Source organism: Hordeum vulgare, chromosome 7H (genome assembly GCF_904849725.1).
Source record: "Hordeum vulgare subsp. vulgare chromosome 7H, MorexV3_pseudomolecules_assembly, whole genome shotgun sequence".
NCBI classification, from domain to species: Eukaryota; Viridiplantae; Streptophyta; class Magnoliopsida; order Poales; family Poaceae; genus Hordeum; species Hordeum vulgare.
The window spans coordinates 428,115,078-428,187,166 of record NC_058524.1 but is presented as its reverse complement, the minus strand read 5'-3'; positions in this window follow the sequence as shown (position 1 = coordinate 428,187,166).

The following is a 72,089-nucleotide window of genomic DNA, read 5'->3' as shown; positions in this document are numbered from 1 at the left end:
GCCATGTTGGGGTGCCTTATTGGCTTGGCGTCACCTCATGTGCTCCGGTCTCCCACCGAAGCTTCTGGATCTTATTTTTGTCCAAAAACATAATCAAAAAGTTTCCTTGCGCTTGGACTCTCTTTGGTATTGGTTTCGTGAAAAAACAAAAACACGCAAAAAAGAACAACTGGCACTGGGCACTGGGTTAATAGGTTAGTTCTCAAAAATGATATAAAACAACAAGTAAATGCATATGAAGGATCCAAGATTGATAATATAATAGCATGGAACAATCAAAAATTATAGATATGTTGGAGATGTATCACCTTGGGCCCTATCCATCTGCTCTTTCAGCACATTAATGTACTCTCTGGGTTGCGCAAGCTTGTGGTTCAGATCCTCCAACTTCTTTGAGTTGGAAGCCGATGAGGAGGAACATGCGTGAACAAGTATTATGTTAAGACTCCGATGTATGAAATCGACCCTCTTGTTGGATGTACTAATCCAACAAGAGTCTCGAGGGCTACTATGTATTTGTTCAATCATTCCTAAGTACATAATCGACCCCCATTCGGTTTGCTAAAAAGCCCACTTAGGGCTCAGGGGGTAGTGTACATATGTTCTTAAAGCACAAGCTAATTAAAACAAAATCATTGTATGTCTTCGGACCACCTGCATGCTAATACTTGTCCTTCAAAGGCTACTTGGTATAATAAACCTTAAGTTAGGCATGGCATTACTATAATACTAAGAGTGGAATTGACATACCTCCAAACCTTTTGAAAGGTGTATGAAGGCCCTCAAGGTTCCGACCTCTGCGGCTCGAAAAGTTGTGCCAACAATGACGTGGTGTTCGGAGGGAATCAAGGAGCTCTCCAGAGTAGCCTCTACCTCCTTATGTCGCCATAAGGACGGCGGATGAATGTGCTTGGCCTTATCCCTCGCTGGAAAGGACACAGGTGCCTATGTGTGGCTCGGCGGCGATGGAGCTCTAGGGGCCGAGGAGATGAGGCAATCAATCGTCGGTCCTTTAGGAACCAAGGGGACTCCAAACAATGGGCATATCGATGCCTCCCTCCGTGTTCTCTACAGGGGGGCACCAACGGCAAGATGAGATCCACCTGTTCATGGTGAGTAGGTTAGGGGAGGACGCCACCACCTGAGGGGTTTTCCGCCATCTTGGGAGGAGTAGCCTGTCGTTCGACATGTCTTCTCAGCAAGTCGTCGTGGTGGGCTGTAGAATTAAATGAAATGTTAAAAAACAACAAAAGGATATCTTCTTGAGGACACATCATGCATCAAAATAAATACTTTCCAGTCCGGGGTTTCTCCCTGCGAGGCACGGGAGACGTGTCCTCGGAGGAAGAGGTGTCGCCTTGATAAGGCCAAGGGTCGACTAGGCGGGGCGGCACATGCCTTCCAAAGCATTTTGAATTGTTGAGGAGGAGATTCCTCCTCAATGTCTTTGGACACAGCTCGCTTCCCCTTTTGGGGAAGATCCTTGTCACCCTCCTCATCACCCTTCTCCTTTCATTTCTTCTCCTAGTTGAAGGAGCGGCATGTGTGCTCGAACCTGGCATCCAAAGATGCTCTACGGCTATGTAAGCCCTTCTTCCTCGCCCCCTTCGCCTTGATAGGAACGACGTATGGTTTCGGTGCAAGCAGCTCTTCGACCTCGAGGGTCCTTTCATCTTTAGGTATGGGCGCTGGGGAGCCCACCTTGTTAGTCTTGTTTTTCCATTTCTGAAAAAGTAAGAGGCTTTATTTAAATATTGCAAGTAATGAGGAAACAAAGTCCTAGAGTTAAATGGCCATACCTCGGATGGACTATTACTGTTGCTATAGTCGATGTCCCCTTTATCCTAGGAAGGGAATTTATTCTTGGACGTATTGAATAGTGTCGTACACATACCATCAAGGTTCGTGCATAAGAAATGCGTCAGTGCTACCTCGTCCTCGGGCTTGTAGCGCCACATTGTGTTGGCCTAGAGTTGAGAGGAAGAATGCGGCGGTGAAGCATAACATCGACCACATCTATTAGGTTGGTCGTAATGGGAGTGTCATAGGTAGTATCATGCATGCCAGCTAGGCAATTTTGATGAGGTGGCATAGAATTAAATGAATAAAGAGAGGACTGATTATCATATCATGATATCGTATCATATTAAATGTTGTGCTAATATGTGTCATGCACAAGGCTTTAAATTGCTGGCTACTGGATTTAGCGCTTGGCTTTTCCATTGAGCTATTTGGGGCTATAGCTGGGCTATTTGAGGCTATAGCGGGCTATAGCGGCAAGATTGTGAAGGAAAGAAAAATAGCTGGACACTCTAGAAACAGCAATAACAGCAGCTATAGCTGATAATAGTCGGCAATTTAAAATCCTGGTCATGCATGACAATAAATGGCTTATCCTATGATACTAACATATGATACTATGTATTACGTGTGTAGTATCATACACTAGTATCATATGCATGATACTAATATATGATACTCCCCATTACAACCAGCCTTAGCAAGACACCTTGGTCAATTACTCCTTTCATTCGCTTCTGGAGCATCTTCTAATCATCTCCCGGTTTCGCCAGTCCAATCTCTTATTAGTCCAGGATACAAGTCTCTCCAGAGGATTGGTTGTGAAGACAAGGACAATTTTTTGACCTTGGGTGAGTGGCTTGGTTATGTAAAACCACTCTTGCTGCCGCATTTTTATTATCTCCACAACGGTACCCTCTATCCGGGTGCTACTTGTAAACTGCTTTGGGATTTCCCCCGAAGAGGAGAGCAGATGCAGCACAATAGAGATAAGTATTTCCCTCAATAAGAACCAAGGTTATCAAACCAACAAGAGGATCACGCAAACTCTCATCGTCACTACTTACACACACAAAATCAAACGCTTGCACCAACCGCATGCAAGAGGGTTGTCAAGCACCTTGAACTTGTTACTTGCAAGGATTAAATGCCGATAGGTAGATAATATAAATATATAAGTAAATAACATAAATATTTTTGTAGTTTGTGTAATATAATTTGGGTAGACCTGGGGCCTTAGTTTTTGCTAGAGGCTTCTCACTTGAAAATAGCATATGGTGGGTAGACAAATTACTCTTGGGCAATTGACAGAATATTGCATAGTTATGACGTGTTTGTCAAGGCAATGATCATGTATTTAGGCATCACGTCCATAAACAAGTATACCGACTCCTGTCTGCATCTACTACTGTTACTCCACTCATCAACCGCTAACCAGCATGTGTATTAAGTATGAAACAGACCAATGCTTGGAGCAAGATGACATGATGTGTACAAAGTAAACTAAAGAAATAGGAATAAACCCTATCATTTTATGCTTAATGGGAGCAATACAATACGTGACATGTCCCTTTCTACCACTGGGATTTGGCAACACAAGATTCAACCCATCAAAATGCACGACTCCTACTGAAGATAAATTAGTTTAGTTGGCCAAACCAAACCGATGGAACGGAAGAAATACGAAGATATAACAATTATGCATATAAGAATTTAGAGAATACTTAATATATATTCATGAATAATCTGATCATAAACCCACAATTCATCAGGTCACAACAAATACACCGCAAAAAATTACATCAAATAAGTCACCACGGGAATTGTGGAGAACTTTATATTGAAAAAAAGAGAAAAGACATCTAGGTACTAGTTATGGACCCGTATGTATCTGTTGGACTACTCACACAACACCATGGAGGCAGCAAGGTTGATGTAGATGGCCTCTGTGATTGATTCCTCCTCCGGAGGGCACCGAAAACGGTCTCGAGATGGCCGCCCATCGGAACAAAGACTTGCGGTGGAGGAAAAAGTGATTTCGGTGACTCTTCATTGTTTTCCCGATATATGTGAATTTATAGGGGTGGAATTAGGTTAGACAGAGCCATGAGGGAGCGCCTACCCCGTGGGCGCTCCCTATTTAGGGCATGCCTACCCTAAACCCTCCTAAGCTTCCACGTCTTATTTTGGTCCAAGGAAAATCATCAAAAAGTTTCGTAGCGTTTGGACTCCGTTTTGTACTGATTTCCTGAAAAGCCAAAAACACGCAGAAAACAGCAACTGGCACTTGGCACTAGATTAATAGGTTAGTTCCCAAAAATGACATAAAATTGCCTATAAAGCATCCAAGATTGATAATATAATAGCATGGGACAATCAAAAAGTATAGATACCTTGGATACGTGTCACTAGGTTACCCTCGGGAGTTTTCTGATCATGGCTCTATGTCAGTGAGCGAGCTAGGAGCCTCTACTCTTCGGCTTGACGCTAAAAATCGTTAGCCACAAGCTGAAATGTGGTCAGATGTGAAGGAATTCCTCGCACACACTAATGAAGGTGGCTATGTGAAGGATGGAATTTGGGACTAGGTGGTGGAAATCTAGCCCATAAAAGAAGAAGAAAACCTCACAAAAAGGTGAATGGGAAATCCCAGACCTCGGATGAGGTGGGGATGGCAGATTCGGAATTGCCAGTCCCACCCGTACCAAGAGCCCGACACTAGGTGTTTGAGGAGCCCAGAGCACTTGTATGTTGCCCACTGTAATAGTGGAGTACTCCTATCGCCCCTTCGTGTCGGCGCCCGATGCTGGAGGTGCAACCATTGCTGGTGATGGGTGGGGAAGGACTCTTGAAAGAAGAAGGAAACATCTGTGGATGTGGGCACTAGAGTTCTTGGGAGCTTGAATATGATAGAGCGAGAAATGAGAACATAAAGGGGATAAGTTACCACTTCCATGCTTTTATAAAGTGTTGAAATACCAACAGTCCCCATGCTGCACCATAAAACTCGCTGGTTCCCAAAGCCTATGGGTCGTTATGCCCACGTCAGTAAATTAATTGGTTGAATATATCCCCTGATAACTAGGGCAGAGTCTCCACATTGATGGGACATGCCAATGAGAGGTTTCCTCGGGCCACGATGCGCCTTATGATAACTGATGGTGACGGTTTTATAAAGGTGTTAGGGTTTAAAGCCCTCTCACCAACTATATCCATGTGGCGGAAGTCTTCAAGAATAAGATAACTCTAAACCTCAAATGAAAATGGAGGCCTTTATAAAAAAGTAATACTTTTGTTTTCTTGCGAATGATCAGAGTGTGAAGCACATGGTGGAGATCTTCTATAAAAGAAGGCTAAAAAGATTTGCAACCCATTTGAAGCTCTGGATTCAAAAGTTAGTAAGGAGGATCTTGCCTACTGAGGTGAAGACACTAGCCAAAGAAGACTGTCCTTGGAGGAGACTATAGTCTGCGGATCGGAAGACCAGTTGAGGGGCTACTTATGATGTCCTCGGCGTATTAATCTATACGGTCACCAGTCCGTTGATTGGGCTTAAGGCCCACCAATCATCAAGAATGGAGGGCTACCGAAGCCACTAACCTCGGAGTAATCAGGATGGAAGCCTCCAAACACTTGGTGTGTACTTCAAGGCCTCTGATGTAAACAACATGTTGACAACCGACCTTGTGTATGACATAGGTCCCCTCGGTGTGTATATAAGCCGGGGGTTTAGTCCTTAGACACACGATTATAGCCTTAGGGTTTAGAACACAGTCATGCGATCTCGAGGTATATCATCTTGTACTGTGTTCCCATCACATTAATATAATCAAATCATGATGTATGGTTTTACCTCTTTGAGAGGGTACGAACCTGGGTAAACATCGTCTCCCGTTGTCCCCTGTTACCATTGATCTGAGACCTACACCTCATGACCCCTACCCGAGATCTGTTGGTTTTAGTTGTGATAGTCCCCGCTCCGACATGTCAAGGATGAGCCGACATCGCCACAGCACAACCGCGGCATCCAGATCGGACGTTGCATCAAGAACGAGCCGACGTCGCCCCTACACAACCGTCACGTCACACTTGTACACCCGCAACGTCCAGCTCGGATGTCGGGTCAAGGAGAATCCGACATCGCCCTTGCACAACTGTGATGTGGCTTGAAACTACGTTGGTATTTCCCCAAAGAGGAAGGCATGATGCAGCACAGCTATGGTAAGTATTTCCCTCAGTTATGAAACCAAGGTTATCGAACCAGTAGGAGAACCACGCAACACCATGTAAAGGGTATGTGCACACAAAGAACAAATACTTGCAACCCCACGCATAAGAGAGGTTGTCAATCTCTCCTCGGTAAAAGATAGATTGTTTTTCATGATATTGGATAAATAGGTCGCACAAGAATAGAAAATGAAAGATATAAATTAAAAATGCAACAAGGTATATATTTTTGGGTTTTGGGAATAATAGATCTGAAAACAAAACGATAAAAGATAGATCAAAGAGCAATATGATAAAAGATAGACCCGGGGGCCGTAAATTTCACTAGTGGCTTCTCTCAAGAAAATAGCACACGGTGGGTAAACAAATTACTGTTGGGAAGTTGATAGAAGATCAAATAATCATGATGATATCCCAAGCAATGATCAATATGTAAGCATCACGTCCAAGATTAGTAGATCGACTCCTACCTGCACCTACTACTAATACCCCACACATCGACCGCTATCCAGCATGCATCTAGTGTATTAAGTTCATGGAGAAATGGAGTAATGCAATAAGCATGATGACATGATGTAGAAAAGATCTATTCATCTAGGAATGGACCCCATTTTGTTATCCTTAATAGCAATGATACATGCGAGCCTCGTTGCCCCGGCTGTCACTGGGAGAGGACACCACAAGATCGAACCCATCGCAAAGCACCTCTTCCCATGGCAAGAAAAATCGATCCAGTCGGCCTAACTAAACAAAGATTCGAAGAAGAAATACGAGGCTATAAATAATCATGCATACAAGAGATCAAACAAGACTCAAATAATATTCATGGATAGAAACTAATCATGAACTCAAACTTCATCGGATCCCAACAAACACACCGCAAAAAGTCATTACATCAAATAGATCTCCAAGAGACCATTGTATTGAGAATAAAAAGAGAGATAGGAAGCCATCTAGCTACTGCCTACGGACCCGTAGGTCTATGGTGGACTACTCACGCATCATCGGAGAGGCACCAATGAGGATGATGAACCCCTCTATGATGGTGTTAGATTGGATCTCGCGGTTCTAGAACTTGCGGCGGCTGGAATTGTGTTTCGTCGACTCCTCTAGGGTTTCTTGAATTTCTGAGGATTTATAGAGCTGAGAGGCGGTGGAGGAGGGCCACGTGGGCACCACAACCTACCAGGGCGCGCCTTGGGCCTCTGGCACGCCCTGGTGTCTCGTGGGGCCCACAAGCCTCCCCCGAGGTGCTTCCTTGGCTCCCAAGTTGTCTTCTGGGCCAAAATAAATCTCCAAAACGTTGTGTGAAATTTGGATTTCGTTAGGTGTTGATATTCTGCGAAGTAAAAAAAACAAGCAGAAAACAGGAACTAGTACTAGGCACTATTTCAATAGGTTAGTCTTAAAAATTGATATAAAGTTGATATAAAATGATTGTAAAACATCCAAGAATGATAATATGACAGCATGGAACAACAAAAAGTTATAGATACGTTGGAGACGTATTAAGCTGGTATGCCCACATTGACGGGCCTGCATTGCCGCATTGTCGTCACCACGCCGGCAAGGACTACATGCCACCCGCGATCACAAGGGCGTAGGACCGCATCCTCCATTCCCTCTCAGGTGGCGGTGTCGGTTGTTCCTTGGTATCTAGGCTCATTGTCTGCAATGAGGCAGCAGGCGCAATACGACCGCCGCAACTCCTGTCACTGTTTCGCGTTCGCCAAAACAAATGTGGCACCGGATTGGGTGCTCAACGATCCTGATATCGCCCCCGCGTGGGCTCTCGACCGCTTCGTCACCACCACAGAGACGACTGCTAGACGCCCATGTCGTGTTGATGGCGAGGAGTGGTTACTTAGGGACGGCTCCACCTATGCCGGTCGCGACAAGGCCGTCAGTAGGGTTCCGAAGGCTACAATGGTTGTGGCCGCGGTTGCTCTCTACACCGCGCAGCAGGGAGTAGAGTGGGTCCTTCGCGAGCAGGAGGGAACCGTCGGAAAAGCTGTTATGGCCCTTCGACGTTGTTCCACCGCTAGAGGGACCACAACAACGACAACTATTGCACGAACGACGATGGATGGGCAGGGTGGCTACGTGTATGAGGTGGTCATCTAGTATAGGGTTTAGGGCTTTTTTCTCCAATTTTTTAGTTAAATGGTCAAATATAAAAAAAATATGTAAATTATGGCCGAACTTGAATGATATCCGTCGTGTTTTCATGAGTTTCATCCATTTAGTTCAAACAGTGGTTGAAATGTATGCGGATTGCATGAGATGACCAGGTCGCGCATCCGTGCCCACGGACTAGTTCCACCTGTCCACAGATGGATACCGGAGGAAAATTATGGGCATTGGAGATGTTGTTAGCTAAGAATAGTACATGAGTAGATATCATCATTTAATAACACATGTATCTATAATCTATAATCTATAATGATACCTAAATAGTTTGTTCCCATTATTTCATTTCTCTTAACATGCAGCGTATCCACCTAAGCACACCTGCCACATCAGCATTTTGATAGGGATATGGGACCAACCAATCCAGCAACCCTGCCACATAAGTCTTCAGTTACTAATTAAGGGGCCCACTACAATCTGTCCTCGAGAGCACCCTTTCTCCCTCATTCAGTGCTCTCGCAAGCCACACAAAACTTTCCCCTTCCCATTCCACTTCCATTTCCTCCTTAAATTCCCAACAAATCCTTTGCCTTTCTCTCTCAAAAAAAAAATCCTCTGCCTCCCCCGGTCTGCCGTCTTGGTCCCCCAAACAAATCTACCTCCTTGAGACCTGCTAACCAATCCCGTCCTGGCAGCGCTAGCACATGTTCCTATGCCAGCCCAATAGTCGGGTGGCTGCTCGAGTCCTTTCACCTGCCGGTTGACTGATTCGAGAGGTGGAGATGGGTGGCTATAGGGAAATATAGGATGTGGTGGCTATAGGGATGAGAGAGGCAAGGGGTTCATGGCGGATTAGGCTGTCCGTAATGGTAATATAGATAGTATCATATCTTTCAACTAGACAATTTCGATGAGGTGACATAGAATTAAATGAAAAAATAGAGGGTCAAATATCATATCATGATACCGTATCATATTAAATGATGTGCTATTATGTGTCGTCCATGACAATAAATAAACTACCTTATGATACTAACATATGATACTATACATTACGGATGTGGTATCATACACTAATATCATATGCATGATACAAATATATGATACTACCCATTACAACCAGCCTTATGGAGAAATCATCAGTGTTCTGCCCTGAACATGGGTCACAGGTGACCGTGGTGCTGGTCCTCCGAGGACCCGACTTGTGTGCTACACAACATCTTTTTTGATAGGTTGATTAGATAGACTCTTGGTGTTTTTCATAGTTGTTTTGATGACACTCCTAATTTTGGATGGTACAGAAGATAGGCTACAATAGATGCTTCGGTTTGGGTTGGCTTGATTCAACCCGTTTCAAAATGATATATGTTTTGAGGCAAAATTGATAAAAATGACCTCTGGAGCGAAAGAACTCACGAAGTGAACCCTAACGCAAAAAAATCACCCGGCTGACCCTTTCGTGTGGCGCCCAACACCTAGGCGCCACACTACACTGTGTGATGCCTAAGACGTCGGCGCCACCCGCTCAGCCACCTGGCATAGCTGGCCCCACCCCCAGGCAGTGCGACGCCTAAGCCTCAGGCGTCGCACCCTCTAAAGTGTGGCACCGAAGGCTTAGGCGCCACACTGTGACTTATCCAGCCACGGGCCAGCCCCCTCCCCCACCCCCTCCTCATTCCCCTCCCTTCACTTCACTTCACAGCTTTGTGTTCAAGTCGCTCCTTGCTCAAATCCCTCTCCAAATCAGCAGATCTGAAGGTTTGGACCGGGCATTTGTTGTCCAATCCCTCCCCTAAGGTAATCCCCCTGATCCCCTCCTTCTCATCCAAACAAAAATCTCTTTTGGTCATTTTGTTGCAAATTTGAGGAAACCCTAGTTTTTCATGAAATGTGGGATGTATATGATATTGTTGTATTTTTGTTTGTTAGGATAAGGGGTATGATGGGGTTAGGATTAGGGTTGTTTGGATGCTTGCATTATGGTTGTTTTAGGGTTAGGCTAGGGTTATGATTAGGGTTGTTTGGATGTTTGCATTATGGCTGTGTTAGGGTTAGGATAGGGTTAGGGTTAGGGTTATGGATGTTTGGAAGTTAGGAATAGAGTTTATTTTTATTAAGTAGATATTGTAGTATTTGGGTGATTGCTTATAGAAAATATTGTATGTTGTGTTGTTTAGGGATGGGAAGAACATGTGTTTATGTTCATCATGTGGACAAGGATGCCTTTTTAAAAGGCAATATTGATCCGGACCCGGATGAGCTTGACATGGTGTTCGATTTTTGTCCTAGCTATGCTGAATTGTTGGAACAAGTCCGAAAGGTTTTGAATTGGATGGGCCCTAGTGATGTAGTTGAATTTGATGGTAGGCATAATGTGGGATTCGGAATGCACGTTCATTGGAAGACCATGCGTGTCAACTCCAAGCAACGTTGGCTTGCACACAAGGATACGGTGACCGAATCACTAGACAAGCCTCTAGAGTTATTTGCCATCAAAACAAATGGTCCTAACTTGCAGTTGGATTTGAACCGGGTTGCCTCTCCGATTGTTGAAGCTAGTCCTCCACGCATCAACGAAGAGGCCAACATTGAACCTCTTTCAACACAACAATCTTGTATCCAACATGAACCATTGCTAGAGGATAATGATGAGCACGATGATGATGAGAATGATGGTACTGTTCTTCATGACAACAACCTTGGTGATTTGGACAAATATAATTTGCAAGAGACAATGGACCATTCTATGCCGTACTCACGTGGCTATGCATCCGAGTCGGACGATGGGGGTCCTGATAAAGAAGTTCATGAGGAAGGGTTCACGACAAAGGAGGTTGAAGCTTTCACGAAGGTATTAGGGCGGGATCACGTGACACCATTGTTCGAGGATCTTAGCCTTGCGGATGAAGCCGTGGTTTACGGAGAGGAAGGCATATTGTTTGGAGTTAGGCCACCTTCTCACCGGGACAAACATGGGAAGAATATTATTTTGCCGGGGTCAAAGTTTCAAACATTCCTTGAACTGAAGATGTGGTTGGATGAATATTCTGTTACGCATTATAGGCCACACAAAATTGTTCATTCAAACATGAAGCTGCGTTACACGGTTGCATGTGAGGATTCAGGGTGTCCTTGGATTGTCCGTGAAAGACCATGGAAAGGAGGGCCAGGATGGAACATTGTCAGTTGTATGCCTCACACGTGTCGAGGCAAGAGGGTTGATGGCAAGATTTCGTCGCAAAGCCATAGACAACTCACCTCCGAGTTCATTGCTTATAGGCTTTCCAACTCCATCTCCTCTCTTCCTACAGTGAGCATAAAAAGCGTACAAGACCTTGAAAGCCCTCTTTCACTACGAGGTGAAATACGGGAAGGCATGGAAAGCGAAGCAAGCCTCATTCAAGATGTTGTATGGTGATTAGGAGCAAGCATACAACCGACTACCTAGGTTGTTGGGAGCTATTGCCGCCACTAACCCGGGCATGGTTCATGTGGTCGAGCCGTATGGGGAGAAAACAAGGATTCACGATGGAAAGAGGGTTCACGTATTTGGCCGTGCATTTTGGGCATTTGAGCAATGTGTGAGGGCTTTTCAACACTGTCGGCCTGTCATCTCCATCGATGGCACGTTTTTGACCGAACAATTCCACGGCACTTTGTTGGTTGCAATAGCAAGTGATGACAATAACCGGTTGATGCCTTTGGCTTTTGCTTTGGTTGAGGTAGAAAACAATGTTAACTGGGAATGGTTCTTGCATATTTTGAGAACCAAAGTATTACCGTTTGAAAGGGAAATCGGTGTCATATCGGATCGCCATCAAGGCATACTTAATACGGTTGACATTGTCATTCCCGGCCATGCTCCTTTGCATCATCGATGGTGCATGAGGCATTTATGTGCAAACTTATGCCGGGCATGTGGTAGCAAGGAGTTGGCACCCACAAGTGCAAATGGCTCCGGTTCACATCTTGGGGCCTCGTCCCCTCTTAGAAGCTAGCTTCTTTCTTCTCACAAGAGGCTCCGGTTCATCCAACTCATCATCATCGTCATCCTCATCGTCCATACTTCACATCCTTGATAGACGAGAGCCCCCGACGAGCGGGTTCTTTCTTTTGTGCGCATAATCATCCGGTGAGTACCACTTAAATTCCTTCCTACGCTTCAACATGTAAGCGGAGCGTTGGAAAGCCTTCAACGTCATTTCGTCCTCAACCTATGATGCAAAAACGATATCGTCATACATATGAAGGTTGAAAGTGCACAATGTATGATGGCTATGTCATACCTCCGGAGTGCCAACATCATCCTCTAAAAGAGCTGTCGAGGTAATGTCACCATCGTCCATATGAGCTCCCGAAGAATTTGAATCATCTAGAGTATTTCTTTGGGATGAACCGGATCTCGAAGGTGAAACATATTCAGGGTCACGGCAACCTAAAATGTTGGATAGGCGCCGCAACTTCTTGCCCTGTTTATGTTAGATTGAAAGATAAATTACATATATAAGGTACTGTATGTTGCATTCGTCGGCAAAACCTGAATAATGACACAACACCTTTATGAAAAGTCGAAGTGCAGATTTGCCCTTTTTTCCTCCAGGTGTCTTGTCTAGAATAGCTTCGGTTTCATCAGCTTGTTTCTTGACCTCTTTATGCTATGATCACAAGAAAATACATGTAAGGCATGTACATATGTGTACTAGCGTTCATACTTACCATAGGGGAGCACACTTACCACAAAGTTCAGGACAGGGGCGAAAGAAGTTTGGTACCCTTCACGAATTAGCCTATTGTATTCGCCATGGGCAAGTGCATCATACTCAGCGTGTTCTTCCAATATGTCCTCCTCGTAAGACGACGGACAAATCTCGACGCAAGTACTTTCCTGAAACAATCTTACGTAGTTGTTGAACGCAAGCGGACAATGCTCGCGGGGCTGGGTTCCTTGCGTACTCGTAGCTGCGTTCACACTTTGCTCTTACATGATGACATAGTTCTTATGATGCTTGTGCCAATCCTTGATCTTTTGTTGCCTCCTCCTATCCAACCTGCTTTTTACAAAACTCATTAATAGCTCGCTCAACACTAAACTCAAACATAGTTCTTTATTGTGCATGCTTTGTTACCTGTGAAGCTGTGTGTTGGTGTCCACCCACTCCGGCGAGTGTGGCTGCAACAACCCAAATTCATGCATCACACGATGCGGGAGATGAAACTCAACCGCCCAATCGCATATAAGTGGACAACGCATTAGCCAAAGATGTTTTTCCTGCACGCATATTGGATTGAGCTGGAATGTGTGTGCATCACCAAAGCTTGGCCCGACACCATATGGTTGTCATTCCACCTACAGCACAACATAAAAGGCACAATTCATTTTCCTCGCAACAAAAGCTGGGAGTCAGCTCTGAGATGTTTACCTGCTCGGTGGTAAGCGAATCCATCTCGTTGGTGTATTTCTTGTACAATAGATTCACATCGCTTGCCACCTCCGATACCACGTCCCACTTGTAAGCCCAAGTAGGAAGCCATACAGGGTTGCCGTGGTCATCCCAGGTCTTCCACGTTGCAGCTTTAGGGCGTCCAGCAGGAAGGCGTTACCAGCTCCATATCGAAAGTAGGAGCTGACAACCACCAACTCCACCGTCCTTTGTGGACCTGCAACAAGCATCGTCCAACTACAAGTAAAAACAAACATGGATCAGTTTAGCAGAAAAGTATAAAACTAAACTTACTATTAACAATCTATTACCTGCCGGTACAAGTAGGCCAGTGCGGCTGAGCCCCAACTGAACTTGTTGTCGAAAACAATCAATGCCTTCAGCCACATCGATGGAGCATTCTTGCCAGTGCCGTCAGCGAACATAGTCCTAGAGATCACATACCACATGTACACGTGAGCATAAGTCTGGATCACCTCGTCATTTGCGTCCTTAGGACAATGAGCAAAGTTGGCGGCAATCCAAGTGAAAGAAGCGCCAGCAGGGACTCTATCTTTCTTCCCTACATCTTCTACCTCCGGCTCTGGAGGTGACGTACCAATAAGGGCATCCATTTGGTGCCTCCATCCCTCAGAATCAGTGCTCATACAGAGAGGCTTCCCCTCGAACGGAAGTGCGGTGATCATGGAAACATCTTCAAGAGTCACCGTCATCTCTCCGGTCCGGAGGTGAAAACTATGGGTCTCCGGCCTCCACCGATCAATAAGTGAAGTGATTGCAGCAGCGTTCAGGTTGGGCGTTGACCGACTCACAAGCTGAATGAATGGAAGGAGTCCGGTCATCTCGATATATGGTGTGTACCGCTCATCGTATTGCATTACAGTCGATGCACCGTGAGACTGAATCTTCAAGGGCGTAAGCTCCTACAAACAGATAGGAGTGATATCATTACAGTTTCATCTTATTAAATAAATACATGATTTTTTAACATATGATCTACTTACCATTTCCTTCTCCGACATCAAATAGGTCCGGTGTTCAACGTCATAGGCATCATTCAAAAGCCACACCATCCTACATATCACAAAAAAATTATGAATCTACTCATCTTCAAAAAAATACTTATATGAATCTACTCATCTACTAATCCACTCATCAACTCATCCACTCATCTACTAATCCACTCATCTACATATTACTAAAAAAATACTCATACGAATCTACTCATCTTCAAAAAAAATACTCATATTACTCATATCCTCATAAAATCCACGCCATCTACTCATAGGAATAGTCACAGAACACAAGTACTCATCTAGGATTAATAAAATAGGACTAACTCCTCATCTACATTTCAAATCCAATTAAAATAGGACTCTCAACCTAACTAACCCAAATCTAAAAAAATAAGCAATACTATTTGGATAGATAGATGGGAAACGGAAGAGATTACCTCGTAGACAAGTTTGGGGATCAATCCACGGAAGAAATCACCAGATCTTAAGCATTTAGAAGAGGGGATTCGGATGAGGAGAAGAGCCAGCCGCCGGATTGAAAAACGAATGAGAGGGGAATGAGGAGGGGGTGGGGGAGGGGGGCTGGGATGTGGCTGGATAAGTCGCAGTCTGGCACCTAACCCTTCAGCGCCACACTCTACAGGATGCGACGCCTGAGGCTTAGGCGACGCACTGCCTGGTGGGTGGGGCCAGCTGTGCCAGGTGGCCACGCGTGTGGCGCCAACGTCTTAGACTTCACACAGTGTAGTGTGGCGCCAAGGTGTCGGGCGCCACATGAAAGGGTCAGCCGAGTGAATTTTTTTGCGTTCGGATTCAATAAGTGAGTTCTTCCGTTCGAGAGGTCATTTTTGTCAATGTTGCCATGTTTTGAGGATATGAGAAGTAAGAAGCATGATGGTGTGCCGTGTGCAGTATGCATCGCTACAGGACTTTGCTGCGAAGCGTGCTTCTTCCAGGTACGGTTCTTGGTGTTATACTACATACTCCCTCCGTCCGGAAATACTTGTCCTACAAATAGATGTATCTAAACTTATTTTAATTATAGATACATTCATTTTATACATTTTGAAGACAAGTATTTTCAAACGAAGGGAGTAGAAAAGTAGTGCGATGCAGCAGTAGCAGTAGCCAGCGGAGGAGCATGGACTTTCCCATCTTGGTGATCATAACGAGTATGTTTGCTTGAAAGGTATGTAGGCTAGAAACAAAATTCTAGAACAACTGCACATTTTCATAGCTCTTTGTATAGTCGTGTCATTGCCATATTTCACGTGGTTGGGATACAGCAACTCCAGTGAGGCGACCCATTTCGTCCGTCGCCTTTCGTTTGAATCGGCGCGGACACAAAAGGCGGCCCAACGCGTCGACCCAAACGGACACGCGTCCGGTTTTCGTCCGCAGGTGACCCATTCCTGGCCCATTTTTAGCCGGATTTGAGTCGGCACGGACACGCGACGGACGCGTGCACGCTCGTTTTCTCCTCCCCTCGGGCCCGCTGGTCGGTGGCACATTGGCCTCCCCCCATCCAACATCAACCCTCACCCGCCTCCTTCGTCGCCGACGTCGCCGTCCATTTTTGCCGGCGACTCTGCCAGCTGCCCGCGCCTCCACATCCGCACACTCTCAGCAACGCCGCCCATTCCCACGTCGCCCGCCGCCGTCGTCTTGCCGCCGGGGAGCGGACTACTTCCCACCCCACGCCCCCGACCAAGAAGCCGCCTCGTCGCCTGGCCAGATCCTCACCGCCGCGGCCCACTCGCCGGAGGCCGGCAGGGAAGCTAACTGGTCCGTGCGCGCCGCGACTCCCTTCGCCGGCTGTCTTCTTCGTCGACGCCCGCAAGTTGTTCGACAGTTTGCCAAGGTACAGAAAAATGACACTATCGACGAGTTCTTTTTTCACAATTTCCTTTGTGACTCCAACGATTCGTCGTCCGATGACGAGGAGATATTGGCTGCCGTGTTGGTCCATCACCACCTCATCAGCCAGCGGCCGTTGTGCCGTGGCTCCATTCCGGGCCACCTTCCGGCGTTGAATCGTAACTGAGAGAGCGGGCATTTCCTTCTTTGGAAGGACTATTTTGATACAGCAAACCCGTTGTTCAAACATCAATAATTCCGTCGCCATTTCCGTATGAGTAGGCATCTTTACAACCGTATTAGAGAGGGAGTGGTCGGCTATGATGACAATTTCGAGTGCAAAGCAGATGCCGTTGGCAAGATAGGTTTTTCCTTTTATCAGAAATGCACTGCCGCCATCCGAATGCTAGCATACGGAGTGTCCGGTGATCTCATTGACGAGTACGTCCGTATGAGCGAGTCTACTTGCCTAGAGTCCTTGTATAAGTTCTGCAAGGCTGTTATTGCTGTGTTTGGCCCTGACTACTTGAGAGAGCCTACTGCTGAAGATACAGCCCGTTTGTTGGTGATGAATGCCAGCAGGGGCTTCCCAGGGATGCTTGGTAGCATAGACTGCATGCACTGGGAGTGGAAGAAATGTCCTTCTGCTTGGCAAGGGCAGTATAAGGGTCATGTCAAGGCTTGCACTGCCATAATAGAGGTCGTTGCATTTGAAGATCTTTGGATCTGTCACTCTTTCTTTGGCATGGCCGGATCACACAATGATATCAACGTGCTTCAGCGCTCGCCGATGTTTGCTAGGCTTGCCGAATACAACAGCCCACCGGTGAAATTTACTGTCGACGACCACAACTACGACAAAGTTTACTACCTGGGTGACGGTATCTATCCTCAGTGGACCACTATTGTCAAGACAATACCCGACCCTATCGGAGAGAAGAGGAAAATATTTTTTCCAAGAGCAAGAGGGTGCTAGAAAGGATGTCGAGCGTGCATTTGGTGTTTTGCAATCTCGCTGGGGCATCGTTCGGTATTCTGCTAATACCTGAAGTATGCAGAAACTGTGGGAGGTGATGACTGCTTGTGTGATCATGCATAATATGATCGTAGAAGACGAGCGCCCATAACGTCTGTACGATCAAGGGTTTTAATTTCAGGGTGAGAATATTGTGCCTGAGCATGGAGGAGCAGCAACGTTTGAGCACTTCACTTAATTTCATCAAGACATGCGTGATTGGAAAACTTACGTGCAACTCAAAATGATTTGGTTGAGCATATGTGGACTCATGTTGGCACCCAATAGATTTATCTTCTTTTATTCGTTAGCAAAACCATGCGCGAACTATGTGAGACATTTTTATTTTTATCCGGCTTGTAATAACTACGCTATTTTCGATTCAAATTATGTTATTTAATTTAAACTATAAAAATCATGTAAAAAAGGGAGGCCAGCCGGCCACACCGGCACATATGGGTCGGCGTGTTGGACGCGCTGCCGACCCATATTTAAGACAGAACGGACGCCGGACGGGCGGTCGACCCAAACGGACGAAAAACGAACGAAATCGATGTCCCTTTGGGTCGGTCCATTGAAGTTGCTCTTAGTTGCTAGAGTTTTCCTTTAATGTTGTTTCCTTACTATAGTGTGCTTGGTTAGTGTGTGCATTTGTTGTTGTTTGTTCCCTCGGTTGTTCAGCCGTTGTAAGGTTTTAAGGTCGTTTGTACTTTCTTTCTATCTTGATTCAACACCTTGGTTCCCTGTCTTATGTTAACAAGAGGCAAGTTATTCCCATTGATTTGTAGCTTCTACGGCCCTCCAGTAGCACCATGTGTAAGTGCCATATCTATCTCTCTCAATCTATTTTTGTTAAAGATCTTGATATATACATAGAGCATCATCAATTATCTTGCTTTCTTTCCTGAAAAGGGTACTGAAATCGTAGTTGTTGGAAATAAGTCGTGACGGAGCACGGTGCGACCGGCGTCGATGTGCCAGGTCGGGTCCGTGGCGGTGCGGCCGACGTCGATGCGTTGGGTCGGGTCCGCAGGCTGGGTCACGACAACACAGCGTACATATGTGTGCATGTATGTGTGCGCGTGTGTGTGCTTGTAGTTGTACTACGTAGTCAGGCTGTTAGGCTGTTAGGTTTGACCGATGGAGCTGGCCGCGTCATTCGCGTAGCGTGCGTCATGCGCATGGCCGGGCGGATCGCTCGTTAACAGCTGAGCCGGCGAGGCGTTCGTGTGTACGTGCATATACAGAGACGTGGGCGCTGCGCTACTATGACACTACAAAGCCACAACCTGGAGTGTGTTCTTCAGCCAGTTTGAGCACTGAGAAATAGAAACGGCTATACGTGCGGCCGGGGCGTTCGTCGCCGAAACTCGGTGTGTCCAGCTCATTCTTCTACCTCCGTCCAGCTCAGAGTGAGAGAGTTGTCCCAACATTTGGTATCAGAGCTTCGTTGCGATCCACTACGTCAATCATGTCCATCATCCCGTACGGCGTCGGAGTTAGCACGGTGTCGCTCCCCGTGCCGATGCTCACCGGTGACAACTACACCGTGTGGGCGATCAAGGTGGAGGCGAGCCTCGACGCGCAAGGGCTCTGGGAAGCGGTTGTTCCGGCGGAGGACTCGGCGGCGGCGGTCATCGCGAAGAAGGACAAGCCGGTGAGGGCATACCTCGTCGGAGCGCTCTCCGAAGACATCCTACTGCAGGTGTCGTTGAAGAAGACGGCGGCGGAGCTGTGGGCGAGCCTGAAGACGCGGTTCGTTGGTGCGGATCGGGTGAGGGCGGCGCGGCTCTCCACTCTCCGCGGTGAGTTCGATCGCCTGCGCATGGAGGACGGCGACGAGCTGGACGCGTACGCCGGAAGGATCTGCGGCATGGCAGCAAGGTACGCGGCCCTCGGAGCGACGCTCGATGACGCGGCCATGGTGAAGAAACTACTCGACACCGCGCCGGACCGGCTGTACGAAGTGGTGGCCGGAATTGAGCAGTTCTGCGACGTCGACAAGATGCCGTTTGAGGAGGCGCTCGGCTGGCTGAAGGTGTTCGAGGAGCGGACGAGGCGGCGCACTCAGGACAATGGCGGACGTGGCGGTGACCAGCTCCTACTCACGGCGGCTCAATGGGCGGCAAGGCGACGTCAGCACGGCGGCGGCTTCGACCACAATGATGACGGCGCGGGCAGCACGGCGTCGAGCGGGGCAGCAAAGCGACGAGGAGGCCATGGGCGCTGCTACAACTGTGGTCAGCGTGGACATTTCCGGCGAGAGTGCCCGAGGCCACGTTAGGTGGAGGCGGCGGAGCACGCGCTTGTCGCGGCGGTCGATGACGACGTCGGGCCGGCGCTCCTCTAGGTCACGGCTTACGGGGTGATTGTTGGGAATAAGTCGTGACGGAGCACGGTGCGACCGACGTCGATGCGTCAGGTCAGGTCCGTGGCGGTGCGACCGACGTCGATGCGTTGGGTCGGGTCCGCAGGCTGGGTCACGACAACACGGCGTACGTATGTGTGCATGTATGTGTGGCGTGTGTGTTCTTGTAGTTGTAGTACGTAGTCAGGCTGTTAGGCTTTTAGGTTTGACCGATGGAGCTGGCCGCGTCGTTCGCGTAGCGCGCGTCGTGCGCATGGCCGGGCAGATCGCTCGTTAACAGCTGAGCCGGCGAGGCGTTCGTGTGTACGTGCGTATACAGAGACGTGGGCGCTGCACTACTATGACACTACAAAGCCACAGTCTGAAGTGTGTTCTTCAGCCAGTTTGAGCACTGAGAAATAGAAACGGCTGTACGTGCGGTCGGGACGTTCGTCGCCGAAACTCAGTGTGTCCAGCTCGTTCTTCTACCTCCGTCCAGCTCAGAGTGAGAGAGCTGTCCCAACAGTAGTCTTCTTTCATGCTTTTGTGAACAGATTATACACATTGTGTGCTAGCTGGTAAACATTTTTTTTTGGAATAACTAGCAAACAAATAACTGAAGCAATTTCGAAGTGATGTCTTACGTGCTGCAGTCAAACTCTGAAGTTTTTTCTAATTTACATTCTCTTTCTGAAGGTTACTTCCAATACATGCAAAGGTATATGCATATTTATGTTTATGAGCTAAGTCATATACTCCCTGTGTCATAGTTTATAAGGCATACACGTGTATCTAGATCGTCAATTTAACTTATACAAAATATATTATTTAACATAAAAATTATATCATTAGAAAATAGAACATCTAAAGTTTTTAATGATATATTTTTTGTAATATATGCCTCTCATTAAGTTGGTCAAATTGACGACTTAGATATACGTGCCGGACTTATAAACTGAAACAGAGGGAGTACATGTTTTACTGCAGATCATGATGGCTCGCTTTCTTTTTTTTTCTCTGAATTCCACAATTATTTTATCTATACTTCCCTTTCCATAAGTGTTTCATGTAGATGTTAGGAAAAGGGCATATAGTATAGATGCATAAATAGATTATTCTACAGTTTCATCTTTAGCATGGTCGATCACAGTCACTGAAACTATATAGTGCTCAATAAATTATGAACTTCTGTGGGGACTGAAATTATGAACATTATTGGTTATTTCTTTTTTATTATTATTTCTGTGGTGGCGTTGCGTTGTTTTATTGGTTGTAAGGGTTTCATTAATTTAAAACCGGGCGACAGCCCCTTTTCTAAAAGAATGAGCATTATGGTTAAACTTTGTTGAAAATTCTGCCCTACATTTGCTCATTTTATTTGGACATCCACCCTGAAAGAGTTTCACAAAAATATCAGTGTAAGAGCATCTTAGACCCTGTAAAAATGCAAACTGTAAAATTAGAAACTGTAAAAGAATTATAAGACTGTGATAAAGAGCTCCTTCCTTCGGTCCGGCGACCGCCGCCCTTCCTAGTGCGTCATTACTAGTTAAAACTAGTAATGGCGCACTTTCCCCTCGTGCGCCACTTCTAAGTCTGGAAAAGGTGTGGCGCCAGGACAAAAACTAGTAATGGCTATAGCAGTGGAGCACCACGTACATGGTGCGTCATTAATGTCCATATTAGCTATAGCCTTTTTTCTAGTAGTGGTCGCCCCTCGACCGCGGACCGTCCCCGTCGGCCGCGCCCCATCACCACGCCGGCCGCGCCCAGCCTCGGCGGCCATGCCTTGTTGCCCGCCGGTCATGCCCTGTCGCCTCCGTTGCCAGCGCCTTGCTCTGTTGCGAGCCGAGCCGTGCCCCTTTGCGTGCCGCGCTAGGAGGATTCCGGCGGCCAAGATGAGGTCATGGGAGGCCATGGCGTGGTCGAGCTCGTCCAATTCAAACCGGCGGAAATCGATTGCAGTCTCCAGCGGCCTTTTCCAGCGTGATGTGATGAATTCCGATGAGTTTCGGACGGTTTCCGGCAAACTCTGCGGTGACGTGTTTGCTCCGACGAGGTTTGACCGGTATACGGCCCCCCTAAAAACGACCTTCCAACCTTCAAAAATAAAGGTTTCAGGTGTGGCTTTTCCGTACCCTTTAAAAAATTGATGGATTGTACCACTTTTACGATTTCTGTTCTGCATACTTTTCGCGTCCAAAACTGTAAAACGCAAAAATTTATGAGTTTGATCATTTATACGGGGTGTGCTAGAGATGCTCTAACGACTATCTAGGTACATCTGAGATGCTATAAAAGTCAACTAAGACCTAGAAAAATATTATTGTTTGATCTAAGTTCCCGTGATAATCGGTTTGTGCAAACCCTTGATTTTGTCAGCCGTGTTACTGGACCATTGGGGAATGGAATGCTATCATCCGCTCGCAACTCATATTCTTCCATTCCCTTCTTAGGATCACATTTTCCAACATCTTACTGTTGCATATTTCTCAAGATGTCAGGCAAAATTGCTTTGTGAAAGTCCAAAAGATTTTTTCGAATGTATGCCATGCATTAAACTTTTTGTCGTTCATTTCATATTCTAATCCTAATTAATTTTAATGCAAAATAAAGTTATCTTATCTAAATAACAAAAGAATATTGATGCTCACATGTTGCTTTTGTCTTGATTATGTGCTTTCCTAACATGCAACAACTTCAACTTGGTAATTCTCCACTCAAGCATGGATGAAGATGTACATGGAAATGGTTACACATACTATGAGGTTTAAAATTTCACACAAGTCCGGTCTGCCAAATTTTCTCTTTTTCTCACTTTGTTGCAAATTCTACTTTAAAGAATGGATGAAAATGTGAGAATTAGACAGCATTTTTGTTATTGGAAAGCTTGGCACCAGCTCAATGGTAGTGTATATTGCAAACTTTAACGAGTTGGTTCTGTGGGTAATTGACAATAATATCTTTGTTCCTATTGTTCGTCAATTGTCTAAACTTGAATGATATAAGTAGGAGGATTGATCTTCCTTAACAACGTGTACCATCAACTTTAGGCAAAAGTTCCTGCAGCAACGCAGGGAGTCATCTAGTGTATACATATGGTTTAGGGAAAATATCATTTTCTTGTTGACTAAGCATATATATGAGCCAAATCATGCGACTAGTTTTGTATTTTGTATTGATTTACTGTTATTAATGCTTTCTTTTGATATCAGAAGGTACTATAATTACATAGATTTATTGTATAAAAAATGTACAACAATTAATGCTCCGATTTGAAAACATAAGGATGTGATATTTACTAAATTATTTATTCCAATTAATAATGCATTTATTTTACACCATTAACTATGAATATAAAAGTTATTTTCTTATCTTTTCATAGCTAATGCATCCCTGGTATTGATTCCCGCGGTTTTATTTGGAACAAATTTGATTGCCCCAATATAGATTGATTTGCAACGAATATATTGGTATAAAAGATATTATTAATTACCATTAAACAATTGACACAAATAGGCCGCAATATGTTTCTGTATAATAGTAGGAGAAGTGAACACTACCACAAAGAAAAAGTATACAGGAAGCACATCAATCATTGAAAAGGTACTAGGTTATTACGCCACGATAAATCTAAGAAAGCACTAGTGCCTTCCAAATGGCTATCTTCCAGAATAAATCAGGCATCTTTTTTGGCAATATTCATGGTCATGGTTACTCTTCTCTCCTCACGCGACGCGAACAACGAGGTTATGTTATTTTACATGTCTCTCATTCACATTGATCATTTGCTTAACATGCATTTTGAAATGTTGAGGTCCCCTATAAAACTAATGTATATTTACCAATGCAAATACTCTCTTCACTAGCAGAACACCCGTGCGTTGCCACGGGCCTTTTATTTTATTTTCCGGTTACACATATATGCTTCTATTGTTGTAGTTTAAAATAATTGAACTGTTGTATAAAACTCTTGTCGATGGATTCTTATGAACATCGGCATCATCTATCTCAATCTCTCACATAATATGCAAAAATAAACACATATAAAAATAAACCTTTTATATTATCATATGCGAGATATATACATCAGAAAAACTATTTGTATGTCCCATAAAAAACAATTATTTGTATGCATCTATTCTGATTGTCTAAAGCTCCATTAATTTTTAGTCTTGTTGATCATAGTTAAGTCGGTAACTTTGTCAATCAATATTTTCAAAGCATCATTCAAAGCCATCGGTTTTATATCTGATCTACAAAAGTAACATATATTAATAATCTCATGCATCATAAACTCCAATTAGTCCTTGTAATATATTACTTCAAGTGACAATTTTTTAGCAGGGAAAAGATTTGTAACCCAGACATGATCAAACACTACAAGAATAGTTAGTCCTCGAAAGAATGCATTCATGCCCATGACATTACGTATGAGTCCAACACGTGGTTTCATACGAAGTGCTCTCTTGTAATATGATACTCTTTTGATCCACTTTTCAGCTTGAAACAATTTTACAACATCATTCAAAAGGGAGGCCCCATAGAAGGTCTAGACACCTATTTGGCCACTTATAAATGGAGAAACTTTACTGATGTAATTCTTTAACGTGAAGAACCTACACACAGTTAAACCTATAATCAATGAAATGGATATATAAACAACTGCTTTGATTTTTCACTCAATATGATTTTTAGGAAGTTTGTGAATTGTGGACTTGCAGGGATTAAGTATGATCGCCACATTCAGAAAGTTTGTATTCTTATTTGTTACTTGTGGCAACACATGATTTGATTATGGTGATTTGTTAATTGTTACTCTGCAGAGGTGGTAACGTGCCCAATCAGGGCAGTAACATATTGAGTGGTCGGTATATTTAGAAAATCTTGGAGAGGTTGAGGTGGGCACGCTAGGAAAAAACAACCAAGTTTGAAATAAAATGATTAGTGAGGTGGGATTTCATGGAAAAAATCGATGGGAGGAGGGATCGGGAGGGGGGACGTAAACGAAACGAAACGAGACAATGTAGTGGATGTCCTCTAGTAGTACAGATACTCACCATGTTCCCATCGATCATCAAGTGTTCTCAATATTTTAGTCTAATATCAGTTCAGCATTGTTAAGAATTTTTTTGGCATGCTAAATAAACTTCAAAAAAATATACCTAATTGGTTGCGGTAATAAAAAATTATACTTGAAGGTTTAAGCCTGCAGACTTTCCTACTCGAACACATCCATTACAATGGACTAACATATTGTAGACACAAAGAAACAATTATTTTTAGGCATCATGATAGGAGACCTACTTTCTAAGAAAGTTTAATGCGTATAGATCAAGCTTTATACAACTAGATAGAAAGAGTCTAAGTGGTATGGGAGTGCTTGGTAGCCTACACCAAAATCATGTGGGGAGTGGTAAAAGGATGTGGATGTCGCCTAGAGGGGGGGTGAATAGGCGTTTCAAAATACGATTTAGGATTGAACAAATGCGGAATAAAACTAACGTTTAATTTATCAAGCACAAAACCTAAAACAACTAGGCTCACCTATGTGCACAAACAACTTATGCTAAGCAAGATAAACAACTAAGTGATAGCAAGATATATAACAAGAAACAATATGACTATCACAAAGTGTTAGAGCAAAATTTCTCCATAGGTGGTTTTGGTAATTGATGACAATCCCTATGGACTAATGGTTGCCTTAAGTTATATTCGAAGGTTTTATCCATAGGCACTTCTTGAAGTCCATCTGTTGGTTTCAAGAAGTTTATATAATGACCAAGGTGGTATTCAATGTATTATTCAAATAATGGTCATAAATACACAAGGTTATCAAGACTAAGACAAAGAGTAAATCAAGTTGATCAACACACAAAGCGTACAAGATGCACCGAGAGGGATCAAGTGATCCTTTGGTATGGTAAGCATTGTCCATTACACTTTTCTATACTAACACATGGTCTTCGTGAGAGTTCTATGTGGTGTTAGGTGTGTTTCCATGGGCTTGCGTCAAGAGGAAGATCTCATACAACCCATGGAGCATGACGTCAAGTGGTGATCGTCATCAATATTGCGGTATGCAAGTTCAAGTGGATCATCACGAAGATATCATGCTTGAAGCTTGCCATCCATTGTGGTGGCAATGGACTTGTGAATATGTGCTGAAGAGTTGCTCACCCATAGTGAGTATGGGAGGCAATCAACTAGTCTTCATCAAACCAACGCAATCAAGAAAGGTGGTCCATCTTGAGTGTTAGGGCATATTTCTCCCTAAGTGGTTTTAATGATTGATGACAATGCATGTGCGGACTAATCATGTGAATTGAGCATTTCATATAATTCATGTCTAGGCACAAGACGATTCGATGCCCCTCGGAGTCTCTCAAAGACGGTTTCTTTCTATGTTTCTCTTTGGTGGATTTGAGTCTTAGGAAAGCCGTACTATTAAGAGGGGGTCCGCGTCGGAAAGGTTTGGGTGGAATCATCATGTACACATTCATAGCGCACCACCTTTCCCTTGCTACAATGGAGCTCCAACCCCATCTTTCATGCATATGCAAAAGGCACAGTGGTAGTACCGCTCTCGGGGCGGTAGTAATTTTTTTACTACCGCTCCATGAGCGGTACTACCGCCCTCGGGTTGGTAGTAGTTGTTACTACCGCTTCATCAGACCTTTTTTGCATCCCTCCCCCCACACAAGTAGGCACGGTAGTATTTTCTTGCTACCATGGTTGGTGAGCTGCAGGGCGGTAGTGCCGCTCTTAGGAGCGGTAGTACTGCTTGGATATTGCAGTTGGTGGGTGGGTAACGATTGGATTGTAACCCCCCCCCCCCCCCACGATATATAGGTGTCTTCTTCCACTAGAAGCTCATCTCTCACCTCCCCAAGCTTCATTGTTGCTCCAAAAGCTTATTCTTGCCCGATCTCTCTCCCTAGGCAATCAAACTTGTTGATTTCCTAGGGATTGCTTGATAGGGCCTTGATCTACACTTCCACCAAGAGATATTTGATTCCCCCCACTAATCCCTTGCGGATCTTGTTACTCCTGGGTGTTTGAGGACCCTAGACGGTTGAGGTCACCTCAGAACCACATTCCATTGTGGTGAAGCTTCGTGGTCTTGTTGGAAGCCTCCAAGCTTTGTGTGGAGATAGCCCCAACCTTTTTTGTAAAGGTCCGGTCACCGCCTTCAAGGGCACCAATAGTGGAATCACGACATCTCGCATTGTGTAAGGGCGTGAGGAGAATATGGTGGTCCTAGTGGCTTCTTGGGGAGAATTGTACCTCCACACCGCTCCATCGGAGACGTACTTCCTGTCAAAGGGAAGGAACTTCGGTAACACATCCTCGTCTCCACCGGTTCCACTTGCGGTTATCTCTTACCTTTACTTTGTACTTGTTATTGTTGTGGTGTATTCTTTGCTTGCACTAGTTATCCTTGTGGTTAGCATCATATTGGTTGCTCACCTAGTTGTTCACATAGAGAACCTTTTGTTGCTAACGCTAATTTGATAAGACAAGCTAAAAATTGGTAGTTGCCTATTCACCCCCCCCCCCTTCTAGTCAACCATATTGATCCTTTCAATTGGTATCGGAGCCACTTATCTTTATTAAGGGTTTCACCACCCGAAGAGTATGGTTGACGATGGTGAGGTTTGGCCCGAAGGGTCCGAGGCCATGGAGTTGGTTTCGGTGGGATGACTTGAATGAGGCCATGGCTTCACTCAAGATATCCATGACAACCAAAGTCAAATCCATGCTTAAATAATTACTTGAGGGGGTAAAGAATTCTCCCAACCCATTGCTTGTGGTTAAACCCACCTCATAGGAGTCGGAGGCCAATTCCTACAAGGAAGCGACTAAAGGTACTCGAACTTCCTCCCCTCATGACAAGAATGGTACGTGGACTTTTGCCTCGGTTCCCCCTCCCTCGGTCTATGGAGGACTCGTCCCTACACCACATATTAATAACCTTGGTCCTCCTACTAAACTTGTTAAAGGTGATTTCGCTAATTGGGTTTTTTCCATCAAGTCTCATTTGAATCACAGCTCAACAAATCTTTGGAGAATCATTAAACAAGGCTATTACCCTCATGATCCAAGGAACCTTACTCCAAGAGAAGAGGCGGACAACCAATACAATCATTATGTGTTGTTCATCCTTCAATCTGTGGTTCCTCCAGAAGATCTCCCACACCCGTGCCCCTTCACTCGTGTAAAGGATTGTTGGGAGCACATCTTGGTGTTGTACAAGGCTAGCTCAAGCATTCAGCGGTCTAACTTTGAAGCGTTCCTTGATCAGGCCGATGAGTTTGTGATGCTAGAAGATGAGGACCCACGTGATCTCTATTGAAGGGTGACTGCCCTCGCTGTTGCTCTCCAAGACCATGGGAGCAAAGATACGGATGACACTTGGATCAAGCACAAGTTTCTCAAGGCCATCATGCCTTTCGACAAAGCCACGTCTTCCGTCATTCGGCAAAGACCGGATTTCCACTCCTTGACCTCAGACGAAGTGTTGGATGAGTTCATTGCTATGGATACTATGAACAAGACCGCCGACAATGCTCTTGCTCGTGTTCGGTCAAACACAGCATCACCCAACCTTGCCTTAAGAACCAAGGCCATTGTTGACGAAGAAGAAGAGGAAGAAGAGGGTTGCCCCGAAGACACAAAATACTCTTATCATGAGCACATGGCTCTTGCTTCAAGGCAGTTTTGGGGAAACAAAAGAAACTCAAGGCCCAACGTCTCCAAGGACAACTCAAGTGGGTCCAAGAACAAGCAACGAGTACGGACATGCTACAACTATGGCAATGTGAGTCTCTTTGTGGCAGATTGTCCTTATGAGAAGAGGGAAGACAACGGGGGCAAGCTCATTCGCAAGGGCAGATCCAAGTCATTCCCTAGCAAGAACACCTTCACCAAGAAGACTCATCCAAGGGGCTTGGTGGGCCATGAAGAGTACACCTCCGATGATGACGAAGACGATACAGGCCGTGAGGGGACGGCAACGGCTACCGTGGACATTTCCACTCCCTACCCCAAGGTATCTCTCTTCGGCGCCACCAATGAGAACCCTATCGCCAAGTGCCTCATGGCCAAAGGTATCAATAAGGTAACCCCCAACATCAAGACCACTCTCCTTCTTTGTTAGACAATGTTGATAATAGTGAGGTAGTGGAACTTGATGAAAATGAGTTTGATAAATTCCTGTGTAAGATCAATGGTGAAACCAAAAGACACTTTGTTGCTCTTTTGGAACAACTTGGTGAAGCCAATGATCTCATTGAGACTCATGATGATAGTATCTCCAAGTTGCAAGAACATAGTCGTGATTACGCCGATGAGATAGCATAACTATCCATTGCACGAGAAGAAGAGTGTGGTCTTCGTTTGGCTCTTGTGGAGTCATAAAACGTTGATCATGCTAAATTACAAAAATATCTTGATCATGCTAGTGTCCTTACGCATGTGCTTAAATCTGAGAAGGTTGCACTTGGGGTTGGCCATGATAGACTCAAGGAAGAATTTTACATACTTGACAAGGCCCACAAGGTCTTGAAAAGTGCTCATTCCTCTCTTCAGGAATCTCATGATCAACTCCAAGTAAAACTAACCAAGGAGATTTCTACTTGTCCTCCTTTTGTTTTAATTGATAATGCTTGTGCTACTAACCCTTGTTGTGAGCATATGCATCTTGTGGATGAGAATGCCAAGTTGAAAGAAAAACTTGAAAAGGGCCTTGTGACGTGCATCCAAGGCGAGAAGAATCTAAATGATGTTTTGCACTCAAGTCTCAGAAGAAAAAGAAAAACAAGACCAAGCTATCTTCCTCTCTCAAGGACATCATTGTCAAAGAGGGTGAGAGTACTCATAAGAACATGAAGAAGAAGGAAGGGGGTGACAATGCCAAGAAGGGCAAAACCACCTCCACCAACACTGCCGGTGATTTTAACCCCTCTTATGTTTTATGTGGTGCTATGCCAAATTTGTTGGTTCCTATTATGAGTACATTGAGTGGGCTATTTGGGTTCCTAAGACCCTTGTTTCTAACATCAAAGGACCCATTCAAAAATGGGTACCTAAATCCAAGCATTGACCTCTTGTAGGAGTTTTCTTCCGGTGGAGTGTCATGGTTGCTCGATAGTGGAGCAAAAATCATATGACTGGGAGCAAGGACTTGGTGGTGGATGTGAATCGAATACCATCTATGCCCACCCATGTCCAATTTGCTGATGCTTCAACATCTAAGGTAATGGGATTTGGTAAGGTGGCCATCTCTCAAGATTTATCTATAGAGAAGGTCATGCTTGTTGAGTCCCTTGCATACAATTTGCTTTCTGTTTGTTAGCTTGCAATTATGGGCTTTGCCACATTCTTTAATCTTGATACCGTGGCCCTTTTGTGGAGCAAGACTCTTAAAGTAGCCTTTGTTGGACATGTCGAGAACAGTCTCTATGTAATGAACTTTTTAGAGCGACCTACTAAGATCGCGACTTGTCTAATGGCTAAGGTTGATGTGGGTTGGCTATGGCATCGCCGACTAGCTCATGTCAATATGAGATCTTTGCAAAGTCTCCTCAAAGGGGACCATGTTCGTGAACTAACAAATGTGAGTTTTTCCATAGACCGTGCTTGCAGTGCTTGTATTGAAGGAAAGCTTCATGAAACAGTTCATTGTCCCACAACTATCATCTACTCTAAAAGGCCTTTGGAGCGCCTTCACATGGATCTCTTTGGCCCTCCTTCTTTTGATAGTCTTGGGGGTAGAAAGTATTGCTTTGTGATTGTGGATGACTACTCAAGATACACTTGGGTATATTTCTTCAAGAGGAAGAGTGAGACTCAACATACTGTCATCGACTTTGCTAATAAAGCTCAATGTCAACATGAAGCAAAGATATTGATGATTAGAAGTGACAATGGCACAGAGTTCAAGAACTACACATTAAATGAGTTCCTTAGTGATGAGGGGATCAAACATCAACATTCAGCACCCTATACCCCCCTAACAGAACGGTGTTGCAGCAAGGAAGAACCGAACGTTGATGGACGCGGCAAGAACCATGATGGCGGAATTCAAATCTCCGTACAACTTTTGGGCCAAATCCATTAGCATTGCATGTCATGCATCCAATCGGCTCTACCTCCGCAAAGGCTTGAAAAAGACTATGTATGAGATTCTTGTCGGGAACAAGCCCAATCTCAAGTACGTTCGGGTGTTCGGTTGTAAGTGTTTCATACTCAAGAAAAGTGTTTGTTTGTCTAAATTTGAAGCTAGAGCTCAAGAGGGCATATTTGTTGGTTATGCTACAAACTCTCATGCTTATCGTGTTCTCAACAAGTCAACCAGACTCATTGAGGAGACATGTAACATGGAGTTTGATGAAAATAATGGCTCCCAAGTGGACCAAAGTGGTCTTTGTGATGTAGGTGATGAAATTCCTCCTCGAGCCATAAGAAAAATGGGGATTGGTCAAATACTCCCCATTGACGAACCCCTTGTGGCCGAAGGAGAAGAACAATGCTCTACTCAAGTGGAGTCATCACCCTCGCTAGACCCACACGCTTCTGAAGAACAAAGTGAAGGCCCTCAACCCAACAAACCTGACCAAGGACAAGATCAATCTCATGAAGATGGTGTCGCACCAAAAGATGTCGAAGATCATGCTCCAGATACCGAGCCAGCTCAAGATCAAGTGCAACCACAAGATCAAGGGCAATCTAGTGAGAAATCTCAATACGGTGCTCAAAGTGTTCAAGCAGAAACCCCTAAATTATCAAGTAGGGAAGTCATGAAGCGCCATGCTGCCAGGATAGCCAACAGGCTCCGATTTCGACAGCATATCTTCAAGAATGTGCTTGGCAGCTTGAATAGAGGGGTAATCACTCGTCAACAATCATCAAACTTTTGTATGCATCACGCGTTTGTTTCGTGCGTTGAATCCCAAAAGGTACATGATGTGCTCAATGGTGAGGATTGGCTTGAAGATATGCATGATGAACTTGACAAATTCGAGCGCAATCAAGTTTGGGAATTAGTGCCAAGGCCAACGGAGGAACATAATGTCATTGTAACCAAATGGATCTTCAAGAACAAGCAGGATGCAAATGGTGTTGTCATTCGAAACAAGGCAAGACTCGTGGCGCAAGGCTACTCCCAAGTCAAGGGTATCGACTACGGTGAAACCTTTGCTCATGCCTCTCGTCTTGAATCCATTCGCATGTTAGTTTCTTTTTCTTCTCATCATGACTTTATGTTGCAACAAATGGATGTGAAGTGTTCTTTTCTTAATGGTCCATTAAATGAGTTGGTATATGTTAAACATCCCCCGGGATTCGAGGATCCCAAGTTCCCCACTCATGTATACAAACTCAAGAAGGCACTCTACGGTCTTAAACAAGCCCCACATGCGTGTATGAGTACCTTACTGAGTTGTTGCAAGATCGTGGGTTTGATATTGGGAAAATTGATACCACTATTTTTACCAAGAAGGTCAAAGGGGATCTGTTCATATTCCAACTATATGTTGATGACATTATTTTTGGTTCTCCTAACGAATCGTTCAATGAAGAGTTTGTTGCACTAATGACCGAGAAGTTTGAGATGTCAATGATGGGAGAGTTGAAGTTCTTTCTTGGGTTTGAAATCAAACAAGGAAGAGAAGGAACCTTCATCAAACAAGCCAAGTACACTCAAGACACGCTCAAGAGGTTCAAGCTCGAGGACGTCAAGCCGGTCAAATTTCCCATGCCAACCAAATGCAAGCTCGATAGTGATCCCAATGGTAAAGTCCTGGATCAAAAGGTATATCGCTCCATGATTGGATCCTTGCTTTACCTTTGTGCATCTAGACCCGATATCATGCTGAGTGTGGGAATCTGTGCACGGTTTCAATCTGCACCAAGGGAAAGCCACTATGCGGCAGTCAAACGAATCTTTCGATATTTGGCTCATACCCCAAACTTTGGCTTATAGTACCAAAGGAGCAAGCTTTATTTTAGTAGGTTATTCTAACTCAGGTTGGGCTAGAGACTGTGTCGGAAGGAAGTCAACCTATGGAGGATGCCAATTCCTTGGTCGTTCTTTGGTAAGTTGGTCTTCAAAGAAGTAAAACTATGTGTCACTTTCTTCCATTGAGGTTGAGTATGTAGCTGCCGCAAGTTGTTGTGCTCAATTATTATGGATGAGGCAAACTTTAAAGGATTACGGTGTCACTTGTGACAAGGTGCCTCTTCTGTGTGACAATGAGAGTGCCATCAAGATAACTCTTAATCCAGTGCAACATAGCAAAACCAAACATATTGATATACGTCATCATTTCATTCGAGATCATATCAAGCAAGGAGATATTGAGGTCCTCTTCATCAACACTCAAGAGCAACTTGCAGATATTTTCACTAAACCTCTAGATGAAGCAAGGTTTCGCAAGTTAAGGCATGAGCTAAATATCATTGATTCAAGTAATGTAGATTGAAACTAGGCATACCACACCTCACCGATCATTATACTTGGCTCTAGGTGTAGGCATGGATATAGAGGGAGTGTTGTTCTCTCAATGAAATTCCCCTCCCCCATTATGCATAATTGATAAAGTCTTTCACATTAGCCATTGTTGATGGCACTTGTGCTTCAAAGACGAGGTGTGGTCATGAACCCAAGGATAATTCTTAGCGGTGTCGTACCATTTGTCTCAAACTTTGGTGGCTTCGGCCACTGATGACCCACAAGTATAGGGGATCAATCATAGTCCTTTCGATAAGTAAGAGTGTCGAACCCAACGAGGAGCAGAAGGCTCTGATAAATGGTTTTCAGCAAGGTAATAACTGCAAGCACTGAAAGTAGCGGTAACAAGTGATGGTGTGGTGAGGTGAAACGTGGCAAGCGAAAGGTAACAAGTAAAAAGTAGTAGCAATGGTGCAGCAAGTGGCCCAATCCCTTTTGTAGCAAGGGACAAGCCTGAACAAAGTATTATAGGAGGAAAAACGCTCCCGAGGACACACGGGAATTTCTGTCATGCTAGTTTCATCATGTTCGTATGATTCACGTTCGTTACTTTGATAGTTTGATATGTGGGCGGACCGACGCTTGGGTACTGCCCTTACTTGGACAAGCATCCCACTTATGATTAACCCCTCTCGCAAGCATCCGCAACTACAAAAGAAGAATTAAGACAACGTCTAACCATAGCATTAAACTAGTGGATCCAAATCAGCCCCTTACGAAGCAACACATAGACTAGGGTTTAAGCTTCTGTCACTCGAGCAACCCATCATCTACTTACTACTCCCCAATGCCTTCCTCTAGCCCAAGTATGGTGAAGTGTTATGTAGTCGACGTTCACATAACACCACTAGATGAAAAACAACATACATCATATCAAAATACCGAACGAATATCAAATTCACATAACTATTATCAGCATGACTTATCCCATGTCCTTAGGAACAAAAGTAACTACTCACAAAGCATAATCATAATCATGATCAGAGGTGTAATGAATAGCATCAAGGATCTGAACATAAACTCTTCCACCAAGTAATCCAACTAGCATCAACTACAAAGAGTAATCAACACTACTAATAACCTTACAAGTACCAACCGGAGTCGTGAGACGGAGATTGGTTACAAGAAATGAACTAGGGATTGGAGAGGAGATGGTGCTGATGAAGATGTTGATGAAGATGCCTCCCCTCCGACGAGAGGAGTGTTGGTGATGACGATGGCGACGATTTCCCCCTCCAGGAGGGAAGTTTCCCCGGCAGGATCGTCCTGCCGGAGCTCTAGATTGGATCTACTCAAGTTCCGCCTCGTGGCGGCGGCGAAACCACGAAAAAGCTCCCGATTGATTTTTTTCTGGAACGAAACCCTTCATATAGCAAAAGAGGGGGGCTAGTGGGCCGTCAGGGAGCCCACAAGCTTGCCATCCGCCACCATGGGGTGGCGGTGCCAGGGCTTGTGGCGCCCTGGTAGCCCCCCTCTGGCACTTCTTTAGCCCAATATTTCTTATATAATCCCAAAAAAATCCACGTAACTTTTCAGGGCATTTGGAGATGTGCAGAATAGTGGACTAAGATTTGCTCCTTTTCCAGTTCAGAATTCCAGCTGCCTGAATTCTCCCTCTTCAAATAAACCTTGCAAAATAAGAGAGAAAAGGCATAAATATGGTACCACAAAGTAATATAACAGCCCATAAAGCAATACATATCAACATGAAAGCATGATGCAAAATGGACATATCAACTCCCCTAAGCTTAGACCTCGCTTTTCCTCAAGCGAAAACCAAGTTCCATAAACATGTCCACATGTTCAGGGATGAAGGTGTCGATAAAACATAATACGGACATGAGGGCATCATGATCACACATAGGACTGCAATACATCATAAAGATTCTTATGGGAAAGTAACAATTCCTTCACAAAGCAAATCATGAAGCAAAAACTTTACTGAGAAGTAACCAACAATAGTCCAAAGTCATTGACGCAATTGCAATTTATCATAACATCAGAAAGAGTCAAACAAGAGCTTGTAAGGCAAATCCACATACTCAATCATCTCTTTTGTTTTCCACAGTTGTTACAACTCACGTGGTACTCATGGTGTCAAAGTTTCAGCTAGACACAGAGGAAGATAGGGGCTTATAGTTTTGCCTCCCAACGGTTTACCCCAAGGGTAAAGTCAACAATAATAAAGCATAAGTACTCAACTCCAAGTTGATATATGAATATAGATCTTTCCCAAGCATGTGACGGTAGCCAAGACAAAGGCAAAAATAGGGAATTGGTGAAGATCACCATGACTCTTACAAGGGAAAAAAGTAAAGGTACAAGATAGGCCCTTCGCAAAGGGAAGCAGAGGTTGTCATGCGCTTTTGAGGTTTGAATGCGTGTCCTCTTAGTGCGGAGGAACGTCACTTTATATTGCCTCCTGTAATAAAGAACTTCATTATGCAGTCTGTCGCTTTTATGTCTTCCTCATCAAAGGTTCGTACAAAGCTTATTTTCCACACACTAATAGATCATACATATTAGAGAGTAATTTTTATTGCTTGCACCGATGACAACTTACTGGAAGGATCTTATTCAATCCATAGGTAGGTATGGTGGACTCTCATGGCAAAACTGGGTTGGAGATTTATGGATGCACAAGTAGTATCTCTACTTGGTGCGGGAGTTTTGGCTAATATGAGGTGGAAGCAATCGTCACATGCTAAGGGATCTCTAATATAATAACATTGTTTGGAACCAAGCAAACATAATTCATTATGTTGTCTTCCTTGTCCAACATCTACTCCTAAGCATGTAATACTTTGGTGAGTGCTCACAATTGTAAAAAGTGTCTAAGATGATATATTTATATGTGAACCTCTCTTTCCTTATTACTTCTTATTAATTGCAACAATGACTGAGGTCTATGTTGATTTATTCTCAACAAGTTTCAATCATCATACGTGTCATAAGTGAAGTTATCACTTTCCATAAGATCGTCTCATGATCTTTCATGCTATCGTTCTTTTCATACTTTCGATCACGACACAAAGCAAAGTCCTTGACTAAGATACTCTTTATTATATAGCTCGTAAGCTCGAATACATCGGGAGAGAGACAAAAGGAAAAGACTCAAACTGAACACTAAAGACTTATTCCTCTAAGAGAAGAAATAAAAACTAAAAAGGAAAGAACTAAAACAAAGGTAAAAGCAAAAGATATAAAGGTGATACGATACCAGGGCAACTTCCCCAAGCTTGGCAGAAGCCAAGGGGATTGCCCATACCAACGTTTAGTTGTCTTCCTTTGGTGGTGATGGTGGTGGAGTTGTTGAAGTAGTATGATCCTCCGTCTTCCAAGGCATAGGTACTCCATCATGGCAGGATGAACGAGTCACCAGAATCCTCAAATCTGCAGCCAACCTTATTGATTTAAATCTGTACTCATACTCATAGTTTTGGTTCTACAGGTCATAGATCTGGCCCTGAAGTTGGTCAACCCTGTCATAGAGCCTAGAGAGGTGTTTCCCAATGTCAATGGCATCCATCTTGTGATTGCTGGTGAACTCCGTGATCATCATGTGGTTGGCGTTGAGTCCGCGCTCCACCATCCCTTGGCACTTGAAGACTTGTTGCTCCATTGCCTCGAGCCTCGTCTCCATGCTTCCGGTCTTCTTAGGCCCCTCAACATCACGGATGTGCAACTTCCCCTCGCTCATCTTGATAGATTGAGGGTGTTTCAGCACTTCCGTGAGGTAGGGATTGATGACTTTCTCGAAGATGTTGTCCTTAGGAGCGTTTGGGGAAATCATGATGATCTAGATCTGCCACAGAAAGAAGCTCGAAACGAAAACAGAGGACGACTGCGCGATACGGAGATCAAAACCTTCGGACGAATATATATTGATTTTTTTCTGGACCAGAAGGAGTGCTCCACAAGAAAACAGAGTCCGGGAGGCACACGAGGTGCCCACAAGCCCTCTCTCCGCCACTAGGGGTGGCGGTGGCCAAGCTTGTGGCCGCCTCGCGCGCTCTCCGGACTGCTTTTTATTTTTCTAATTTTCCAAAAATTCCAAAACGGAGGAAATTTCCTATTAGAAAAGCATCGGAGTCCAATTTCTTACCGAAACAGATACCTTTTTGTTTTCAGGGTCTAAAACAGGCTGATAAACATCCCTTATGTACTCCTTTGGAGTTATGACATTGATGATATTGGTCTCAACATTTATGGGAGTACCAGAGATGTAATGCTTGATTCTTTGCCCATATACTACTCTAGGAAAATTTCCTTCCGTGTTATTGATTTTGATGGCATGGGAACGATATACTTCCTCCATAACGTAAGGACCTTCCCATTTAGAGAGAAGCTTGCCTGCAAAGAATCTTAAACGATAATTGTATAGCAGGACATAATCACCTACATTGAACTCTCGTTTCTGTATTCGTTTGTCGTGCCATCTCTTAACCTTTTCCTTGAACAACTTGGCATTCTCATATGCCTGGGCCCTCCATTCATTTAATGAGCTGATATCAAACAACCGCTTCTCACCGGCAAGTTTGAAATCGAAGTTGAGCTCTTTGATTGCCCAATAGGCTTTGTGTTCCAGCTCAAGAGGTAAATGACAGGCCTTACCGTAAACCATTTTATACAGCGACATGCCCATGGGATTCTTATATGTAGTCCTATAAGCCCATAGTGCATCGTCAAGTTTGCTAGACCAATTCTTTCGAGATCTATTGATGGTCTTTTGTAGGATCAATTTGATCTCCCTATTACTCAACTCCACTTGACCACTAGACTGAGGATGATAATGAGATGCAACTCTATGGTTGACATCATACTTAGCGAGCATCTTGCGGAAAACACCATGAATGAAGTGTGAACCGCCATCAGTCATCAAATATCTAGGGACTCCAAATCTTGGGAAAATGACTTCTTTAAGCATCTTAATAGAGGTGTGGTGATCAGCATTTTTAGTGGGGATAGCTTCTACCCACTTAGTAACATAATCCAGAGCAACTAAGATGTGAGTATACCCATTGGAACTCGGGAAGGTTCCCATATAATCATAGCCCTAGACATCAAATGGTTCGACGACAAGTGAATAGTTCATAGGCATTTCCTGACACTTACTGATATTCCCTATTCTTTGGCATTTGTCACAAGACAAGACAAACTTACGGGCATCCTTGAAGAGACTGGGCCAATAGAAACCTGATTGCAATACCTTATGAGCAGTTCTATCTCCAGCATGGTGTCCTCCGTAGGCTTCGGAATGACACTTCTGCAGGATCTGCCCTGTTCATGTTCAGGCACACAATGTCTAATAACACCATCTACTCCTTCCTTATAAAGGTGAGGATCATCCCAAAAGTAGTGTCTCAAATCAAAGAAGAATTTCTTATTTTGCTGATAGGTGAAACTGGGTGGTATATATTTGGCTACGATATAGTTTGCGTAATCAGCATACCACGGTGCACTATGTGAAGTGCGGATGACATTTAGTTGCTCATCAGGAAAGTTGTCATCAATAGGTAGTGGGTCATCAAGGACATTTTCTAGCCTAGACAAGTTATCTGCTACAGGGTTATCAGCACCCTTTCATTCAACGATGTGCAAATCAAATTCCTGTAGCAGGAGAACCCATCTGATCAGCCTAGGCTTAGCGTCCTTCTTCTCCATAAGGTACTTAATAGCAGCATGATCAGAGTGAATAGTGACTCTGGAGTCAACTATATAAGATCTGAACTTTTCACATGCAAACACGAGTGCTAAAAATTCCTTCTCCGTAGTGGCATAGTTTCTTTGGGCAGTGTCTAGAATTTTACTAGCGTAGTGAATAACATTCAACTTCTTGTCAACTCTTTGTCCTAGAACAAAACCAACAGCATAATCACTAGCATCGCACATGATTTCAAAGGGAAAGTTCCAGTCAGGTGGTTGAACAATAGGTGCGGTTATCAAAGCCTTCTTAAGTATTTCGAAAGCTTCCTCACAATCCTCATCAAAAACAAAAGAAACATCCTTCTGCAAGAGGTTGGTAAGAGGCCTAGAAATCTTAGAGAAGTCTTTAATGAACCTTCTATATAAACCAGCATGACCTAGGAAACTTTGTATACCTCTAATATCTATGGGGCAAGGAATTTTCTCAATTGCATCAACCTCAGCCTTATCAACTTCAATGCCTCTTTCAGAAATTTTGTGTCCTAAGACGATACCTTCATTAACCATAAAGTGGCACTTCTCCCAATTCAAGACGAGGTTGGTATCTTCGCATCTCCGTAAGACTCGATCAAGGTTGCTGAGGCAATCATCAAAGGAAGACCCGTAAATGGAGAAGTCATCCATGAAAACCTCGGCAATCTTTTCACAAAAGTCAAAGAATATAGCCATCATACATCTTTGGAAGGTGGCAGGTGCATTGCATAAGCCAAAAGGCATACGTCTATAAGCAAAGGTACCGAAGGGGCAGGTGAAAGTGGTTTTCTCCTGATCAGATTGTGCAACAGGTATTTGCGAGAAACCTGAATAACCGTCTAGAAAGCAAAAGTGTGTGTGTTTGGATAGCCTTTCTAGCATTTGGTCGATAAACGACAAAGGATAATGATCTTTCCTAGTTGCCTTGTTCAGTTTCCGGAAGTCTATCACCATCCTATAGCCAGTAATAATCCTTTGTGGGATTAATTCATTCTTATCATTAGGAACGACGGTGATACCTCCCTTCTTAGGTACGCAATGTAGTGGACTTACCCAATCACTATGAGCAACAGGATAAATGATTCCTGCTTCGAGAAGCTTTAATATTTCTTTTCTAATGACCTCTTTCATCTTAGGATTTAATCTCCTCTGATGATCACCAACTGGTTTAAAGTCAGGATCGGTTTTAATCTTGTGCTGACATAGAGTGGGACTAATACCCTTAAGATCATCAAGAGTATATCCAATAGCAGCACGGTGCTTCCTTAGAGTTCTTAGTAACTTCTTCTCTTCATGCTCTGAGAGGAGAGCACTAATAATAACAGGATATATATCCTTCTAATCAAGATAGGCATACTTAAGAGTATCAGGCAACTGTTTAAGCTCGAACACAGGATCACCCTTTGGTGGGGGAGGATCCCCAAGCAGTTCAACAAGCAGATTATTCTTGAGAATAGGATATTGTTCTAAGACAATTTTATCTATCTCATCTCTCTCCTCCATATGCATATCATTTTCATGCTCAAGCAGATATTGCTCTAAAGGATCCCTAGGAGGTACAGCAATAGAGGCAAGAGCAATAATTTCATCCCTTCCAGACGACTCTTTTTCATGGGGTTGTCTTCCAAACTTGGAGAAGTTAAATTCATGAGACACACCCTCGAAACTAACTGTGACAATCTGCTTAATGCAATCAATGTGAGCATTGACAGTTTTGAGAAAGGGTCTACCAAATATAATGGGACAAAAGTTAGCTTGTGCAGTACCAAGGACGAGGAAATCAGTAGGATACTTCGTCTTACCACACAGGACTTCTACGTCTCTCACAATTCCCAGAGGGCAGATAGTGTCTCTATTAGCTAGCGTAATAGTGACGTCAATGGGTTCTAACTCAGCAGGTGCAATCTCGTCTTTGATTTCATCATATAGAGAACGGGGTATTGCACTAACACTAGCTCCCATATCACATAAACCATGGTAACAGTGATCTCCTATCTTGACAGAAACAATGGGCAGGCCAACTACAGGTCTGTATTTGTCTTTCGCGTGAGGTTTAGCAATTCTAGCGGAGTCCTCACAGAATTTGATAACATGCCCGTCTACGTCTTCGGTTAAGAGATCTTTGATAATAGCAACACTAGGTTCAACTCTAATCTCCTCAGGGGGTGCAAGTGGTCTAATGTAACCCCTACGTGTCACAATTGGAGCTTTAGAATAATCCTTTATCCTAGCTGGGTATGGTGGTTTCTCAGTGTAAGCACAAGGAACAACAGGACCACTAAAGGAAATGACTTTCTCCTCAACTAGATTGGTTTTGACTATGTTGCTTTCTACAGGAGGATGATACTTAAACCACTTCTCTTTGGGAAGATCAACATGAGCAGGAAAAGATTCACATAGAGAAGCTACTATCTCAGAGTCAAGTCCATACTTAGCGCTAAAATCTCTAGAAGTGTTTGTCTCAACAAAAGATTTAACGTAATCAAACTGGAAATTCATACCTAAATCCTTACCTTCCTCCAGCTCCCAATCTTCAGAGTTACGTTTGATTCTCTCCAATAAATTCCACTTGTGGTCAATATCCTTCTTCATAAAAGAACCAGTACAAGAAGTGTCAAGCATGGTACGATCTTCATGAGAAAGCGGAGCATAAAAGTTTTGAGTGATGATTTCTCTCGAGAGCTCATGATTGGGGCATGAATATAGCATTGATTTAAGCCTCCCACAAGCTTGAGCTATGCTTTCCCTATCACGAGGCCAAAAGTTATAAATAAAGTTCCGATCACGATGTACTAAATGCATAGGATAGAACTTTTGATGAAATTCCAATTTCAATCGATTGTAGCCCCATGATCCAGTATCATCACATAGCCTATACCATGTCAACGCCTTATCCTTAAAAGATAAAGGAAAGACTTTATTATTTACCTCATCCTCGGGAAAACATGCAAGCTTAAATAAACCACAAACTTCATCTACATAGATCAGATGCAAGCCTGGATGTGAAGATCCATCTCCTGTGAAAGGATTAGCCAACAGTTTCTCAAGCATACCCGAAGGAATTTCATAAAAGATATTTTCAGTAGGTACCTCAGGTTGAGGAACAACTCCTCGTGCTTCCGTTCGTGGTGAAGATACCCCGAACAAACTCATCAAAGGAACAGTTTCCATAGTGACAAGTGACAATAAATTTCAGCACAGTATATAAATGTTTCCTTACCAATTTCCACTTACCAAAGGCGCTTCACTCCCCGGCAACGGAGCCATAAAAGAGTCTTCATGACCCACAAGTATAGGGGATCAATCGTAGTCCTTTCGATAAGTAAGAGTGTCGAACCCAACGAGGAGCAGAAGGCTCTCATAAACAGTTTTCAGCAAGGTAATAACTGCAAGCACTGAAAGTAGCGGTAACAAGTGATGGTGTAGTGAGGTGAAATGTAGCAAGCGAAAAGTAACAAGTAACAAGTAGTAGCAATGGTGCAGCAAGTGGCCCAATCCCTTTTGTAGAAAGGGACAAGCCTGAACAAAGTCTTATAGGAGGAAAAATGCTGGACACACGGGAATTTCTGTCATGCTAGTTTCATCATGTTCATATGATTCACGTTCGTTACTTTGATAGTTTGATATGTGGGTGGACCGGTGCTTGGATACTGCCTTTACTTGGAAAAGCATCCCACTTATAATTAGCCCCTCTCGCAAGCATCCGCAACTACAAAAGAAGAATTAAGACAACGTCTAACCATAGCATTAAGCTAGTGGATCCAAATCATCCCCTTACGAAGCAACGCATAGACTGGGGTTTAAGCTTGTGTCACTCCAGCAACCCATCATCTACTTACTACTCCCCAATGCCTTCCTCTAGGACCAAGTATGGTGAAGTGTTATGTAGTCGACATTCACATAACACCATTAGAGGAAAAACAACATACAACCTATATCAAAATACCGAACGAATATCAAATTCACATGACTATTATCAGCATGACTTATCCCATGTCCTCAGGAACAAAAGTAACTACTCACAAAGCATAATCATAATCATGATCAGAGGTGTAATGAATAGCATCAAGGATCTGAACATAAACTCTTCCACCAAGTAATCCAACTAGCATCAACTACAAAGAGTAATCAACACTACTAGTAACCTTACAAGTACCAATCGGAGTCGTGAGACGGAGATTGGTTACAAGAGATGAACTAGGGATTGGAGAGGAGATGGTGCTGATGAAGATGTTGATGAAGATGCCTCCCCTCCGACTAGAGGAGTGTTGGTGATGACGATGGCGATGATTTCCCCCTCCGGGAGGGAAGTTTCCCCGGCAGGATCGTCTTGCCGGAGCTCTAGATTGGATCTGCTCAAGTTCTGCCTCGTGGTGGCGGCAAAACCACGAAAAAGCTCCCGCTTGAATTTTTTTTTCTGGAACGAAACCCTTCATATAGCAAAAGAGGGGGGCTAGTGGGCCGTCAGGGAGCCCACAAGCTTACCATCCGCCACTAGGGGGTGGCGGTGGCAGGCCTTGTGACGCCCTGGTAGCCCCCCTCTGGTACTTCTTTAGCCCTGTATTTTTTATATAATCCCAAAAAAATCCACGTAACTTTTCACGGCATTTGGAGATGTGTAGAATAGTGGACTAAGATTTGCTCCTTTTTCCAGTCCAGAATTCCAGCTGCTTGAATTCTCCCTCTTCAAATAAACCTTGCAAAATAAGAGAGAAAAGGCATAAATATGGTACCACAAAGTAATATAACAGCCCATAAAGCAATAAATACCAACATGAAAGCATGATGCAAAATGGACGTATCAGCCACCGCCCTAACTTCGTCAGAAGTTTTGGTTCTATGTTCCAGTGCATACGTGTCTCTTCTTATCTTCTTTTGGGTTTTTCTGAGTTTTTCCTTGTTCACTCGCAAAGTTCAAAGTCTCTTTATTATCGAGGAACGTGGAGCAAAGTTTCCAGTTTTTTGTCGACAAGGGCATGGTACTACCGCCCCCAACACGGTAGTAAATTTTAAATATTGTTGGGCGAGCGGTACTACCGCTCAGTGAGAGGTACTACCGCTGGCCAAGCGGTACTACCGCGATGACTGCGGTACTACCGCGCCGCCAGCACTGTAGGGGGTTATTTTAGGGGGGTAGTTCTTTTCTCCCCCCTACCCATTCATCCCGTGGCCTTCTTATTTTCCTCTCTCTCCTCTCAAAAGTTGCTGCCCAAGGGACTCGCCGGATCTCCTTCTCCGGCCACCCTTCTCCGGTTCCGTTTGGTGGGATCGTCTCCCTCGTGCCATGCACCTCAGTACTACCCCTCGTTCCCTTTGTTTTTGCCTCGTTTTTATTGAATCTAGGGTTAGGGGCATGTATGTTCGTTCTTTATATCATGGCACCATATCCTCATGCTAGGAGGACTGGGGGAGTTCCTGGCTGGTAGATCTTTCATGTGTAGGGTGACATATGAGTGTTTGGGTCTCCGTAGTACATGATCTGACAGTTCCATGGTCACATCTGGCACTCTGTCCCCCGTGCGGTACTACAGCCCCTCCTGGAGCGCTACTACCATTGTGGAGCAGTACTACCGCTGTCAGAGCGCTAGTACAATTTTACTACCGCTCAAGCAGCGGTACTACCATTGTGAGGGCGGTACTACCGCTGTCAGAGCGGTAGTAAAATTTTACTAAGGCTCAGATAGTGGTACTACCGCCCTCCCGTGAGCACTCCTGTCTTACCCTTCCCGCTATCTTTTTTTTCGGGGATGTTCTGGTGCGTGTTGATCTTGGCCTTGACTTCTTGTGTCTTTGTGTTGTGTTTCCTTTTTCATGTCATAGGTGGTGGCTCCAGGCGCTCTAACCAACCTCGGGATGCTAGTTCCAAGCGTCCTTGCTCTTCTGATCTCCCCGAGGGTTCTCAAGCTCCCAATCGCAATTTTAAGAAGACTGCTTAGAAGAACAAAAACAATGTTGATTGGGATGTTGATGTCCCACAAGCGTATGGGATCGCAGCAGTTTTCGAGGGTAGAGTATTCAACCCAAATTTATTGATTCGCTCACAAGGGGAAGCTAAAGGATATTCTCAAGTATTAGCAGCTGAACGTGTAAGATTCAACCACGCCTGAAAGATTAGTGTCTGCAAGCAAAGTATCAGTAGCAAGGTAGTATGATAACAACGGATCTAGAAATGATCTGGTGACAAAGCAAACTATTCCTAACTGTTGTATCAATGGCACCAGTAAAAGCTTTGACAATTCCCAACAACTGCACCAGAAAAGGCCCTGTTGACGGGATGTTAGTCCCAACAAAGTCTTGCAACAAGTAAGAGCGGAGTAGCAAGGAACAGTAGTAGCAGCAGCAGCAAAGTAACAAGTGACAGCAGTAGCAAAGTGACAGCAGCAGCAAAGTGGCCCAATCCCTCTTGTAGCAAGGGACAAGCCTAGGCAAAGTAACGTAGAGAGGACCAGTAGTGAAAAACTCGTATGCAGTGGATCGGTGATGGATGAGTGTGACGGATGTGATTCATCATGTAACAGCTATAATACGGAGAGATATGTGGCTAGCTCCCGTTCATCAATCTAATGTAGGCATGTATTCCGTATGTAGTCATACGTGCTTAGGGAAAAGAACTTGCATGACATCTATTGTCCATCCCTCCCGTGGCAGCGGGGTCCTAATGGAAACTTCGGGATATTAAGGTTCTCCTTTTAATAAAGAACCGGACCAACGCATTAACACGCAGTGAATACATGAACTCCTCATATATACTATGGTCATCTCCGGGAGTGGTTCCGGCTATTGTCACTCCGGGGTTGCCGGGTCATAACACATAGTAGGTGACTACAATTTGCAAGATAGGATCTAAAACACACATATATTGGCGACAACATAATAGGTTCAGATCTGAAATCATGGCACTCGGGCCCTAGTGACAAGCATTAAACATAGCCAAGTAGTAGCAACATCAATCTAGAACATAGTGGATACTAGGGATCAATCCCCGTCAAGAACTAACTCGATTACATGATAGATCTCATCCAACTCATCACAGTCCAGCAAGCCTACGACGAGGTTACTCACGAACGATGAAGACCATCATGGAATTGTCGATGCAGAAAGGTTGATGATGACGATGGCGACGATTTCCCCTCTCCGAAGCCCGAAACGGACTCCAGATCTGCCCTCCAGATGAAGAACATGATGTGGCGGCGCCTCCGTATCGCAAAATGTGATGAAACCTTTATTATGATGTTTTCTAGGAGAAACGAAAGATATAGGACTGAGATTGGGGGCGGTGGTGCCACGTGGGCCCCACAAGCCCTCATGGCGCGGCCATAGGGGGTGGCCACGGCCCAGGGGCTTGTGGCCCACTAGCACGCCCCCTCACGTGGAACTTTGCGCAGGTATTTTTCTTTTATTCCAGAAAAAATCTCCGTAAATTTTCAGGACGTTCCAACAGCTTTCATTCCCGCACAAAAACAACACCATGGCAATTCTGCTGAAAACAGCGTCAGTCCGGGTTAGTTCCATTCAAATCATGCAAATTAGAGTCAAAAATAAGGGCAAAAGAGTTCAGAAAAGTAGATACGACAGAGATGTATCAACTCCCCCAAGCTTAAAGCCTTGCTTGTCCTCAAGCAACTCAGTTGACAAACTGAGAGAGACAAAAGAAAAACTTTAACGAACTATGTTTGATCTTGTTGTTGCAACTATGTCTAACTCATAACCAGAATTTCGGCAACATCACAAGCAAACCACATAAGCAAATGACATCTAGGTCTCACGGTAAACTCATATCAATGGCGTAATCAACTAGCGAGCAAATAATAATAGGCCTCAAGTGTCAACACTTCAATCAAAACAACATGAAGCAGTACGGATAGATGGTATCTTGCTATCTCTTTCTGAGACCGCAAAACATAAATGCAGAGCACCTTAAAAGACCAAGGGCAGACTAAACATTGTAATTCATGGCAATGAAGATCCAGTCATGGTCATACTCAACACAGTTAAAAGCAAAGCATAAAAATTACAGAGGTGCTCTCTAATTGGTGCTTTTGTAAGAAGAGGATGACTCATAGAGGGAAGCATTGATTTGCAGAGGTGCCAGAGCTCAAGCTTTGAAAACAGATATAATAATTTTGGGTGGCATGCTTTCATTGTCAATGCAATGACTAAGAGTTCTCAACATCTTCCACGCTACACATGCTATAGGCGTTTCCCAAACAAAAAAGTAAAGTTTTGACTCCCCCACCACCAATCAATCACACTCCATGGCTAGCCGAATCCTCGGGTACCGTCCATACCAACAACAATCCTGGGGGAGTTTTGTTTGCAATTATCTTTTCGATTTGAGCATGGAACTAGGAATTCCAATTACCGGCCCCTTTCTCGTGAATGATAGTGAATAAACACATATCGAGGATAACACGCCTAGCATGGAAAATACCAATAGCCCCCTGTCACCACATGAGCGGTTCGGGCATGCAAAACAGATTATTTCTTGAAGATTTAGAGAGTGGCACATGCAAATTTACTTGGAACGGCAGGTAGATACCACACATAGGTTGGTATGGTGGACTCATATGGCACAACTTTGGGTTAATGGGAGGTGGATGCAGAAGCAGTATTCCCGCTTAGTACAAGTGAGGGCTAACAAAAGACTGGGAAGTGACCAACTAGAGAGCGACAATAGTCATCAAAATGCATTGAGATTAACTAACATTGAGTGCAAGCATGAGTAGGACATGAATAACCATCAACAAGAACATCATAGAGGCTATGTTGATTTTGTTTCAACTACATGCGTGAACATGCACCAAGTCAAGCCACTTGAAACATTCAAAGGAGGATACCATCCTATCATACTATATCATAGTCATCTCAACATTCATGTGGGCATCCAAGACAAACCATTATAAGCTCCTAGCTAAATAAGCATGGCATAAGCAACTATGATCTCTAAGTTGTCATTGCAAACATGTTTCTCTCACAACAAAGCTAAATCAGGCATGATGAGCTAGTCATATTTACAAAAACAAAATAGATCGAGTTCATACCAGCTTTCTAGGCTCAGTCACTTCATCATATATCGTCATTATTGCCTTTGACTTGCACGACCGAACGATGTGAACAATAATAAGCATGCTCGTGCATTGGACTAAAGCTGGAATCTGCAGGCAAACACAAAGGAGAAGACAAAGTAATATGGCTCTTTGAAAGCTAAACAGGTATGCATGCAAAATCCACTAAACATTGTAACCAACATCTTCTACCTTGACCCAATGAAAAAGAAAACTATCCACACGGGAAAGCTCCCTACAAGCAAAAGAAGAAAAAGAAAATCTTTTTGGGTTTTTCTCAAACTAGACAGACACACGAAAAGAAAACGAGAAAAAGAAAATAAACTAGCATGGATGATACAGTGGCAAAGTGTGAACACCGGCTAACAAAGTGAAAGCGTAAGCAAGAATATAAAATCGGTGAGAACACGTACTCCCCCAAGCTTAGGGTTTTGGCCTAACTTGGTCTACTCCCATGGATGGTCCTAGCGAAACCCAAAATCATAATGGGGGTTATACGGGAGCGCTACAGCCACTGCCTGAATAGCTGCCTCTCGGAGACGAGCAGCCTTTGCCTTCCTCTCATACTCCTCTGCCTCTCCTCTGGATATGTAATATCTTCGTTTTACCTGAAAGTCAAAGAAGTTAGGAGCAGGAAGGGCAATATGGAAAACACGCTGCCGGTTAAATATCAAACGGCATAGGAAGGATTCATCATCCCTCTCAAGTTACTGGTAGCGTGTCAAAGCAACGCGGTCAAGGAAAGCTGTATGGAGCGGGGGATCTCCTTCGCGGATGGGTACTCCAAGAAAATTTGCTATGCGAGTGGCATAGATCCCACCAAAGAAATCCCCTTCAATAGCATTCTTATTCAGCCTACTTGCTATAATAGCTCCCATGTTGAAGCTTTTGTCACCCGTCACTGCGCTCTTAAGGATACTAAGGTCGGGTGCGCAGAGGTGAAAATTCTCAAGCTTGCCATTAATGCATCTGCCTATGAAGAGGGCAAAGTAATGCAAGGCAGGAAAATGAATACTCCCCATGGTAGCTTGCGTAATGTCTCTAGTTTCACCAACCGTAATACGGGCGCAAAAATCTCTAACCGAAGATTTAGGAGGATCATTGAGGTTACCTCAAATAGGTATTTTGAAAATTCTACTGAAATCCTCTAAATCCATGGTATACGATTTATCATAGAGATCAAACAGTACCGATGGCTCACGGCCAACTGAAAATTTGAATCTACAAATAAATGAGGCAGTGAGAGCAACATACTGTTCACATTTATCAGAGATGAATTCTTCAAGTCCGACGTTGCGAACAAATGCATCAAACTCATCTTTGAAGCCTGCCTCAATCATAAATTCATCAGAAGGCCATTCACAAGGTTGTACCTGCGCGTCCCTAGGTTGGTAAGGATCAGGCTCCCGAATCGCAAGACGGGGACCTCTCTTGCTTGAAGAATCACCGTGATAGTTTCTCTTGAACATCTTCGTTTTTCTGAAATTTTCAGTGACCCAAAGGAAAGGTGAACAAGGTTCAACTAAACTTGTAGCAACTACTCCCACTAGTGCCTAGAGACCATATTACACATCAAAACTACTTGGGACCAGCTAGAATCAGCATACAAAGCTCAAGAACTTGTAGCAAATACGCGGAGTATAAGGCACTAGAGCAAAAACTAATTCGCCAATGGAGGAGTCACTTACCAAGGAGTAATTTCCCCAAAACAGTTCGGAGAACGGTGATTTGAGCAAAGAGATCGAAAATCCCAGCAAGAGGAGCAAGAACACGGGTTTGAGCTGCGAAACAATTTTTTCTAGAGGTAGGAGAACGGGATGGGAGCAAGAATGAGTGGAGAGGGTGCTTGTGGGCCCTACAAGCCTGGGTGGCGCGGCCAGGGGGTGCCCGCGCCCCTAGGGCTTGTGGCCCACTCGTGTGGGGCCCAGACAGACTCTTTGTCCCAGAATTTTTCAAATACTCCAGAAAAAATCATACTAGATTTTCATAGCGTTCGGAGAACTTTGATTTTCGGGGTACTTTTCTACCGGACACTAAAACAGAAAACAGGGAAAACTAAACTAAATCTATCATTTTTCTTCTAAGCAACCTAAAGTGAAAGCTTGGAACAGAGGTTTGTGACTCCTCGATTCATCCATCTCATGTTCATCGAAAGAAATACGTCAATGGGGTTGATCAAATCCCCTCGACAAAACTTTCTCGAATTGCAAAAGAAGACGGAGAATTTCCGAATAGTCACTAGGTCACCTCAATGGGGATGTGTATCTCCCCAACAAGCAAATCATACTTCATCTTGACACGAGGAATAGGGCATTCAAAGCTCCCAATAAGAATCATTGAAGTTTTTTCGATAGCATTGATGCAATGTAATCGATATTGTTTCTTCGGAAAGTGCACCGTATGCTCATTGCCGTTGACATGGAAAGTGACATTGCCTTTGTTGCAATCTATAACAGCCCCTGTAGTGTTTAAAAAGGGTCTTCCGAGGATCGTACTCGGGAATATCCAAGATAACAAAGTTTGTTAAGATAGTGGTGTTAGCAACCACAAAAGGCACATCCTCACAAATGCCGATAGGGAAAGCAGTTGATTTGTCGGCCATTTGCAGAGAGATTTTAGTGGGTGCCAACTTATCCAGTTCAAGCCTACGATAAAGAGAGAGAGGCGTAACACTAACACCGGCTCCAAGGTCGCATAACGCAGTTCTAACGTAGTTGCCTTTAATGGAGCAAGGTATAGTGGGCACACCGGGATCAGCTAGTTTCTTATGAGTTCCACCCTTGAAAGTGTAGTTGGCAAGCATGGTGGAAATCTCAAGCTCAGGTATCCTCCTCTTATTAGTCACAATATCTTTCATGTACTTAGCATACGGAGACATTTTGAGCATATCAGTCAAACGCATCTGCAGAAAGACATGTCTGATCATCTCAACGAAGCGCTCAAAATCCTCATCATCCTTTTTCTTGGATGGTTTTGGAGGAAAGGGCATAGGTTTCTGAACCCATGGCTCCCTTTCTTTACCGTGCTTCCTAGAAGCGAAGTCATTCTTATCGTATCTTCTATTCTTAGGTTGTGGGTTATCAAGATCAACACTAGGTTCAACCTCCACATCCTTTTCATTGCTAGGTTGAGCGTCAACATGAATATCACTATTGATATTATCATTAGGCTAATGTTCATCACCAGATTGTGTTTCAGCATCAGAGACAGAGACATCGTTTGGACTCTCAGAGGTAGCAGCAGCAGGGTTGCTAGCAGTGCTAACTCCTTGAGAATCTTGTTCAATTCTCTTCGGATGACCCTCAGGATACAAAGGTTCCTGGGTCATTCTACCGCCTCTAGTGACGACTCTGACGGAATTGTCATTCAACTCATTGAGCAATTCATTCTGAGCTTTAAGTACTTGTTCTACCTGAGTAGTAACCATAGAGGCATGTTTAGTCAGAAGTTTAAGATCATTGGCATTTCTGTCCACACAAGCACTTAAATGACTAAGCATACGAGCATACTTTTCCAATTGTCTGCTAACATAATCATTGAAACTCTGTTGTTTGACTACAAAGTTATCAAATTCATGCATGTATAAGCTAGCAGGTTTATCAAAAGGAATATCACTCTCATCAAACCTACGCAGAGAATTTACTTCTACTACCTGTATCAGGTTATCGAGACTATGGATCTCTTCGATAGGTGGTAGATTTTTGACATCTTCAGATTTAATGCCTGTCTCTCGCATAGATTTCTTGGCTTCTTGCATATCTTCGGGACTGAGGAATGGAATACCTCTTTTCTTCGGAGTTGGCTTTGGAGGTGGTTCGGGAATAGTCCAGGCATTCTCATTGCACAAGATGTTATTCAATAGAATCTCAGCTTGTTCTACGGCTCGTTCCCTAAAAACATGCCGGGACCCCGATCCTGAGTCATAAGAACCTAGCCTGTAACACATCACATCACTTCGGGGCCTCACGCACGGTAAACTCCACGGCTGCCACCTTACCTTGGCCGGGACCGTTTGCGTCTTTTGGCTCACGTATATGAATATGTTGCTAGCGTTCAAACAACAAAGAACCCGGGTCGACATGAATAGTTATAAACCCAAGCGGTACATCCGTACAGGGACAGGCATACATAACCCATCAAGGCAGGTGTCGATCAACAGCGTGTGTAGACGAGTCGTAGCAAGCTACAAGGACTCCATTACACCATGTGACATTTCCCCGAGGGGACAGACACAGCAACAAATAAGGATACACGCCGGTCAATCAATGTGTCTAGAGCAGTAGCAAGCTACCAAAGCTCGATAGAATAACAAAGAGGCATTTTCCTGTAAAGAGTACTACTAAAGGCACACAACTAGGTGTCGAATTCCACACATATAATGCATCTCATAACATACACACAATATGCACGATAGGTGTAGATACAACATGGCATCACAACATACCTCTATGACTCAAGCTTTTATTAAGGACTCATAAGAATCAACATAGTGTGATATTACAAATAGGGGTCTCGTGACCCGTCACTCAAGCCATACAAACATCAAGCAGAAGCACAACATGTCTGGGTACAGACATCTACTAAAAGTGGTTGTAAGAGCCTGCAAAGCTACTACGACCCTACCAAAGGAGCCAGACCTTTGTCTGGGATTCCCAAGCTATTCTGGTCAACATCAAACACATCGCGTAGAACCTTTTAATGAGTCTAAATCTTCTCTGCAAAAACATAAATAAAGCAACCGTGAGTTCAAAGGTACTCAGCAAGACTTACATCAGAACTATCTACATATGCATCATGTTTCAATGAAGGGATTGTGGGGTTTGATTGCACCAAGCCAGCTTTGACTCTTGGCTAACCTGTACTACGACTACAAGTTCTTTCTTTGAGGTGGGATAGCGCACACGAGTCCACATATTCACCAATTCAATACACCATTATGGATCCAATCTCGTCTCCCTACGAGAAGGCCTTCCATAGCACTCACACTTATTTTGCATGTTTTAGAGTATCCATTTAAATTGTCTATGTACCACGTAATGTTTCCTAGTAGTCCATATCCGAGGACGCGGCTATTCGAACAGATTGATTCACCCTGCAGGGGTATACTTCTTCACACATGCTCTCACCACTTAGCACCATATGCATGTCATGCATCTCGGCAACCTTCAAGCGGAAGCACTGGCGTGGGTATCGGCCACGACCGTTAACCACACAAGACCCTAGTCCAGGTTTATCACCTATTTGAGACTAAACCCACAAGGAAAACCGGCCGAGGTTTCCTCTACGGCCCCAAACGATGTACGCAGGGTTCCCAAGCCCACCATCCGGGTGCCACTTGGTACACCATGCCACTGTGTATCTACCGTAGAGAAGCCTACCCCATCGGGCAGAGCTAAACACGGCCACCAACACTTTTCCTACAAACACCAGAAACTATTTGCAACTCCTGGACATAGGTCTAGGTAATTAATAAGCCGAGCGGGGTCATATTTCAGGGCCCAATGCATGGTATTATCTTGTCTTGGATAACATGCACAGAACTCAGTTCTTAAGGACGGTCCCAATGAGACAACCCACCATGTACTCCTACATGGCCTCTCATCGCTACCTTTACCAAATCGGATTCACACTTTTACTCTCACACTATAGGAAATGAACACAACCATTCCGATTCATCATCCAGATGGATCAGACCCGACACGCCTCTAATCATAGCAGGCATTGCAAGCTAGCATGGATGAGTAAGCACAACAAGGCTCGAGCAGTTGCTACTCATGCTAAGTGGTTTCAACTATTTACTGTGACAAAATCAGGTCATGCAGAAGAATGGGTTCAACTACCGATAACATGTATAGTTGAATCGTGTTTGTCCTAATGCAGTAAAAGAGAGCAGGAGCGAGAGAGTGGGTTCATATCAATATGCTCAAGGGGGTTTGCTTGCCTGACACGTCTGAAGATAGCAATGAGTCTTCATCAATGTCAATGATCACATCGTTGGAACCATCGTCTACCGAGAGGGAACAGTACCGGCAAACAGGAAAGAACAACAATTACTTCACGGATAAGGATGGCAATTTTACCCATGGGTACGGGTACCCGCGGGTACTGTACCCGCATGGGCAGGGTATGGGCACACTTTTATACCCATGGGTAGTACCCATACCCTACCTGTTAAATCATGGGTAGGGTACGGGTATAGCCTTGTACCCTTGGGTATACCCATACCCTACCCATTTATGAATTAATGTTATGTTATCGCCAATTAATCATTAATTTGTCATGTGACTCATCTACTCCTATTAACTTATGAGTATACTGTGATTTCTCAATTTTTCTCATGGCCATGTACTCATCTACCTCTGATCGAGCCAAGATAATTCAATTTTGTGTCAAATGTGCTATCAGTGAGTGTAAAATTGTAAAGAACGTGTGTACAATTTGTTCTACCCGCTGGGTATCCAATGGGTACAGGTAATCGTTGGGTATGGGTATGGGTAAAGTTTTATACCTATGGGTATAGGTATAGGTAGAATTTTATACCCATTAACTATACGGGTATGGGTATGGTATTGCTCTACCCTGCCCATACCCTACCCATTGCCATCCTTATTCACGGAAATGCAACACTATGATGCATGATCAAGAAATGGAAATGAAATGTGGCAGGGCCAATATAGCTACCATTTCTTAGGTTGAAGCTGGATTTGAATTAGAATTCAAATACCACTTCAAGCAAGGTATTGTCTGGATACCCTTTTAAATTATTCGACCTGATGCTCAGGTACAACTTGTTTGAGCATGCATGAAGATGGCATATTGGGGTTCTGAGTTTCCTAGATCATTGTTTGGTCATAGTAATTGAAGTGGAATTCAAATAGGAATCAAATTCCAACTCCAAACTATTTATTAAATTTACCCTATTCATCATTTTGCCTATTTGGTGTTGTTAACTTTCCCAAACCAGCATGAAAATGTCATAATCAGATTCTTTGGATTTTTCTGATCATTTTTCATATATAAATTATTTTCATTGGACTTACAGATTATTTTCTATGATTTTTAGAAATTTTAGGCATTTTCTAGAATTATTTTATATTAGAAAACCTATTACTGCGTTAGCATTGCGGCAGCTGTCAACTGGCCTGGGTCAGGTCAAACCTGACAGCGAGGGCCCACCGGTCAGTGACACAGGGCTAATCCCCGGTCAAACCAGAGGCTAATCAAGCTTTGACCCATGTGGGGCCCTCTTTCAGCGACTAGGGGGGTTAGCACTGGCTAATGATTGGCCACGTCGGCCCCCACCGGAGGGTGGTCGCCGGCGACCATAGCCGCGGCGGAGGGCTCGCCGGAGTTGTGCTAAAACGCGCTATCGGGGTCCAAATCGAGCGCGGTTTGCAGCTAAGGGACGATGGCAAAGCGGCCGTTCTGGCACGGGGTAGCAAGAGGGATAGGGTGGCCGGAAAAGGTGCCGGCGACGAGCGTGCGCGGCGGCGGAGCTCTGCTTAGTCGGGCTCGAGGCTAGGGGATGAGGGGAAAGCATCTGAGGCCGGATACGGCTTCCTGCGAGCGCGGAGAGCACAAAGAGGTGCTCGGCAGCGGCCCTAGGTGACACTGGCCGACAACAGGAGCTTCGGCTCCGGCGGCTAGCAAGGTTAGAGGAAGGGGAGCTCGACAAGGAGAGGGGGACGAGTCCGGCGGCTCACACGGGTTCGGACGGGACAAACGGCGAACTCGGGACGGCCTGAATCGAGCGAATCGACGGCGAGGACGTCCGGTGGCCGGTGGTGAAGATGATGCAGATGGCAGCGCTGCAGGGCGTCTGAGCTCGATTCTTCATGCGTAGAGATGGAGAGGTGAGCAGCGGAGCTCTGGGACACAGCAGCTGGGCTAGAGGGGGCCGGTGGCCATGGCTACGTCGATCGGCGGCGACAAGCAGTGCTCGGCCATGGTGGGAGAGAGCGAGAGAGAGACGGAGGGTAGCCAGGGAGGGGTGGATAAGGAGGAGGCATGCACGGGGTACTCATCCCCGCCGTCTGCGTAGCTCGGGCAAGCAGGAGGTGGTCAGGGAAACGTGGCCGTGCCCGGCGACGCGTCGCGCACGCAGCTGCTTCTCCTCCTTGCAGGAGGAAGAAGAAAGTGGTGCCCCTAGTGGGCTGGGCTAGGCCAAGAGCACACGTTAGTCTCTCCTCTACTCTTTTCCTTTTTCTGTTTTACTTCTTTCTGGCATTTAGATTTAGGTTTAAAAAAATGTTTAAATATCTTATATAACCCTAAATTAGTGTTATGTGACAGAGATAAAAAGAATCAATGCCACAAAATAGTTTCAACATTTTTGAAACTTCTATTTTAAAAGAAAACAGAATAACTCCATTCCAAAACAGTTATTTGATCAAATCAAAAACCCTTTTCAAAATGTTCCTGTGACATAAAATTTTGGTTTAACAAATTTATTCCCTGTCACTATTTTCCCAAATATTTGGAACATTTTCCTCGTTCCTTTTAAGGTAATATTTTTATTGCCTTTTCGTCAAATTTCAACTCATTTGGGCTTGATCACTTCCCAATTTCAGATTCAATGCAATTTGAATGCATGCATGTAATGCAATGGCAAGCAAGGCAAACTTGGGTTGTGACAAAACACTACCGGCACAACTATCTAAGTGGTCTTTGGAAGCATCAGTAAGTCCATTATAGAAGATATCAAGTATTTCGTTCTTCTCAAGAGGGTGATCAGGCAAAGCATTCAGTAGCTGGATAAGCCTCCCCAAGCTTGTGGGAGACTCTCTTCTTCAGCTTGAGCAAAGTTGTATATTTCCTGCAAGGCAGCTTGCTTCTTATGGGCAGGGAAATATTTTTCAGAGAAGTAGTAGACCATATCCTGGGGGCTACGCACACAACTAGGAGCAAGAGAAGTGAACCAGGTCTTAGCATCATCCTTTAGCGAGAAAGGAAACAGCTTGAGCATATAGTAGTGCCGGATCTTTTCCTCACTAGTGAATAGGGTGGCTATATCGTGCAGTTTGGTATGGGCTACAACCGTTTCATACTCGTAACCGTGAAAAGGATCAGATTTGACCAGAGTGATTAACTCAGGGTCGACAGAGAATTCATAATCCTTATTGGTCACAAAGATAGGCGAAGTGGCAAACTTCAGGTCGTATTTCATCCTAGCGTTCAGAGATTTTTCCTTCCACTTGCGCAGAAGTTTCTCAACATCATAGCTATCCTTACACGCAAGAAAATCCTCAGCTATATCTCCCTACATAACATAGCGCGTATCAGGCATAATAGGCAATTCAGGCATAGTAGCAGGTTCTACTTCAATAGTATCAGCAGTTTCACAAGTATCATCACATCTAGCAGCAACTCTAGCAATATGTGCATCAAGGAATGCACCTAGTGGCAAAGCAGTATCAGGCATAGCATCACCAGGCATAGTATCAAGCATAGCATCATCAGGCATAGTATCAAGCATAGCATCATCATAAGCATCATGGGTAGCAGAAGTAGCATCATCAAACACACGCGACATCTCAAGATTTCTAGCAGGAGGCGAAGTCGCTAACTTACTCAAAACTGAAAGTGAATCAAGTGCAGAGCTAGATGGCAGTTCCTTACCTCTCATCGTAGTGGAAGGCAAGATTTTAGTTCTTGGATCTTTCGGATTCCTCATAGTGATCAGCACACGTCAATCCCAAGTGACTCAGAGAATATAGTTGTGCCTCCCCGACAACGGTGCCAGAAAAAGCCTTGATGTCCCACAAGCATATGGGATCGCAGCAGTTTTCGAGGGTAGAGTATTCAACCCAAATTTATTGATTCGCTCACAAGGGGAAGCTAAAGGATATTCTCAAGTATTAGCAGTTGAACGTGTCAGACTCAACCACACCTGAAAGATTCTTGTCTGCAAGCAAAGTATGAGTAGCAAGGTAGTATGATAACAACGGAGCCAAAAACGATCTGGTGACAAAGCAGACTATTCCTAACTGTTGTATCAATGGCGCCAGTAAAAGCTTTGACAATTCCTAGCAACTGCGCCAGAAAAGGCCCTGTTGATGGGATGTTAGTGCCAACAAAGTCTTGCAAAAAGTAACAGCGGAGTAGCAAAAAACAGTAGTAGTAGCAGCAGCAAAGTAACAAGTGACAGCAGTAGCAAAGTGACAGCAGTAGCAAAGTGGCCCAATCCCTCTTGTAGCAAGGGACAAGCCTAGGCAAAGTAACATAGCGAGGACCAGTAGTAAAAGACTCGTAGGAAGTGGATCGATGATGGATGAGTGTGACGGATGTGATTCATCATGTAACAGCTATAACACGCAGAGATATGTGGCTAGCTCCCGTTCATCTATCTGATGTAGGCATGTATTCCGTATGTAGTCATATGTGCTTAGGGAAAAGAACTTGCATAAAAATCTATTTTCCATCCCTCCCATGGCAGCGCGTCCTAATGGAAACTACGGGATTTTAAGGTTCTACTTTTGATAAAGAACCGGACCAACGCATTAACACGCGGTGAATACATGAACTCCTCATACTATGGTCATCTCCGGGAGTGGTTCTGGCTATTGTCACTCCAGGGTTGCCGGGTCATAAAACATAGTAGGTGACTACAACTTGCAAGATAGGATCTAAAACACACATATATTGGCGACAACATAATAGGTTCAGATCTGAAATCATGGCACTCAGGCCCTAGTGACAAGCATTAAGCATAGCCAAGTAGTAGCAACATCAATCTAGAACATAGTGGATACTAGGGATCAATCCCCGTCAAGAACTAACTCGATTACATGATAGATCTCATCCAACTCATCACCGTCTAGCAAGCCTACGACGAGATTGCTCATGAACCATGAAGAGCATCATGGAATTGTCGATGGAGAAAGGTTGATGATGACGATGGCGGCGGTTTCCCCTCTCCGGAGCCCGAAACGGACTGCAGATCTGCCCTCCAGATGAAGAACAGGATGTGGTGGCACCTCTGTATCGCAAAACACGATGAAACCTTTTTTCTGATTTTTTTTCCAGGCTAAACGGAAGATATAGGAGTGAGATTGGGGGCGGTGGTGCCATGTGAGCCCCACAAGCCCTCATGGCGCGGCCATAGGGGGTGGCCGCGGCCCAGGGGCTTGTAGCCCACTAGCACGCCCCCTCACGTGGAACTTTGTGCAGGTATTTTTCTTTTATTCCAGAAAAAATCTCCGTAAATTTTCAGGACGTTCCGAGAACTTTCATTTCTGCACAAAAAGAACAACATGGCAATTCTGCTGAAAACAGCATCAGTCCGGGTTAGTTCCACTAAAATCATGCAAATTAGAGTCCAAAACAAGGGCAAAAGAGTTCCGAAAAGTAGATACGACAGAGACGTATCAACTCCCCCAAGCTTAAAGCCTTGCTTGTCCTCAAGCAACTCAGTTGACAAACTGAGAGAGACAAAAGAAAAACTTTAACGAACTATGTTTGATCTTGTTGTTGCAACTATGTCTAACTCATAACCAGAATTTCAGCAACATCACAAGCAAACCACATAAGCAAATGACATCTAGGTCTCACGGTAAACTCATATCAATGGCATAATCAACTAGCGAGAAAATAATAATAAGCCTCAAGTGTCAACACTTCAATCAAAACAACATGAAGCAGTACGAATAGATGGTATCTCGCTAGCTCTTTCTCACACCGCAAAACATAAATGCAAAGCACCTTTAAAGACCAAGGGCTGACTAAACATTGTAATTCATGGCAATGAAGATCCAGTCATAGTCATACTCAACACAGTTAAAAGCAAAGCATAAAAATGACAGAGGTGCTCTCTAATTGGTGCTTTTTAAGAGGAGGATGACTCAACAGGAAAATAAATAGACAGGCCCTTCGCAGAGGGAAGCATTGATTTGCAGAGGTGCCAGAGCTCAAGCTTTGAAAACAGAGATAATATTTTTGGGTGGCATGCTTTCATTGTCAATGCGATGACTAAGAGTTCTCAACATCTTCCACGCTACACATGCTATAAGCGGTTCCCAAACAGAAAAGTAAAGTTTTGACTCCCCCACCACCAATCAATCACACTCCATGGCTAGCCGAGTCCTCGGGTACCGTCCATACCAACAACAATCCTAGGGGAGTTTTGTTTGCAATTATCTTTTCGATTTGAGCATGGAACTGGGGATTCCAATTACCGGCCCCTTTCTCGTGAATGATAGTGAATAAACACATATCAAGGATAACACACCTAGTATGGAAGATACCAATAGCCCCCTGTCACCACATGAGCGGTTCGGGCATGCAAAACAAATTATTTCTTGAAGATTTAGAGAGTGGCACATGCAAATTTACTTGGAACGGCAGGTAGATACCGCACATAGGTAGGTATGGTGGACTCATATGGCACAACTTTGGGTTTATGGGAGGTGGATGCACACACTACAGGAATTAGCTTCTTTGTCGTCTGCCATCACACACGGCAAAGATTAATCCACCGACGGCAAAGAGTAATACACAGACGGCAAAGAAAACTCCTGTCGGCAAAAATTCTGCGCCACCCTACGACGGCATTGTAGATTCTTTGCCGTCAGCCTCACCGAAGCGGACGGCAAAGAGCTTTGCCGTCATCTTTTCATAAGAGCACTCGGCAAAAAAGTCGAGACGGCAACCGACAGGCGTTGCCTCCGTTATGGGCTAACGGAGGCTTTGTCGTCTGCCTCGCCATCTTTGTCGTCTGCCTCCACCTCCTCCCCCTCCACTCTTTGCCGTCTGCCTCCACCTCCTCCCCCCCCCCCCCCCCTCCACTCTTTGCCGTCTGCCTCCACCTCCCCCCCCTCCACTCTTTGTCGTCTTCCTACCCCTCCTGCCCCCTCCTCTCTGCCCTCTTCTTTGCCGTCTGCCCCCCCCCCAGGAAGCAGACGTCAAAGAGACTATATGGCCAGTTGATGCTGCCTAGGTTGCACACCTGGGCGCCACGTGGCACCTTTGCCGTCGGTCAGCTGATGACAAAGGCCTTTGCCATCAGCTGACAGACGGCAAAGAGCCCATATTGTCACAGTTTTGTTTTTTTGTTTATTTCGCAGCACATATATAGGTCCGAACACATATACATATACATAGCACATATAATTCATAGCACATATATAGGTCACAACACATATTCATAGCACAAAGTTTCATCCATATATATACATATACATATAGTTCCACATATACTCTTCATCCATATATACATATACATATAATTCCACATTGTTCATCAACTCAAATAAAAACTAGAACTAAAGCACTCCATCAATGCCAGCTTCCATGCATGTAGTACATCCAATCTGCAAAACGGGAATAAGAAAGTCAGAAAAAGAATAACAACAACATATATATGACAAATAAGCTAAATTGAAGAAGAAAGAGAAGAAGCAAGAAGAGAACAAGGAGAAGAAAAACAAGAAGGAGGAGGAGGAGGGGAAGGAGAAGGAGAAGGAGGAGGAGAAGAAGAAAAAAGAAGAAGAGAAGAAGAACGAGAAGAAGGAGGAGAAGAAGGAGGAGAGAAGAAGAAGGATAAGAAGGAGGGCTCCTTCTCCTTCTTCTCCTCCTTCTCCTTCTCCTTCTTCTTCTCTTCTTCTGCTCCTCCTTCTTCTTCTTCTCCTTCTCCTTCTCTTCTTCTTCTCTTCTTCTTCTTCTTCCTTCTTTTCATTTCTCCTCTTCTCCTCTTCTTGGAGCTAAATTAGCTAACTATGTCTTTTTGGAGCTAAATGGGTTAATTATGTCATTATAGAGGAAAACAAGCTAAGTATATAATATTAATGAGCTAACCAAGGTTCTTATGCCATTTTGAGCTTATAATGTCTTTTTGGAGCTAAATGGGCTAATTATGTCATTGTTGGGGAAATTAAGGCAAAGGAGAATATGAAAGATGAGAATAAAGAGGAGGAGGAGAAGAAGAAGAAGAAATAAAGAAGAAGGAGAAGAAGGAGGAGGGGGAGGAGAAGGACTAGAAGGTCCTTGGCCTTCTCCTCCTTCTCCTCCTCCTCCTTCTTCTCCTTCTCCTTCTCTTCTCTTTCTCTTCTTATTTTTGTTCTTCCTTTTCATTTCTCCTCTTCTTGGAGCTAAATTAGCTAACTATGTCTTTTTGGAGCTAAATGGGCTAATTATGTCATTATAGAGGAAAACAAGCTAAGTATATAATATTAATGAGCTAACCAAGGTTCTTATGCCATTTTGAGCTTATAATGTCTTTTTGGAGCTAAATGGGCTAATTATGTCATTGTTCGGCAAATTAAGGCAAGGAGAATATGAAAGAGGAGAAGAAAGAGGAGGAGGAGAAGAAGAAGAAGTAATAAAGAAGAAGGAGGAGAAGGAGGAGGAGGAGGAGAAGGACTAGAAGGTCCTTGGCCTTCTCCTCCTTCTCCTCCTCCTCCCACTACTAGAAAACAGTTTTTTGCCATCTGCTGCTTCTTTGTCGTCTGCTGGCTGATGGCAAAGACCCTCTTTGCCATCAGCTACCAGAAACCGGACGGCAAAGAGAACGCTGATGGCAAAGAGGGTATTTGCCATCTGCTGCTTCTTTGCCGTCTGCTGGCTCATGGCAAACACCGCTCAGGCTGACGGCAAAGAGCTGGGCTCACAGCAAACATCACTTAGGCAGACGGAAAAGCGCTCGGCTGGCCCACCCCGCACCCCCTCTCTCCCCCCTAACGACCTCTCTCTTTGTCATCCGCTTTTTTCCTCTGTGCCATCAGGAGGCGGGCGGCAAAGAGGGTGCGCCCTAACGGCCGTTAGCCCCACCCCCACGCGCCTCTCTCTCACCCCTAACAGCCACCCCACACCCCTCTCTCTCACCCCCCGACACCACCACCGCCACCGCGCCCACCTCCGGCCTCCCTGCGCCGCCGCCCCTCCTCCTCCGGCCTCCCTGCGCCCCCTCCTCCTCCGGCCTCCCTGCGCCCTCCTCCGGCCTCCCTGCGACCCCTCCTCCTCCCTGGCCGCCCCCTCTGGTGAGTGCCTTTTTTTCTTTTTTTCGCTAATTAACAGATTTAGTGGCACATATAGTTTAGTTGGTAGGTTAGTTAATTAGTAGTTTTAGTGGTAGTTTAGTTAGTTGGTAGATTTAGTTAGTTAATTAGTAGATTTAGTAGGTAGTTTAGTGGTAGATTTTGTTTTGTTAATTAGTGGTAGCTATAATCTTTTTTAGTTACTTAGTGGTAGATTCTGTTTTTGTTATTTTTTTGCTGTTTAGTGCTATCTAGGTTTAGCGATAGGTTTAGTTAGCTTGGTTACTTAGGTTAGTTAGTTAGTTAGCTTAATAGAAAGAATAGGAAGAATAAGAAGAGGAGGAGGAGGAGAAGAGGAGAAGAGGAGGAGGAGGAGGAGGAGGAGGAGAAGAAGAAGAAGAAGAGGAAGAAGAGGAGGAGGAGGAGAAGACAAAAATAAGAAGGAGAAGAAGAAAAGAAGAAGAGAAGAAGAATATCTGCTCCTCCTCCTTCTTCTCCTCCTCCTCCTTCTCCTTCTTCTTGATTTCTTCTTCTTCTTCTCCTCCTCCTCTTTCTTCTCCTCTATCTTATTCTCCTGACCTTATTTTCCCCAACAATGAGATAATTAGCCCATTTAGCTACAAAATGGCATAAAAACCTTGGTTAGCTCATGAATATTGTATTCTTAACTTGTTTTCCTATAAAATGACAAAATTAGAATATTTGTGTTGATCGGGTGGATTTACATGTGATAGTTGTCTCGTCGCTATGAGGTCTGCTGTGCGAAGACCTGCCCGTGCATTGTACGAGCTCCGCCCCTACATTCGTGGGTCAGTACAAATTTCATCTCCTCCCCGCCCCTTCATTTACTGTGGCTCAGTTTCCGGATGAAACTTTCTAAATTTAGGTAATTAAATTAATTTATCAGTATGTGTGACCAGTATGCATCTCCCGTTCGAAAGGGCGACATCTATAAATATGCATGTCTTTGCATATTTATAACCGCCATCTTTTTGAATTGTCCAACATTATCCATGGACAGCCCGAGTATGTGTAGATTGGGTTCGTTTTTCCCGTATGCTGTGATCTGGATCTGATGCGGAATTTCGTCAGTGCCTCCTTGTTGTTCTTCGGATGCACATCCTCTCTGTTTATTGCGGAGACGTGTATTAGGAGAACAGGGGGAGGTGCTGCCGAAATTTTGTGTTGGATCCGGAGGAGAGTATGGGAAAACGAACCCAATGTACACATACTCGGGTGGGATTAGGACCTATCTTTACCTATTAGCGTGTAGGTTGCCTGGACGTAATAAAACTAGCGAACCTGATTAACCGATGAATATAAATGCTAAATTATATATAAATATATGTATTCTGTCTTTAGTAGCTAGGAAAGATGAGTGATCGTGCGTGGATGTATACCGGTCATCCTAGTCAGAAAGAGATGACGAAAGAATGGTTTGTAAAAACAAAGGAATTTGTGAAAGCCGCATTCGCAAATGGCCAGGAAAGAAACTATTGCCCCTGTCCTAGATGCGACAACTATAAAAAGACGACAGAGGCTGTAACGATTAAATACCTGCAGAGGAGGGGTTTTAAGCCTAATTATACGGTGTGGACATTTCATGGTGAGTCTATACAACGCACAAGAGATGAGGTGGTTCGTTGTCGCACGGACGAGCATGGTACCGGGATCGAAGACATGGTGCAAGACTTTGATGATGCTCGGGATTCGGAAGATGAGATGGAGGAATCTGCAAAGGCCTTTTATGAAATGTTGGACTCTTCAAAACGTCCTGTCCATGAGCACACTGAGCTCTGTCAGCTGGATGCAATTGCACAAGTAATGGCTCTGAAGGCTCAGTTCAACTTGGGAAGAGAATGCTACGACGCAATGATGACACTATTTGGACACTTCCTACCCAAAGGCCATGTCATGCCTGCAAACCTGTAGCAGTCGGACAAAATACTTCGTGTACTTAAGATGCCCTATGAGAAGATAGATGCATGTGAGAAAGGATGTGTCTTATTTAGGAAGGAGTATGCACACTTGGACTATTGTCCCAATTGCGAGTCTTGCAGGTATCTTGTGGTAGACAACGGTATGGGTGAGAAGAGGCAGACCAAAATCGCAGTTAGTGTTCTTCGGTATATGCCAATCGTACCAAGACTTCAACGTCTTTTCATGGTCGAAGAGACAGCCAGACAGATGACATGGCACAAATTGGGCAAAAGAACCGAACCAGATGTGGATGGGAATAAGATGGTGGTACACACATTGGATGGGGAAGCGTGGAAACATTTCGATGGATTGCATCAGGATAAAGCGGCAGATCCAAGGAATCCTCGAGTCTACGCCGCCATGGATGGTTTTAATCCCTTCGGCATGACGGCAACCCAATACAGTTGTTGGCTTGTATTTGTCATTCCAGTCAATCTCCCCCCCCCCCCGGGGCAGATTATGCAAAGAAAGAACATATTTCCGATTTTGATAATTCCAGGGCCCAATTATCCGGGGAAGAATATGAATGTGTACCTGCAACCGCTTAAGGATGAATTGGAAGAAGCTTGGGATAATGGGGTCAAGACATACGATGCCGCTAGAAAAGAAAACTTCAAAATGCATGCGTGGTACATGTACTCTATGCATGACTTGCCAGCGTATGCGCTATTCTCTGGATGGTGTGAGCATGGAAGGTTCCCGTGCCCCCAATGCAAGGCAGCTCTTCAGTTTCATTGGTTGCAGGAGGGTCGGAAGTATTCTTGCTTTGACTTGCATAGACAGTTCCTAGATCCTGGCCATCAGTTCAGAAAAGACAAGAAGAACTTTACCAAAGGTAAAGTTCTCAAAAACTTGGCACCACCTGCGTTCACAGGCCAACTGATCTTGGATCAGTTAAACGCCCTCGAGCCTAATCCAGAGCGTCCAGGGTATTTCAAGGGGTACAATTCAAAACAAGCCTGGACTCACAAGCCATGCTTCTGGGATCTGCCTTACTTCAAAGACTTCCTTCTTCCACACAATGTCGACATGATGCACATTGAAAAGAATATCGGAGAGGCTATTTTTGGTACATTGTTTGACATAGATGGGAAGACAACGGATAATCCTAAGGCTAGAGTCGACCAAGAGACACTATGTCATAGACCGTTACAAAACATGCGAGAAGGCAAAGGAAAGCAGAAGTGGTCGAAGCCAAAGGCCTGGTTCAATCTTGGAAAGCCAGCTATGAGGGAAATTATCTTGTGGGTCAAAATGCACTTGATGTTCCCCGATGGGTATGCAGCGAATCTAAAGAGGGGAGTGAGTCTTGAAAAATTAAAAATCGTTGGTCTCAAGAGTCATGATTGGCACATATGGCTAGAGCGGGTAATGCCGGTGATGTTACGTGGCTTTATTCCTGAGGGTGAATGGCTAGTATTGGCAGTGTTGAGCTATTTCTTCCGTGTTCTTTGTGCGAAAAAATTGTCGCCTGGCGTGGTAGAAGACATGGAGGAGTTTGCACCGGAGTTGTTGTGCAAGTTAGAGAAGATCTTTCCACCGGGCTTCTTTAATCCAATGCAGCATTTGATTTTACATCTACCGGCCGAGGAAAGATTGGGTGGGCCCGTGCAAGATCGTTGGTGCTATGCAACTGAGAGGATGCAGAAGACCCTTCGAGCTAAATGTAAAAATAAGCGTAGAATTGAAGCATCGATGGTTGAGGCATTCATTACTGAGGAGGTGGCAAACTTTGTGACAGCACACTACGAAGCCAAAAATCATCATTTGCATAATCCGAAGCCTCGGCACAAAGATGCAGACCCTAAAAAAGGTGGGTCCAACCTCAGCCTATTCAAAGGGAAGCTCGCACCAGCCGGTGCTTCGAAACCAATAACGTTGGATGTCGAAGAATGGCGGAACATTTCGTTGTATATCTTCAACAATCTAACAGAAGTGCGGCCGTACATCGAGTGAGTTCTCGGCACATTTTCCCGTAACTTGTAATTCATTTGAACTGCTCTTATTCCCGGATATTTCAAACAGCCGTTACATCGCCAAATTCTTGGATGGAGCGGTGATCGAAAATGATTCTGTCGAAGAGTATGAGCTTATGTCAAAGACAGGAGGTGGCTATCCCGGTTTCATCTCTTGGTTCAAACAAACGGTAATTATCAATAATGGACCATTTCATTTCTTGGTCTAACTTGCGGCTAATGCAACAATCGTTTCGTATTAAACTTGTAGGCTAATTCAGAGTCTATGGATGCCAAATTGAGACAAGTCGCTAATGGTTTTGACTATAAGGTCCGTTCATTTCAGAAATACAACATCAACGGGTTTCTCTTTCGTACCTTTGGCAAAGAGCTATCTATGCCCGACCGGAAATCTAAAAATTGTGGTGTCTCTGCTATCGGCGACGGTGTTATAGACTATTATGGAAGAGTTGAAGCAATTTATGAACTTCAATTCTATGGTGAAAACCCATCGAACATCGTAGTCTTCAAATGTTATTGGTTCCAGTCGAAGGAGACTAGAAGGACTCATGAACATATAGGAATAGTCGAAATCAATCCAAACACCCATTTAGATGTTCCCGATGTCTATATTACGGCTCAACATGTGACCCAAGTTTTCTATCTACCGTGGGCATGCCAAACGGATAAGAATCTCGAAGGTTGGTATGTTGTTTATGAAGTGCCGCCACATGTCAGACCACCTCTCCCAAATGAACAAGATTATGAACCTCACATTAACCCAGACACATATGATGGAGAATTCTTCCAAGAAACATGTCTTTCCCGTGCTTCACCCAAGAACATGGAAGTAGACAGCGACAATGAATCCGACTCCAGCCCTGAGCCGGAACCAGAATACCTGGAACTCGTAGAGGTTGCTGATGCGGATGACCTGTCAATGCTTCAATGATTAAAGGAAGGCCTTTCACAACTTCACGCTGTTGAACCCGACGAGCACGTCATTCATGAAGACATGCGTGATAGTGATGATGATGATGCATTTATCGATGATGATTATTAGTTTGTAAGATTCACAACTTAAATTATATATTTTTTAATCTTTATTATTCATGTACATATTATTATTCATGTCAGTTATTCTATTTTTTTTATGTTGTACTAATTTATTTTAATCTTTATCATGGCAGGTCACCAGGTGTTGAAAGATGGTGGGTGATGGTCCAGATCGCTCGACGGGTTCTTCCCAGGCGCCCCGCACGAGAGGTGGTACTTCCCTTCCACCCCTATCTCTCCGTAGAGCCTTGGCAGACAATCTGTCGACACCACCCGTGGGTTCTTCTTCGTCGGCGGCATTGCCCACTGGGAGAGGTGCTGGTCGGGTAGGGAAGAAGGGGAAGGGTACAGGGAGAGGTGGTGGCCGTGGAAGATCCAGGAGGACTGTTGAGCCGTCCTCGCCACCACCACCAGCTCATTCACCCGAGCATAGGACTACTATGGTCGACCCGTTTGCGGAGGAGGCTACGGGGACTCCATTCCAGGAGCCTGGTGTTGACGGGCATTCGTCCCATGAGACTCCGGTCCAGGAGCAGCCTTGGGTCCAGGTGCATTCGGTCCATGAGACTACGGTTCCGGAGGCTTCACCCGATGTGGAGACGCCCGGATGGGAGACCTGGCCGGATCGGACCGAGTTGTCGGATTGGACCGATGGTCCGGGTGGCTGAGGGGGCGTGGATGGCGGGGATGAGCTTACGGATAGTGAGGGCGATGTGCAGGTGGATGGGGCCACCGTGTACAAGCATGGTAGTACACGTCTCCCGGTCGTGTCGGCTACCCGCGAGCAGAGGCCGGTGATTAAACCTGAAGGAGATAGGTAAGTACATTTACTCTTTTTTTAGCGTTTCCCTTCAAGTTTGTTCAAATATCTAATGCATTGACCTTATCATACTGCACGGGATGGGTACACCATCTTGGAGTCTGCAGGCCGAACTCCGTCCTTGGTGTGCTTTGCCGAACAAATTTCCCGGGGTTTGTCACGTTGCCTAGTGAGGGTCAGGTTCCTACACTAGGATTTTCCTGGGAGCACTACCAGGCTGCGCAGGCCCCGCCAGAGGACATTATAGATGGTGGCTTGTGCCACACGAGGGCCGAGATGGTGATCAAGAGCTTTTGGGTAAATTATCCTTTTACAGATTCTATAATTAACAATATAGCTAATTATTGTACTAATCGGTGTTTTCGCGTTTGATTGCAGATCTTCTATAGGTGTGAGGATGGATATGAGGAGGAGGCGGCCAGGGTTCTCGAGGCCGAGTGTAGGCGGTTACTACAGAACTTACGCCACGAGGCTCGGCCGCAGGCTATTCGAGATTACTACGCCACACGTGGTATTAAGAAGCAGAAGAAGGATTGCCGCGGAAAGTTTCTGAAGAAGGAGCAATACATGAAGGTAATTACCTATTCTTAGGTCCTTCTACGTAGTTTTCTTGATTTCATTCATAGGCGTAGCGCTCAAAATTCTTTCTAATAACTTACAGGTGCCCCCGAGATGGTGTGCGGATAAGATGGATTGTTGGGAGGTGTTGGTTGATGAGTGGTGCACAGGCAGCTGGCGAGCCGTCCACGAGAATGCAAAGGATCGGCGTAGCCAAATGGTTGGTGTGCCACACCATCAAGGCAGCGCCAACTTACTTCAGTTTGGACGAAACTGGGTATGTGATTTGCTTCATGATTCATGCAATTCATTCTTGATGCTAATATTTTGTTCCTCTCTTTTAGGCGCATCACAATAAGACTGAGATGCCACACTTGTACGACCTTTATGGCATGGCCCATACTGCCTCGTACAAGAAGGCGAAGGCATTCTCTGAGTCTGACCTGGATGATCCCAATAACGTCACCAACATATCATCCCACCAGAAGCTCGTGGCATACAGGGACGCGGGGAAGGCTACGAAAGGGGATGACTTTAACCCTAGCCAGGAACCTTTGGATCCAGAGCTGGTGATGATATCTAGTGGCGGGAGGCCCCATGGCTCGATAGCCATTGGAGATGGGATAATATGTTGTCCACTCACTCTCCCGGAGATCAAGGCACGCCAGTCGAGGAATGGTGTTTCAGGCTGCTCTTCAGAAAAAGAGATTGGCAAACAAGGCTGCTCTTGAGAAAGAGAGATTGGCAAGCCACGCTGCTCTTGAGGCTGCTCTTGAGAAAGAGAAATTGGCAAGTCAGGCTGCTCTTGATTAGAGGGACCAGACCACGACACGATTGATTGAGGAGGACAGGTCCCTGAATGAGGCGGGTCAACGGGCCCTGTACGAGCTTTTTGTGGTAAGTTTTTTCACATTAGCCAAATCATGTGTGTAATGTCTCTTCCATTACTAAATAATAAGACCCACTCTTAAGGGTGTGTGCAAGAAGAGCGGTCAAGTCCCTCCGCCGATGCCCGTCTTCTCTTCGATTGGCTCGGTGACTTTCATTATAAACTAGTATTAATAATTGAGTGTCATCATGCTAACTGAGACATTGCAAAATACCTATTCTGCAGAATAACTCCCGAGCGGCATCGCACGACCCTTCTCCGGGTGTTTCTCCTCCTTGATGGCCACTACGGTAAGTTTCTCTTCTCCTCTTTCATATTCTCCTTGCCTTAATTTCCCCAACAATGACATAATTAGCCCATTTTGCTCCAAAAAGACATAGTTAGCTAATTTAGCTCCAAGAAGAGGAGAAGAGGAGAAGAAACAGGAAAAATGAAAAGAAAGAAGAAGAAGAAGAAGAGAAGAAGTAGGAGGAGGAGGAGGAGGAGGAGAAGGCCAAGGACCTGCTAGTCCTTCTCCTCCTCCTCCTCCTTCTCCTCCTTATTTATTTCTTCTTCTTCTCCTCCTCCTCCGCTTTCTTCTCCTCTTTCATATTCTCCTTGCCTTAATTTCCCCAACAATGACATAATCAGCCCATTTAGCTCCAAAATGCCATAATAAGCTCAAAATGGCATAAGAACCTTGGTTAGCTCATTAATATTATATACTTAGCTTGTTTTCCTCTAAAATGACATAATTAGCCCATTTAGCTCCAAAAAGACATAGTTAGCTAATTTAGCTCCAAGAAGAGGAGAAGAGGAGAAGAAATAGGAAAAATTAAAAGAAAGAAGAAGAAGAAGAAGAGAAGAAGGAGAAGGAGGAGGAGGAGGAGGAGGAGGAGGAGGAGGAGAAGGCCAATGACCTTCTAGTCCTTCTCCTCCTCCTTCTCCTCCTTCTCCTCCTTCTTCTTTATTTCTTCTTCTTCTCCTCCTCCTCCTCTTTCTTCTCCTATTTCATATTCTCCTTGCCTTAATTTCCCCAACAATGACATAATTAACCCATTTAGCTCCAAAATGCCATAATAACCTCAAAATGGCATAAGAACCTTGGTTAGCTCATTAATATTATATACTTAGCTTGTTTTCCTCTAAAATGGGATAATTAGCGCATTTAGCTCCAAAAAGACATAGTTAGCTAATTTGGATCCGAGAAGAGGAGAAGAGGAGAAATGAAAAGGAAGAACAAAAAGAAGAAGAGAAAGAGAAGGAGAAGGAGAAGAAGGAGGAGGAGAAGAAGGAGAAGGAGGAGGAGAAGGCCAAGGACCGTCTAGTCCTTCTCCTCCTCCTCCTTCTCCTCCTTATTCTTTGTTTCTTCTTCTTCTCCTCCTCCACCTCTTTCTTCCCCTCTTTCATATTCTCCTTGCCTTAATTCCCCCAACAATGACATAATTACCCATTTAGCTCCAAAATGCAATAATAATCTCAAAATGGCATAAGAACCTTGGTTAGCTCATTAATATTATATACTTAGATTGTTTTCCTCTAAAATGGGATAATTAACCCATTTAGCTCCAAAAATACATAGTTAGCTAATTTAGCTCCAAGAAGAGGAGAAGAAATAGGAAAAATGAAAAGAAAGAAGAAGAAGAAGAAGAAGAAGAAGAAGAGAAGAAGGAGGAGGAGCAGGAGGAGGAGAAGGAGGAGAAGGCCAAGGACCTTCTAGTCCTTCTCCTCCTCCTCCTACTACTCCTCCTTCATCTTTATTTCTTCTTCTTCTCATCCTCCTCCTATTTATT